Raw genomic sequence first — 67,108 nt, forward strand, 5'->3', positions numbered from 1 at the left:
AGTTCACACCTGGCAGGCAGACGCGCCCCAGTGAGCTACCTGGAGGCCCCTGGGCACAGCCGTACCTGTTCCCTCCTCTCCTGCCCTGCATCAGGTGCCCGCACCCTGGGTGTCCGCAGGAACTGGCCCTGGCAGAGCTGTGGTCTGGGGAGTGGCATCTGGCAGGAGCTTGGTCCCTCCCACAGTCCCTGCAGGCCCCTCACCTGTTGTGTTCAGACTCTTCCTTCAATGACGAGGAATCTGCCTGTGGATCTCCTTAGGACCTGCCTGTGGATCTCCTTAGGACCCCGGCCGTGAGCCGCACCACTCAGAACCAGCACCCGCTCCCCACTGGCCCGGCCAGGTTGGGGCAGAGGAGCCCGACACCTGGGCCACCTGCCACCTGTGCACTGCCCTCCCTGGTCCAGAGGAAGCCTGCAGTCCCCACTTTGTCCACCAGGCAGCAGTGTGACTCCACTGGGTTTCTGCAGGGCTCTGGGCCACACAGACCAGGGGCCTGGCCCCCAGGGGCTCTGGCAGAAAGCTGGGGCCTTTATGGTCTCTCAGAGGTGAACTGCCATGCCTGAAACCTGTCACCTTTCCCTGGGCCCCGAGGAGGCTCACAGCTGTTTCTGTGTGCTGGAAACCAAAGCCGGAGTCTGCTGACACTGCCTCTGTTAACAGCTGGCTGCAGGGGCAGGGGCAGGGGGCAGCAGCAGAGGACAGCAGGGACAGGCACAGGTGTAGGGGACGGGGACAGGGGGAAGGCGGACAGCAGAGTGGAGGGGAGGGTAGAAGAAAGAGGAGAGGGAGTAGGAGAGAAGAGGAGAGGAGAGAATACAGGAGGTGGAGGGGAGGTTAGGAGACAAGAGGAAAGAAACACAGGTCTTTCAAAAGCAGTTTCACTTCACAGTGATTGAGTGCAATACATGCGCCTTGCTGATGACATGTCAGGAAGCCCCCGCATGTCACCTTAGGGGCTGCCCACCCAGCGCAGGACAGGCCTGCCCAGGGCTGCCCTAGCTGCCCACCCCACACAGAATCACGGCTCGGGATCCATCTGAGCTGACTCTCAAAATGCACGGCCCAGCTGAAACGGAGAAAGCCAGGTCTGTGGCGGAGAAGTGCCCAGAAATGTCAGGGACAATGAGCGGGAGCTCTGCCCGGGTTGTGGGGAGCCGTCTGTGGGGAGCCGTCTGCCACCCTCGGGGAGTCCAGCACCAAGGCCCTCAGAGTGGAGCCAAGGGCTCTGCCTGGTCACTGTGGCAGCAGAGAAGCTGCGGGTAGGAAGCCTCCACACCTGGCTGCTGTGCTGGGCCAATTTGCATCCTCCTGTGTGCGGAAACCCCCAGCGATCAATTCTTACAGAAACGGAAACTCGGGCTGGGCCCCAGAGAGTGTGTTCCTGTCCCCCAGCCTGTACCAGCCGGCAGACTAGGTCCTGAAGGAGGCGAGGGGTGTTCCCCACCTGAGGATGAGAGCTGGGGACAGGGTAGGATGTCCACCAAGAGAAGCCATGTGGAGAACTGTGCAGGCCTGAGGCCAGGAGGGCTGACCACCTGGATGGCAGAAAGTAGACCGGAGACAACCTCACAGATGCCCCAGACCCCCAGGCTGTGCCCAGCAGTGCTCCCCAGAGGCTCCCCATGGCCCCCAGGCTGTGCCCAGCAGTGCTCCCCAGAGGCTCCTCAGGGCCCCTCATAGTCCCCAGGCTGTGCCCAGTAGTGCTCCCCAGAGGCTCCTCAGGGCCCCCATGGCCCCTAGGCTGTGCCCAGCAGTGCTCCCCAGAGGCTCCTCAGGGCCCCTCATAGTCCCCAGGCTGTGCCCAGCAGTGCTCCCCAGAGGCTCCTCAGAGTCCCCCATAGTCCCCAGGCTGTGCCCAGCAGTGCTCCCCAGAGGCTCCTCAGAGCCCCCCATGGCCCCCAGGCTGTGCCCAGCAGTGCTCCCCAGAGGCTCTTCAGAGCCCCTCATAGTCCCCAGGCTGTGCCCAGTAGTGCTCCCCAGAGGCTCTTCAGAGCCCCTCATAGTCCCCAGGCTGTGCCCAGCAGTGCTCCCCAGAGGCTCCTCAGGGCCCCCATGGCCCCCAGGCTGTGCCCAGCAGTGCTCCCCAGAGGCTCCTCAGGGCCCCCACGCTGTGCCCAGCAGTGGTCCCCAGAGGCTCCTCAGAGTCCCCCATAGTCCCCAGGCTGTGCCCAGCAGTGCTCCCCAGAGGCTCCTCAGGGCCCCCGCGCTGTGCCCAGCAGTGCTCCCCAGAGCAAGCAGACCTGCAGCTGCATGAGACCACACGTGGCACCTTGAGGACCCAGGCCCAGCAGGGCAGTGGCCCCCTGAGCTGTCGGCGTCAGGCTCTGGGCTGGGGGCCAGGCAGGAGGCGGTTGGTGTAGAGACCCTCTGGGGGTCTCCACCTTGGGGAGCTTGACACATCTGGGCTGTCCCCACTGATCACGGCAAACTCAGGACAGGTGACAGCCCTCCCTAGGCCCCCAGTATCAAAGGCAGGAGGGCAGGCGGGTAAAGGGGTAGGGGTGGGGTACTGACACCAGGGGCTGCTCCAGGGCTGAGCTGTCTATCTCTGTCCATCTGTCCATCTGATTGTTATGTCCAATATCTATAAATAGTCTGGAATGATGAGGTCACATGTCTTAGAGGCCCCATCATGTCAAGAATTAAGTGAATAAAATTCAAAAAGACTACTTGCATACTGACTGCACACAGAAGTCACAGCAAGCCAGAAGCAGGAGGACATGGGGGGAGGCTCTGGGCCTGGTCTGTCTGTCCTCACTGCTGGGGGGAGGCTCTGGGCCTAGTCAGTCTGTCCTCACTGCTGGGGGGAGGCTCTGAGACTGGTCAGTCTGTCCTCACTGCTGGGGGGAGGGCTCTGGGCCTGGTCTGTCTGTCCTCACTGCTGGGGGGAGGGCTCTGGGCCTGGTCAGTCTGTCCTCACTGCTGGCGGGGGGAGGGTAGTCTGGGCCTGGTCAGTCTGTCCTCACTGCTGGTGGGGGGAGGGTGGTCTGGGCCTGGTCTGTCTGTCCTCACTGCTGGGGGGAGGCTCTGGGCCTAGTCAGTCTGTCCTCACTGCTGGGGGGAGGCTCTGGGCCTGGTCAGTCTGTCCTCACTGCTGGGGGGGAGGCTCTGGGCCTGGTCAGTCTGTCCTCACTGCTGAGTGGGAAGCCACAAACTCAGCCCAGTGGAGACTCTTCCCGCAGGAAGGGGAGACCAGTGGAAATAACACAGGGGTTTCTATCTAGGGTTAAATATAGAAAATAAATAAATATATTCATTTAGAGAGGAGGGAACTGTGCTCCAGCTTAGGCGTTGCCAGAGGTCAAGCCTCGGCGCCCACCCAGGCAAGTCCTGCAACCTGTCCACTGAGTCACCGGCCCAGTAGCCACTCTGCTGGCAGCCGGCAGCAAGGCCTTTGTCCATGTCGCTCAGAGGCAGGAGTACCGTGGGCCATTGGCTGTCCATTTCCAGTGCTGGCCATCGTCACAAGGAGACTTCCCATCCCTGCAAGCCGGGCTCTGTCTATACCTCCCTCCTGCAGCCAGGCTGAGCAATGTTCAGTGCAGGTGCCTGTGAGGGCCGCTGAGTCCCTCCGGCAGCCCGTCCTTGTGAGTGAGGGCTGGGTGTGCCGGCACCTGCCGGGGTCCCCTTGTCCTGCTGGGGCGTGTTGCGGGAGGATGTCCCTGGAGCGAGCGCTGGCGGGCGTTGACCTCCCGAGAAGACACCCTGTTCTCCGTAGCACCTCCCCCCCCCCAGCAACCACATTGGCTTGCTTTCTCTGTTCTTTTTTTTAGACTGAAGTCAATTTAATTTTCGATTTCCCTGTCCTGGCTGCCCAGCTAGTGGACACGTCCTCTCCATTCCTTCCTGCGTCCCCACCTCCAGAGCTGTTTTGGAGACCAGGCGGTAGGGGTGCGGGTCGGGCCCTGCATCTACACGGGCCGGCTGGAGCAGGCACATCCTCAGTCTGCAGCCTCGGGCCGGCGGCTCTGTTTCCAAGGCACCTTTGAGGCGCAGAGCTGGGAGCCCCGAGGAGCCCTGCGCTGCCCACTCTGCCGTCCCCACCAGCCGTCGCCTCTGCAGCCCAGGACCCGCCCACCAGGTGCCCCACAGTGCCTGCCTGGGTCTGAGGAATCAGTCCGATTTGTGGGAGCAAGTCTCACGCATGCTCCTATTTCTTTCTTTAATGTGCCTTATTCTTATTCGTGACTGACAAGATTACAGGATGATGGGGGTGTGGTCCCCCCACATTGGCCCCATGAGAGTCTCTGCCTCCACTCCTCCAGCAATGGCCCCTGAAGCCCTCCCAAGCTCTTGGAGATAGCCCGGCTCTTCCCTTTTTGTTTTCTAGCCCACATACGAGTAACAGCAACCGGTAGGTAGTCGTCCTTCGCTCCCTGACTTCTGTCCTGAGACAGTCGCCTCCAGGCCTCTCGTTTGGTCCCAGAGGCGGCAGCCCTGCTTTTGTTAACTGCTGAGCAGTGTTCCTCCACGTACATGTCCCGGAACTTCTCCATCCGGCCGTCTGGTGGCGAGTGCACAGACGGCTCCACAGTTTGCCTCCTGTGAATCCAGCTGTGAACATGGGTGAGTGCCCTGCAGATGGTGTGAGCGCATCTCTTGGGTAGACGGCTAGGCGTGGAGTGTCCGGGTGCTGAGGCCTCTCCCCTGCCCCTGTGCAAGGATCCTCCCTGCGGCCGCACCTGCCACACCCCCGCTGGCCCTGCTCCTGTTCCGCTGACCACCCTGCAGGTCTGGAGATGCTGCTGCTGGTCTCTCCAAAGTCTGGGCGGCGCTTCACAGCTCTCCTCAGCACACGTCCTAGAGGCCACCTTTCCTCCGTCTGGCCACCCTCTGCCAAATGACTGGGGAGACGGCTCGAGTCCTCAGACAACTCCAGACGCTCTCTCCACTGCTCCTGGGTTTTCCCAACGAGGAAAGCTGTCCACACTCTGCTTTCCCACCATACTTCTGGCTTTATCTGGTGCCCAGTGCTGAGCGGTGAGCAGCTGCTGCCCACACCGGCTGTTAAGTTTCAGTCACAAAAAGAACCTGGTGAGGGCCGGCACAGAAACCAGTGCAGCCAGTGCAGCCAGTAGGCAGATGGAGGGATTCTACCTGCACAGGGGCACCTGTGGCGGCTGTGCCCACCTGGGGCAGGAAAGGTGCCAAGACCTGGGCACAGAGGAAATTACCTGCAGAGGCTGAGTCAGCGGCAAACACCCAGCACCTTTTCCCTGCCTGCCCCACCCCTGAACCCCCAAGAGCCAACCCACGCGCCCGCAAACCAGAGAAAAGACACCCACACCGGTAGATCTTATCTCCGTTCCCACACCCGGGTGGCGTCTGCCCGCAGAGCGGGCAGCCCAGAGAGCAAACGTGCATTTCCCTTCCCAGAGGAGCGAGGACTGACCACAGGCCCCTGCGGCCATGACTTTGTGACCATTTTGGGATCATTTTCCCTCTTAATCAGAGAGCTGCAAGGGAGCCGCGCTGGGGCGCACTGTGGCAGCCCGGGGCCTCTGCCCTGCCTCCCTGGGCCTCACACCCTGACTGAGCATCAGCTCGTTTCTGCCCAGGTGGTAACCGCGTACATTTGAACTCAGGTGCCTGAGTGCCGCCCCCAGCACCCCCTCCGTTTCCTCTCCTCTCCTCACTCACACACCTGTATCTACAAAACAGCAAAACCGCATTGCTGCTGGGTGGTTTTGGGTGATTTGTAAAGGTCTGGCGGCAGCAGAGGGCTATCACTGCACCAGGACACATGTTAGAGACGGACAGTGTCACTGCCACCCAGGTCTCGCACCTGCGGCCCAGCCAAGTGGCCGGGCTGGGTTTCAGTCCGCAGACGGCGGGGTGGGTGTGGTGGCAGTCATTTCGGCCATGTGCTCACAGACTCCCAGTCCTTGTGTGCTTCTCATTAAGCACCACGACATGTAAACAAAAGCAGGTGAAGCTGCAAGGCTGGATCACACACTCGTGAGCGGGGTGTCCGCTCTCATCACAAGCCCTGGGGCTGCTGTGGCTTTGGCTTTGGCTTATTTGAATTTCTTTTTAATCTTTTCACTTATTTATTATTGGATAGAGACAGAGAGAAATTGAGAGGGAAGGGGGAGATAGGGAGAGAGACAGAGAGACACCTGCAGCCCTGCTTCACCACTCAGGAAACTTGTCCCCAGCAGGTGGGGAACAGGAGCTTGAACCTGGGTCCTTGTGCACTGTGATGTGTGCACTTAACCAGGTGAGCCTCCTCGTGGCCCTAATTTTAATTTATTTGTTCTTCTCTTTTGTCAAGGGCTTCCACTGTCCATCTTCTAGTTCCCAATGTCAAAAATAAAACTAGGGTTTCCTCCCATGCATTTATTTTCTGTGAGGGAGACAGGCGAGACAGAGAGGAGCCGCGGGCATGGCTGAGCTCTGGCCCAAGGCGTGAGCCCGAGGCCCAGGACGCCCGTGCTGAGCTTTGTCTCTGAAACCCAAGGGCTTGTGTTGCCACTGTGTCATCACTGGTTCCTGGTCCCTCAGCCCCTGGGGTCTCCCCTCCCAGAGACAGAGCCCCTGTGCTCTAAGGGAAAGAGCAGGCTCCCCTGAAGACCTTCTCATTTTCCTAAAATGCCAAAGCCCTGCTGGATGTGAGCTTTTATAGCCTGCAATTTTCATTCCTGCTTTGTGTTGCTTTTTCGCTTCTCAAAATTTCATAAGTGTTGTGGAATAACGTTGGGGGCAGGGGACGCCTGAGTCAGCACAGCAGAGACAAGGACTTCCTTCCTCCAGCCGCGCCCTCAGCTGCACGCAGGGCCGCTGTCAGCGGCAGAATCCTCACTGTCCTCCCTGCTGGAGAAAAGGTGTATCCCAGGGCACCTGAGGAGGCGGGTCTCTGCCCCCCAGCACGACCGTCTGGCTGCTCCCACGAAACACCACTCACGGCTGGTCACCAGCTGTGCAGAACCCACTGGAGAGTCCCAGCGTCCCTGGGAGCTGGACTAGCAGGCAGAGAGGCGGTGTGTCCTCACAGCCACGCTCCAGCTCCTCATCCTTCCCGACTTTTCCGCTGGGCGCTTTCCATTAGTAGTTTCTGTGCTGGCAGTGGCAGGCAGGGTGCCTTGCTGTGCACTTGCTTTGTGTTGAACGTAGCTTCTCTGAGTATAGAACTTCAGACTGATGGTCAGTTTCTCCTTGTGTGTTCCAGGGTCTGACCACTAATCTGTTTTTATTTTATTATTATTATTATTTACTTATTGGATAGAGGCAGTCAGAAATCAAGAGGGAAAGGGGTGATAGAGAGGAAAAGAGACAGAGAGACACCTGCAGTCCTGCTTCACCACTTGTGAAGCTTTCCCCCTGCAGGTGGGGACTGGGGGCTTGAACCCTGTAACATGTGTGCTTAACCAGGCGTGCCACCATCTGGCCCCGCTCTGCAGTTTTCTTCACAATTAGTGCTCTAGATCAGCAAGGAACCTCTCTCCTCTCTCTCTCTCCTTTCTCTCTCCTTTCTCTCTCTCTCTCTCTCCCTCTCTCTCTCTCTCTCTCTCTCTCTCTCTCTCTCTCTCCTGCTTGGGCTTTCTCCTTGTACAGTTTCCCATCAGTCTGATGATAATGGGTTCTGCTTTTTTTCTAGTGTGTCTGACCTGTGTGTTATGTTTTTAATCAAATTTAAAGCTCAGAAGCTGTTATTTTCCCTTTTTGTTAATAATGATATACCTCTCTCTTTTTATTAGTGATTTAATAATTATTAACAAGACTGTAAGTTAACAGGGTATAATTCCATACAGTTCCCACCACTAGAGTTCTGTGTCCCATCCCCTCCACTGGAAGCTTCCCTGTTCTTTATCCCTCTGGGAGCATGGACCCAAATTCTTTATGGGGAACAGAAGGTGGGAGTTCTGGCTTCTGTCATTGCTTCTCCACTGGACATGGGTGTTGGCAGGTGAATCGATTCCCCCAGACCTCTCTTTTAAAAGACTGTATCTATTTCATTTTATTTTGAGAGAGAGATAAAGAGAGGAAGAGCTCGGAGCCCTGCTCAGCTCTGGCTGGCAGTGCTGCAGACTGAACCCAAGATCAAGGAGTCTGAGGCAGGAAAGACTTTCACCGACCACATCCCCACTGTGGTGCAGGGCTGACTCTGCACTCTCCTCTGTAAGCACTCCAGCTACGCACATATCCCATCATTTAAAGTCTCACTACGCTTCTTTTCATTAATGTTTTATGTATTTATTAATGAGAGGGATAGGAGGGGAGAGGGAGAAAGGGAGAGAGGGAGCGAGAACCAGACATCACTCTGGTACACGTGCTGCTGGGGGTCAAACTCAAGACCTCACACTTGAGAATCCAAAGCTGTCTCCGCTGAACCACCTCCGGGATGGCTAGTCTCACTACGTCTCAGACATGCTCTGCCCTTTGTCCCTTTCTGCTTGATCTGTCTGCTTTCATTCTTCCTGTCAACCGAGCGTGTCTTCTATCTGGTCCTCAGCCTATTTACTCTCCTTTGTATTTATGTTCCGAGCTTCAGAGGTTTGACTTGGGTTTTTATACCTTCTGTGTTTTATACCTTCTGTAACTTACCTGTTACAGCATTGAAATGTCCCAGTGTTCTTGTCCACTCACAGTGTCCACCCACAGTGTCTGCTCACGGTGTCCACTCAGTGCCCACAGTGTCCACTCACAGTGTCCACCCACAGTGTCTGTCCACAGTGTCCACTCACAGTGTCCTCCCACAGTGTCCGCTCACGGTGTCCACTCAGTGCCCACTGTGTCCTCCCACAGTGTCCGTCCACAGTGTCCACCCACAGTGTCTTATCATGGTGTCCACTCAGTGTCTGTCCACACTGTCCACTCACAGTGTCCACCTACAGTGTCCACCCACAGTGTCCTCCCACAGTGTCCACCTACAGTGTCTGATCATGGTGTCCACTCAGTGTCTGTCCACAGTGTCCGCTCACAGTGTCCACCCACAGTGTCCACTCACAGTGTCCTCCCACAGTGTCTGCTCATGGTGTCCACTCACAGTGTCTGTCCACAGTGTCCACCCACAGTGTCTTATCATGGTGTCCACTCAGTGTCTGTCCACAGTGTCCACTCACAGTGTCTGTCCACAGTGTCCACCCACAGTGTCCACTCACAGTGTCCACTCACAGTGTCTGTCCACAGTGTCCACCCACAGTGTCTGATCATGGTGTCCACTCACAGTGTCCACTCAGTGTCCTCCCACAGTGTCCACTCAGTGTCCTCCCACTGTGTCCACTCAGTGTCCACCCACAATGTCCACTCACAGTGTCCTCCCACAGTGTCCACTCAGTGTCCACCCACAGTGTCTTCCCACAGTGTCCTCCCACAGTGTCCACCCACAGTGTCCACTCACAGTGTCCTCCCACAGTGTCCACCCACAGTGTCCACCCACAGTGTCCACTCAGTGTCCACCCACAGTGTCTTCCCACAGTGTCCACTCACAGTGTCCTCCCACAGTGTCCACTCAGTGTCCACCCACAGTGTCCACTCAGTGTCCACTCACAGTGTCCTCCCACAGTGCCCACCCACAGTGTCCTCCCACAGTGTCCTCTCACCATGTCCTCCCACAGTGTCCACCCACAGTGTCCTCTCACCGTGTCCTCCCACAGTGTCCACCCACCGTGTCCTCCCACAGTGTCCACTCGCAGTGTCCTCTCACCGTGTCCTCCCACAGTGTCCACCCACCGTGTCCGCTCCGGCAGGTCCCAGTGGGCCGCCTTACCTCCTCAGTGTGGAGTGTTTCGAGCTTCTGGTGCAACTGGTACCTTTGTGCTGGGCGCCAGACATTTGGCCTCGTGGGCACTGGCTGTTTCTGTGCTTTGTATTCTTATTTAAACGGTTTTTAATATTATTTAGTTCTTCTTATTGAAATTAGAGGGGGGGAGAGAGACAGAGCGACACCTGCAGCCCTGCTTCACCACTCGTGAAGCTTTCCCCCTGCAGGTGGGGACCAGGGGCTTGAACTGGGTCCGTGTACAGTGTAACGTGTGCCTCCACCTGGCCCCTGTGTTTTGTATTCTCGAGCTTACAATTTCTTTTTTATTTTCTTTACTGAGGGGATGAATGACTTCTAGTCAACAGTAAAGTACGGTAGCTAGCACATGTGTAACACTCTACCCCCCCTTCCTCCGCCATCATGTTCCAGGGCCTGAACACGCCCACCCCCAGCCCTTTACTCTGGTGCAGCCCGCCAGGAGTTTACGACTTACAGCATCTCCGTTGAGCTCACCTGCTAGCCTCCTCACAGAGACCAAGGCACCAGGCTCTCATCACTCACGGCGATGACTACAGGTGACGCTGAAGAAAGCTGCCGGACCACTAGGAGCTGGTGAGGGGAGGAGACGGCCAAGGTGGGTGGAAGTGTGAGAAGTACATGATCATCCAGAGAGTGAACTGACCACGAGGAAAAGATGACAAGGACGCCAAGCATGCTGGGATTCCTGCTTGAAATCAGCGGCCAAGACTGTCCATGGGCACACGGGCGGTCGGGAGGCCCAGAGAGCAGGAAGTGGGCGTCAGGCCTCTGCGTCTCCCTGGACGCCTGTGACGGGAGCAGGAGCGCTAAGGGGCTGTGAACGTGTGGCTCAGCACCTGGAGACCAGTCCAGAGACGGGGAAAGAGTGGGCCCTGTGCTAGGAGGAGAGGGCAGCGGGGACAGCAAGCGTAATGTCACCAAAGGCCCAGGGCGGGCAGGGGAGTAAGAGCTGGGCACAGAGGAGGCTGCAGGCAGCAGACAGCATGCTGAGCTGGTGGCCTGGGGAGGGAGTGGCACAGTGGTCTGACACAGCACCGGCTAGGTTGCTCCCAGGAAAGACACCATCTGGTATATCTCCTTGAAACCATGCTGGATTATAGTCTTCCTCCTGCTCCTCCTCCTCCTCCTCCTCCTCCCCTCCTCCTCCTTCTTCTCCCATGCTGAATTATAGCCTTCCTCCTCCTCCTCCTCCTCCTCCTCCCTCTCTCCTTTGCAGTATTTATTTATTTACTCATTTATTTTAAACTTGTGACGGACAGTAAGTTACCAGATTGTAAGATCACAGTGTCTAGTCCCACAGTACACCACCACCAGAGCTCTTCCGCATCCCAGCCTCCTGCCTCCCAAAGATCAACACCAGAGTTCTCACAGGTCTTAGAAACAGGTGGCTTCTTCGTTTTCAAGCTCATGTCTATAGACCCCACATATGAGTCAAACCATCTGGTCAACATATCAAAGACTCAGCCTATGTATTAAAAAGACTCTCTTAAAAGCTTAGACCAGGGACAACAGAAGCAACTGGTGGCACAGCTATATACAAATAATGTCAAAGGACATAAATTATGGTGATGTGGTGTATGATGCAGCAAATCCTAACAAAGGGATTTTTCAAATTTAGCCCAATTGCCAAATAATGTGATTATAGCAATAACTATCTATTGTCTTCTTAAACCCTAAGACAGCAGGAACCTGCCTATATTTCCCCCAGTCTTGGAATCTCTAGGGTGGGGCTCACTTTCCTGCCTGCTTCTTCCAATTCATACCAAATGATATTGCATCCGCCAATCCCAACCTAATCAATGCAACGAGTGCCACCTCAGCATGCTTCACTTCAGACTGTGTCCGGAGACATCAGGCATGGAATGTCAACCCTCACCCTCATTACTCGGGTGAGACCTTTCCTTTCATAGGATTCTCTAATTCCATTCCAGGCAGTTCACTTCCTAACAAAGTCCCAAAACCTAGATATAGACCGGATCCTGTAAGATAGAGCATATGTTCACATGTATCTATAAATTAGGGCAAAATACAAAAACAAAAATACACAATAGTCTGTAGTGAGTCAGTATCAAGTTCATAATGAAATAGTGTCTCCTTAGACTTAGATATACTCCTCACCTATTTCCTATTACAGTTCCCTCACTCACTCCGAAGCTAACCTCATCAAAGCAAGGACTGCAAAAGCTGAATAAGGGCAAGAGACTGGCAGACTTTAATGATGACTCTTTAGTCACTATCAGGCCACCCCATCAGCTGGGGCCCTAATCGGGGGGTCCTGGGATTCCCAAACAGACATGATGGGCCTAGACCTCGAATAAATCCCTCTCTCCATTGTTACCAGTCATCTCTATGAGGAACAACAAAATAGACCCCTTTGTGGGCCTCCATAGGACCTTGCCCTCAACTTGGATCAACAACAGTAGAGAATGTTCCATCTTCCAAAGGGAGGCTGGACAACATACTCTGTGCGACACCTGAGGAAGATGGGTCCTGATATTGGGGCAGCTTGGAACGTTCCTGCTCATGACCACAGAATGTGAGCTCAGATCTACAGAGATGCAGAGGTCACACAGGCTCCTAAGCTGAATATGGGCCCCAGATTACATCAAATTGATGGGTTTACAGTCAACAATATTTATAACATTTTTCCCTATCTGGGAGCTACTCTCTTCCCTGATCCAGCTTTCTGGCCCTTTTCCCAGCCATGACATCATCTCCCCAGACAATAACTAGGATCCACCTGCACATCATATTTCAGGGGGAAAAAAAACAAACAACAACAAAAAAACAAAACACTAGTATAGCCACAGGCCCTTTGGAATATAACTACAATATGCCTACTAGTATCTACAAAATGGAGACCTCCCCACTCTTCAACTGCACTACTCCTGCCTTTAGGTTCATGATTAGTCAACAATTTGTTTGGCTTTGTATGTTAACTCTCTTTTCAACCGCCAGGTTCCAGATGCCATCATGATGCCAACCGGACTTCCCTGGACAGACAACCCCACCAATGTGTCCTGGAGCTCTGCTTCCCCAGAGCCCTGCCCCACTAGGGAAAGAGAAAGACAGGCTGGGAGTATGGATCCACCCGTCAACGCCCATGTTCAGCGGGGAAGCAGTTACAGAAGCCAGACCTTCCACCTTCTGTACCCCACAATGACCCTGGGTCCATATTCCCAGAGGGACAAAGAATAGGAAAGCTGTCAGGGGAGGGGATGGGATACAGAGTTCTGGTGGCGGGAATTATATGAATTTGTACCCCTCTTATCCTATGGTTTAGTCAATGTTTCCTTTTTATAAACAAAAATTAAATAAAAATATTTTAAAAACAAACCATATGGCCCTTGTCTTTCATCTCTTTAATTATTCCACTTTAGTATAAGCACTTCCAGTTCCAAGTTATGGGGTCTATATTCCGTGGAATACTACTCTGCCATCAAAAAGATGATATTGCACCTTTTGGGACAAAATGGATGGAACTGGAGGTGATCTTACTCTTCTAAGTCATTGGCATGACTGTGATCCTTTTTAATCCTGGCACTGGGGTCTGAACTCTATTCTGAGTGTCAGAGAGTCATGGGGCATGCTTGCATTCTCTGTGTCTGAACCTGCTCTCAGGGGCTACATTTGCATGTCCCACCGGTGGCAACAGGAGGTTTTATATTTAGGGGCCGACCCCACCCCCACCCTGCCCCAGGACATGCCATGGCCACCTGCCGGCTCACCTAGGCCTGCGGTTTCACAGCCTTGGCTGGCTGAACACTGGCCTCACCTGGGGAGTTTGGTGAAATCATAAATTCCCAGTTAGCCCACAGCTCACCAGACTTGGTGGTTCTCACAGAGGTCGTGGGAGTGTCTCTCTGTATTTTCTTTTAAGCTTGTCAAGGTTGACAGGGTTTCCTGCCTGCAGTGATGGGGGGGCCAGCACCTTGAGACCAGGGAGGGACCGGCCCAGTGTCCCAGACTCAGCACAAACTTCCAGGGCAGACACCTCAGGAGCCAGTGGTGTGGGGGAGAAAGGGTCGCAGACGATCGGAGTGGAGCTAAGCTGCCACCGAGCTGGCTTACAAACTTTCCAGTAGCTTGAGAACAGTAACTAGCCCATTAGGTCAACTTCGTTTCACCATTTCCCTATTGTAAGAACAGCTCCCAGGTGGTGATAAGTGGACTGTGATGTTGCTACAAGAACACTGTGCAATGCTATAACCCCTGGTGCCGCTGGTTGCAAAGTCTGCTCCTCTTCTCCGTGCTCCTTTCTGTTCCTTGCTTTCTCTTCCATGTCTGAGAACTTTCAGAGACTGGAAAAAGAAAGACTCTGTGATAGATGATGAGGTTGGAGATGCTGATGGTGGGGACCACACGAACATGACAGGTGTGACACAAACATGGTTCACATGGTAGAATAGAGATAGTTTGCGAGTAGGAGTGAAATCTCCAGGTTCCTACAGGAGTTTGAAACTAACTTCGTATGAATTAACCTTGAAATGCCACAAGTAGAAGACTTTGAATTTCTGGTTTAAGGACTGTATATGGGAGTCGGGCGGTAGCGCGGCGGGTTAAGCGCTGGTGGCACAAAGCACAAGGACCGGCATAAGGATCCCGGTTCGAGCCCCCGGCTCCCCACCTGCAGGGGAGTCGCTTCACAGGCGGTGAAGCAGGTCTGCAGGTGTCTGTCTTTCTCTCCTCCTCTCTGTCTTTCCCTCCTCTCTCCATTTCTCTCTGTCCTATCCAACAACGACAACATCGATAACAACAACAACAGAAAAAAACAAGGACAACAAAAGGGAAAATAAATAAATATTTAAAAAAGGAATGTATGTGTAGTCTTATTTCAAAATATAAGATTCTTTCTAATATCAACTTTATCTTTAGCCAAAATACATAAACTACCAGTCAAATTTTAAAATGCCAAGAACTTGACACCAACTAGGTTTGGCCGGAGGAGCAGAAAAGCAAACTCGGAAAGCAAGTGCACTGTACTTTGGTTCCTGTTTCCTATGGGAACTCCTGAGGGGGGAGATAAAGCCCAGGGGACAGGGGAGGAAGCCAGCGCTGTTATGTAAGTTGGTCAGCCAGAGAGCAGCCAGACCCAAACAGTAGCGGGGCTCGCCAAGCCCAGGTAGAGGAAATGAAACTTCTCAAGGTCTGTGAGATGTTTAGACATGTAATTCAATGCTCAAGAGACTGAGCTGAGTATATGTTCAGCTCGTTTCCACTGAGTAAGTTCCCATTCCTTGCGATCGGTGGCTTTCCCTAAACAGACACCCACCCTGAGTCCTGGGCCAGCCAAAGGTGGCAGGTGCAGCAGACGTGTGACTGAAACCAGGCGGGAGCTGGCCGGAAGCAGGGTCGCGAGTCACCCGACCTGGGAAGCCTGGTCAGATCAAACACGGAGAACTGCTGGACACACAGCTGCCCAGGAAGCGGAAAGAAGGAAAGACCTTCGGAAGTGTAGCAGGAGTAGGTGTGAGCTGCAAAGGCAGAGAAGGCAAGTTTGTAGAAAGACGGGAGAACCACTGCAGTTTCCAGCAGAGGGAGTGGGGACACAGAGCTGTGGTGGTGGGGACAGTGTGGAACTGTACCCCTGCTGTTTTGTAGGTTTGTAAATAAGTAATAAAAAATCTAAAGAAGAAAATACAGCTAGCCACCACCCTGTAAAGTCTTCACGCGCCCACGTGTGTGAGCCAAGCGCACCGGCAGCCTGGCTTTCAAGGGCAGGTGTGCAGAGGGCTCACAGGCCGTGGGAGGCAGACAGCCTGACTCACCTGCCCCTGGGGACACACTGCACAGGCTTGCTGCTCAGAAGGGGGTGCCCCACCCCTCCCTGCCCACACGGCACTGAAGGTCAGCTCTGCCGGTTGGCAGACGCATAGCAATAGGCCAAGACAAGGTGCAGGGACCTGGACCCAGTGTAGCTCCTCCGAGTGGCTCAGAGCAGGACGCTTGACCTGCGGGAGGCCAAGGGCGCGTGGCTGGTGGGAGAGGTGGCCAGAGCAGGCCGAGCGGTGGAGGCCACAGGAGGAAGACGGCAGCCTTGCATCAGGGAGGGAGCAGAGGGGTCATCAGTGTGAAGAAGTCGCTCTGGCGGGCCAAGCTGCCTATGGCAGAATGAGTGCCTGAGGGCCAGAGTTGGCTCTCCTGGAGAGTGGTGCGGCTCCCAGCCCAGCCCCCACTAGAGGCGGATTCGGTGCAGGTGTGCCGGCCTCCTTCGCTCCCTCTCTCTCTCTGCTCCTGCGCCTCTGTCTCGATCAAAAAACAAAGAAAGTAAAAGGCAGCCGGATGGGTGTAGAGAGCATGAGTCGTGGACCCTTCTGGCAGTTCCGACTGCCTGGACCCGGGTGGGTTGTGGCCGGAATCTATCTTTCACCTGACCCTGGGGCAGTGATGCCCAGAGAGCCCAGAAGACGTGGGATTGTGGCGTTTCTGTCTCTCCCAGCCATGCACACCGTCGTTCCAGATGCATCAGATGATGGCTGTCAGGAGTCTGCTGAAATAGTCCACGTAAAGCCAACACAAGGTGACACGTGTGCCAGCCCGAAAGGGGAGCGGGTCACTGAGACGCAGGCCAGCATGCATCAGCTTGCCACCCGGCGACGCTGCCAGTTAGCTGGGCATCAGACCTGTGTCCAGCATTCGGGGGTCAAGTGCAGTGCTCCCTGCCCTCCTGCAGAAAGCACCAGTCTTTCTTAGCTGGGCACAGGGACTTTCCAAAAGGGAGCAAAGGATCTTTTGTCCGACCCAGCTGGAGGGTCAGTTGTGCCGTCCATGGCCATGCACTAAGAAACCCCAAAGCAAAGGAGCCTCCTGCACTGTTGCTGGGAACGTCAGTGGGTCCAACCCTGAGGAGAGCAGTCTGGAGAACTCTCAGAGGGCTAGAAGTGGACCTGCCCTGTGGCCCTGCAATTCCTCTCCTGCGGACAGATCCTAAGGAGCCCAACACACCCATCCAAAGAGATCTGTGACGCCTGCGTTCAAAGCAGCACAATGTGTAACAGCCAAAACCTGGAAGTAACTCAGGTGTCCAACAGCAGATGAGTGGCTGAGCAAGCTGTGGTCTATTGTCCTGGGCTTGGTATACTGCACCCAAGCAAAGGACTCTGGAGAAGGAGGGGGGAGGAGACAGGGGCAGGGGGTGGCTTTGAGGTCCTGGTGCAGGAAACAGGGACCTGAGTTGCCTCGCAGATGCTCATCATGGGACAGTGAGAGTTTGCGCCCAAGTGTCAACAATTGCTGACAGCTGTTGACAGTAAAATGATAAAGGGAAAAAACTAAAAAGAAAAACATGAAATAAATGTTTCTAAAACAAACCAGTCACAGAGCCACGCTCAGGCAATCACAGCTTCATCACAGAGGTGGTGATCTGCCCCTGGCGTGCGGCTTTGCAGACATTTCCAGTCTCTGCACCCTGCAGGCCCATGTCCTCCTCCCCTGCGGAGGGACCCACCCTTCATGTCATGAATGCTTGCACGTTTTCTTCTTTCACCAAGAGCGGTGCATTTTAAAGAATGTTTTCTTAGTGATTTGACATCGTTTTTATAAAATCCTCTGGCTTTGTGCTCTTGTGAGCATCCTTGGTGCACGCGGGTGGCCATGCCCCAGAGTGCTGCTCCCTAGCACCTCCCCCACAGCCATCACGGTCCACCCATTTACAAGAGACAGTCTGGGTCATGGATGCAGAACCTGCGTGGTCTGCAGACTTGTGGGACCGGCCTGTATTTCTGCCTGAGAGTCGCCCGTGTCTGCACGTGTGGCTCCATCCGGAATGCCCAGCCTGAGCACAAGTCCAGGGCAGCAGCAGGGTGGCACCTGTGCCCCAAGGAGGATCAGTCAGTCCGCCGACCTGCGGGGGCTGGGATGCACTGGGCTTCTGGCTTCATTCCTGCAGACAGATGCAAGCTGGGAGAGACAGAGGTTCAGGACAAACTCTGCTGTCCAGGGGAGACCCAGGTCCGGTCCCCACAGCCCCGGCTGGGCTCTTAGAGCCTGGGGGGCCCTGTCCCGCAGACAGGTCATGGAAGCTCCCGGGGGCCTGCTCTCAGCTAGTTCTGTCTGCACACAGTCCTCCTCGGGGCTCTGAGGTTGGCAGGTGCATAAGAAACAGCACACAATGAGCTAGCCTGCCTGGAAAGGGATTTTGGGGAAAGTTTATAAGGTTAAAGTTTGGTTCTGTTTATTGTTCTTAGTGGTTTGTCTTTTTTTTTTTTTTCTCCAGGGCACTGCTCCGCTTTGGCTAACGGGGATGCTGGGACCTTATGTACCTCAGGCAGGCTTTTTTGCAAAAGGTGGTGCTGTCTCCCCACCCCTGTGCCTGCCCCCACACCTGCCCTTCCCTGGCCCTGTTACTTTTTACTTTAAAGAAATCACTTTTTTTGTCTTAAATCCAAAAGTGCAAAGCACAATGGTTATAGAAAGAGACTCTCCTACCTGAGGCTCTGAGGTTCCAGGTTCACTCTCCTGTACCGTCATCAGCCAGAGCTGGGTAGGCCTCTTGTAAAATACTAATAAAATTAATGTGATCAGCTCAAAGGAAACATACTGATTCAGAGCTTTCATAGATGTTTTTCAGTAAGTTTGTCAGACTTTATTATTCTTGTCATGAGCGAAACAGTTCTCGCTGGGCTCCTCAGAGTGTCTGCATGCCAGCTGATTCCCATGAAAGGCGAGGCCACTGCACTTCCCCACCTGGCCCATTTTCCATGCAGAGAGCCATCCCAGCTCCTCCACGTCCACAAGCTGGACTCCAGCTCATGAGAATGTCCCCTCGGGGGCTGGGTGGTGGCCCACCAGGTTAAACACGCACGGTACAAAGCGCAAGGACCCGCACAAGGTTCAGGGTTCAGGCCCCTGGCTCCCCACCTGCAGGGAGGTCACTTCATAAGTGGTGAAGCAGGTTTGCAGATGTCTGTCTGTCTGTCTACCTGTCTATGTGTCTATATCTCCTCCTCCTTTCTCAATTTCTCTCTGTTCTAGCCAATAAAATGAGGAAAAATAGCCACCAGGAGCAGTGGATGCACCAAGCCCCAGGGATAACTCTGGAAGCAGAAAAAAAGAAAGAAAGAAAGAAAGAGAAAAGAACAGAACAGAACAGAACGAACAGAACAGAGAAGGTCCTCTCTATGAGAACGCCTAGTGGTCTTGGCTTTGTGGGGTTCGTTCCGCTTTCTTGCTTCTTGCTGTCGCAGCAGTCAGGTGTGGACGCAGACAGGGTCTGGGGCGAGGGGCAGGCCAGCGCTTCTGGGCTTGGGTGACGTCCTGTGGCCTCTTCACCGGGGGCAGCTCTGGCTGACAGGGGCCGTGTCTTGGGGTCAGCCTGCCCTCCAGCTCTGGCCCCCGGGGCTGAGAGGCTGTGCACTGCAACCAGGGTATTATGGGCTGCCGTTGGCACCACACAACAGAGATTTCTGGGGGTCTTCTTCTTCTTCTTCTAGCGTTTGCCCTTCTTCCGTAGCCAGTCAACAGCGTCAGGTGGAGCCTGATGTCAAGTTTCGAGACCTCCTTTGAATCTGGAGAGGTGGCCATCGTTGACTATGTGGGTCATAGTCTGTCTGGAGCCGCAGGGGCAGTTCGGGTCGTCTCTGGCTCCCCAGCGATGGAACATAGCAGCGCACCGGCCATGGCCTGTTCCATAGCGATGGAGGAGGGCCCGATCATAACGTGCTAGGTCAGAGCCGGGTTGACGCTCGCAGGGGTCTGTGATGAGGTGTCTGTTCTTGACCTCAGCTGACTGCCAACTCTGTTTCCAAGAGTCTGGAACAGAGAAGTTGAGTGTAGGCGTAGGGGACCAGATTGGGTGACGAGACGTCAAGCGTTGGACAGGGTGGGCAAAGATACCTGGGGCTCTGACAGGAAGAGCCAAAAGGACTCTCGGGTCTGAAGCCTCTGTCCAGCTGCCGCCTCAGGTGGTGCCGGGTCACCTGGGAGGGAGGCAGCCGGCTCCCCCTTCCGGTCCCCTGCCCTCCTCTCGGGACGTTCCCTAACTTGTTCATGCCAGTGAACGCCCTACACCCTTAGCTGCGTGTGACCTCTCTCTCTCTCTCCCCGGGTCCCCTGGGCATCGCCGCCTGAAGGTCAAATATGTCTTCACTCAGGAGCCGGGACTGAGGGGGCCACAGGTCTTCAGCATCATCTTGGGCTTTTAATGCCTTTATTTGTTTAATTAATTAAGTTTTTTTTTATAAAGTCTTTTATTTATTTATTTTTATTTATTTTATTTTATTTATTGATTCCCTTTTGTTGCCATTGTTGTTTTATTGTTGTAGTTATTATTGTTGTTGTCGTCGTTGTTGGATAGGACGGAGAGAAATGGAGAGAGGAGGGGAAGGCAGAGAGGGGGAGAGAAAGACAGACACCTGCAGACCTGCTTCACCGCCTGTGAAGCGACTCCCCTGCAGGTGGGGAGCCGGGGGCTCGAACCGGGATCCTCACACCGGTCCTTGTGCTTTGCGCCACCTGCGCTTAACCCGCTGCGCTACAGCCCGACTCCCTTAATTAAGTTTTTTTTTTTTTTTGCATGAGGATTTTGTGTCTTTGTAATGCCACTGCTCCCAGCTGACTCTTTACTTATTTTTTAACAGTTATTTCTGTTTCTTTCCTTTTTTAACTTTTATTTTATTTATTATTAGATACAGACCAAGAGAAATTGAAAGGAAAGAGGAGATAGGGAGGGAGACAGAGAGACACCTGCAGCCCTGCTTCACCACGCATGAAGCTTCCTCCTGCACTGTAATGTGAGCACTCACCCAGGTGCACCACCGCCTGGCCCCCAGACTCTTTTTCCGTTTGATTTCAGCTAGAGACCAAGAGTGAAGGAGAAAGCCAGAACCAGGGAAAGAGTGATGCCACAGCACTGTTCTGCCCATAAAGCTGCACACGGTCTCAAGGCTCAAACCCGGGTCCTTGCACGTGGCACAGCACGTGCCCACCGGCTGACCCTCCTGGCCCGAGCGCCTTCAGACTCTGCAGGAGTGCACCCACAGTTCCATCAGCTACTCACCCATATGACTCGGCCTTCTTTCATCAGTCTGAGTCTTCCGTGAAATAGCTCTTTACAGAGACCACTGACTAGGGAAAGTCATTTCTTCCTAATGAAATGATTCTTAAGTGGTTGGGATTCAATCTAGTCTCATCTGTAAATGAGTTTACTAAGTTTCTCTCTTATGTTTTGATTTTTGTCATTGCCAGGGCTTCACCACTCTGGAGCGGCTTTTCAGATGCAGAGGGGTGAGGGAGAGAGAGAGAGAGAGCCTATAGCACCAAGAATCCCACAGTGTGGTAGGGCTGGCCACAGGCCTGGGTCATGTGCAGGCCAAGCGGCCACCCTCTCCCGTGAGCTGTCTGGTTGACCCCACGAAAGCCTTTCTAGAGTGAACTCTGTGTCTTCTTGAAACAGAACGTGGTTGGCCCTGGGACACCTGGGTGGTCCCCAGAGAGAAAGAAAGGAGCTGGCAGAGAGGGAAGAGGGAGCCGATGGGGCCGTGGGTGGCTCGTTTGTGGATGAGCGTGGTGTGACTGAGACTGGACAGTTCCCGAGGTGGGTGCTGGCTGGGCTTCAGCTAGGTCATCACGGGGCTCGGCAAGGGAGGAGCTGTCCTGGTCAACGTGTGGACACAAGGCCCGGTCAGCCTGAGTGAGCGAAGCTGCTCTATGCACCATCACTCCCCAGCCGGACGGAAATCCCCCACAGAGTAGTTCTGCTTCTGCTTTTGAAATGAGCTATCAGATTTTTCCAGAAAATCCCTGGAACTTGGTTTCCCTCTCTTACCTGGGGCTTATCTCAGCCTTATCTCCTAAAACAGAACAGGCCCCACACTCCAAAGAGTGCCAGGAAGCAGCTGTGAAACCCCGCAGCGATTTCTAAGCTAATGCAGGGCAGACAGACTCCACAAGTCGCATGTGAGCTGGGAGGTGGCTTGGGAGAACCTACAGCTTCCCTCCCCTTGCTGAAGGGTCCACTTGTGCTCGTGGCCACAGCCTCAGGTGACCTCAGCACCAGGTCACTCTGCCATGCAAACACTGGACTCCAGATGGAGACGGTCACTTCACCTCCATCTCCTCTACCTCCCCAGGTGTGGAAGCCCCGCAGGGGCTGTGGGCACAGTGGTGGGGAAATTCCAGCCGGGGGTTTCCGGAGGGCTGGCTGGGTGGGCTCGTTCAACACGCCCAGCCAGCCCTCTGACCCATCTGCAGCAAAGACCCTGATATGTGTCTAACATTCACCCTGTGTGAGGTTGTTCTCACCGATTATTCTCACACCTTAACTAGACCTTAAGGAATCCAGCCAAATGCCTTTGTTTTCTGCTTGATTCTCTGTCTTATTTCTAGCTGCTTTTTCTTATTCCTGCTGGTTTCTTTGGATTTCTTCTTCTAACTTCTATTTCTTAACTTTTATTTATTTATTATACTGGATAGGATAGAGAGAAATTGAAAGAGGAGAAGGAGATTGAGACACCTGCAGCCCTGCTTCACCACTCGTGAAGCTTCCCCCCTGCAGGTGGGACCAGGGGCTTGAACCCAGGTCCTTGTGCACTGTAAGGTGAGTGCTTAGCCAGATGTGCCACTGCCCAGCCCCTTCTAACTTCTTGATCTAAGCAGCTCTAAAACTTTCTTTTTTCAGTATGTCAACTCTAAATTTCCTTTTAGAACCTACATTCTAACATGTGTTGATTCATCCATGGTTCAAGCTAGTGAATTTATTTAGAACATATGCCCATGAATATTTGTTAATTTCCATCATATTTTTCCTCTGGCCCATGTGTTATATAGTTATATGTGCTTAATAGCCATGCAAAAATATTTTAACTATTCCTCTCTTAATTAGTAATGTTTAGCTTAATTACTGCATTAAGGTCAGAGAACATACACTGGATGATTTTAATAAAAAGTTTATTTTGAGACTTGCTGTACTATCGAGTCTGTGGTCAATTTATGTCCTAATAAGGGGTAAAGTTGGTTTTTTTATGGGAAGAAAAGCGGAAGATGAGGTAAGTGGTTAAAGAAAAGAGCATTTGTTAACAAGTTTTCTTGGCTACACATAATTGTCTCTTATAAAGAGGAAGGGCAACTGGTGGGTTCTTCCCTCTCATCAGAAGTGCTAATCTCCAGTTCCAGTGGCCCACATGCTTCTCCAACAACTGCTGGTTTCATGCTTTCTCCAAAGAGTCGCTTCTGACCAAATTCAAAGGTCCGGTGGTCGAGTTCAAAAAGACAATTAAGACAAAGACTACACTCTTGAGACCAAGAGCCCCAGTGCTAGGAGTCTGCACAGGAGATACACCCCCAGCAAGAAACACAAACGCACACAGTGTGTTCTCTAGAGCGATGTAGAGCACTGCCAGCTGAACGTACACAGGAAAAGCACTTGAGCTCTGGCTCATCCAGAGTGAGGGTCTTCGGCGTAGATGACTTCTTCAAGATGCCTGCCTCCATGGGTGGCCAACACTATATCGTTTCTTCTCCAAAACAGAAGATTCCAGGTGCATCTGGGTGACAAGTCTAGCAGATGGAGACTTGTCTCAAGTGGCCTCCCCCAGGGCTCTGTTCTGGCTCCTACGCTATTTAATATTTACATCAATGACCTCCCAGAAACTTCTTCAAGGAAGTTCATCTACGCCGATGACATCTGCTGTGCAACTCAGGCATCCAAGTTCGACATCCTCGAGGAAACACTCACGAAAGACATGTCTCTGATATCTGATTACTGTAAAAAATGGCGACTAATCCCTAGCACTGCAAACACGGTATCATCTGTTTTCCATCTACACCATGCCTCGGCCTCGCGTGAGCTTAATGTGCAGCTTGGCGATATGAGAATCCGGCATGAAGCCCAGCCAGTCTATCTTGGCGTTACTCTCGATCGCACTCTGTCATTTCACGAACATCTCATAAAAACTGCAGCAAAGGTGGGCGCGAGGAATCACATCACTGCAAGACTGGCCAGCTCCTCATGGGGCGCGAGCGCTTCCACACTACAATCATCATCTCTGGCATTATGCTATTCCACTGCAGAATACTGTGCCCCAGGATGGTTCCGTAGCCCCCATGTCCACTTGGTCGATTCCAAATTATATTCCTCCGTGAGGATCATTTCTGGAACCATCCGTTCCACCCCGGTTCCATGGCTGCCAGTTCTTAGCAACATCGCCCCGCCAGATATTCGTCGGGATGCGGCATCATCTGAGTTCATTTCCCACATCTACGCTCGACCGGACCTGCCAATATACGCGGAGATCTTCGCCCACCCTGTCCAACGCTGGACGTCTCGTCACCCAATCTGGTCCCCTACGCCTACACTCAACTTCTCTGTTCCAGACTCTTGGAAACAGAGTTGGCAGTCAGCTGAGGTCAAGAACAAACACCTCATCACAGACCCCTGCAAGCGTCAACCCGGCTTTGACCTAGCACATTATGATTGGGCCCTCCTCAATCGCTATCGAACAGGCCATGGCCGGTGCGCCGCTATGTTCCATCGCTGGGGAGCCAGAGACGACCCGAAATGCCCCTGCAGCTACAGACAGACTATGACCCACATAGTCAACGACTGCCACCTCTCCAGATTCAAAGGAGGTCTCGAAACTTGACATCAGGCTCAACCTGTCGCTGTTGACTGGCTACGGAAGAAGAAGAAGTGAGGGTCTACGAACAGGAAGAGGGTGAGCAGCGGCGCTGAGCTTCCACAGGAGGAACACCAGCATACCTGTGCGTGCGAGCTTCACTTTACGTAGTAAAGGCAGAGAAGTAGGAAGACATCCATGTGTCAGGTCATTGGGGCCAGTCAGAGGGCAGAGAGGCCAGAAGCAAGCGGACACCCCAACAGGCCAGTGGGAAAGGTGCTGTGTGGGAGAGTCAGCAGGAGGAGTGGGGACACCGGGGCTTCTCTCTGGTCATTTCATGCTCTTCAGACACATAGAGCTCATACTCACATACTCAGCTATGCACACATTAAAAAACAAAACAGAACAAAGGAGAACAACTACAGTGGAACACAAAGCAAAGCAAAGCTGGGCTGGGTGGAGGCTGGGAGGGTGATGGCAAAGGCTTAGCAGACTGGGGGAGGGCACTGCACCTTGCTGGTGGGTGTGGAATGGCAGCACACCTGCAGAGGTGGGAAACGGTGCCTAAAACACGAACTAACATGATTCAAACCAAAGAAAGGCCTGGGATAATCTGCACACACAGAAGAGAAATCAGACTTGTGAAACTATCACATCCGAGGGGAGAGAGATAGTTAGTCCAAGCCACTGAATGGAAAAATTTTTATGCCCTCAGACTAAAAAATAAAAAGAAATACTTTTAAAACTAGGTCTTCTTCCCACCATGTCACAGAATTAGGAATTCCAAAGCCTCTCTGTTTTCCAGGACTAAGCAAGGTGGTAACTGTGTCGTGAGCAAGGGACCAGGTGACACACTGAGACGACAGTCACAAAGACGATGGGATAATTACATGGCATCGTGAGCCTCCGGCTAGACCGTGGAGAACTGGGGTGAACCCAGGACTTGGGTGCAGACAGAGGTCTAGACCAACATTGAAGAGATGATCCACTTAGTCTCGGCATCTGCCTGCTGAGAAGAAAGCGAAGAACAAAGAGCCTCCAGATCTTGGTTTCCAAGAATCATCCTCTGCTCTGGAGAACCAGCTTCCTCTGGGGGCCAGGCAGTTCCCAGTGCCAGGCTGGAGCGACACAAGGTGATCCTGGAGCGTCTGGTTTTGCCAGACCAGAAATGCTAAAGAACCAAAAACAGGGAGAAAAGAAAAGAAATTGGTCAGAATGACTCAGGAACTACTCTGAGGACCCCCTTGGGCCAAGTCAGGGGCAACCTGAACCCTCAAATGAAGAAACAAACATCTGTGACACAGGGATTGAAACCACTACAGGAAGAGTGAATAAACAATAGGAGAGGAGCCAGGCGGTGGTGCACCTGGTTGAGTCCACACATGACAGCGCACAAGGACCCGCGTTCAAGCCCCCGGCTCCCACCTGCAGGTGAAGGCTTCATGAGTAGTGAAGCAGGGCTGCAGGTGTCTCTCTGCTTCTCCCCCTCTCTATCTCTCCATCCTCTCTCAATTTCTCTGACTCTATCCAGTAATAAACAAATAAAACTATTTTAAAAAGAAAAAATTGAACAAACAAATAAATATTAAAAATAAGGACAGGAGAAGGGTGGGAGAGCTTATCTTTATGCTAGAAAGTCAGCTGATGAAAAGAGAAGTAAAGTTTGAATAAAAAAACTGGCAGCACAGTGATTACTGATTCCAGCAAGAATCATGTCAAATATTGAATACTGACTAAAGTGGTGAAGATTTGCCAAAAATGGGACATTGACAAAGTCAATGTTTATTGTGCCTGCTCACAATAAACTTAGTGATTACAAACGGAAAACAGAACCTTTAAACCAGAGCAACCCTGGACCAGAGAGACAGTATAGTGGTTATGCCAAAAGGCTCTCATGCCTCAGGCTTCAAGGTCCCAGGTTCAGTCCCCAGCCCCATAAGCCAGAGCTGGGCAGTGCTCTGGCAGCTAGCCTCCCGTTAGCCTGCACTAAGCAGACACAGTCCCTGCCTTTTGTGTAGCTGCTACCCTAAGTGTAGACCTGGCTCTAATTGCAATGTCCCCGTCAAGGCTCACAGGAGTCACCTTCCAGGGGCCTGAGCCCCCCAGCTCCACATGCTATGTTCTTGCGGGAAAAAGGCTGGCCATGCATCTGTAAGGCCATGGTTGTCACGTGGTGTGTCAGTAGTGGCTAAGGCTACATCCACCTGGTGTCCTTCAGCCGCCTCAAGATGGACCCACCAGCAGGCTGCTGCCCAGCTCCCGGCAAAACTATGTGTTAATGTTTGGCATTTAGTGAAACCAGCTACTATGCAATACCTAATGTAAAAAGCCAGCCTATAAAAATAGTTGTGTGTAGTCTTAAAAAAAAAAAAAAAAACAGGCCCCTTTCCACAAAAAATGAGCAGAAAAAACTGATAATCCAAAGTATGGTCCTGCAGAGCTCCAGTGGCGCAATCGGTTAGCGCGCGGTACTTATACAAAGTATGGTCCTGGGCCAGAAAAAGGCACAGTGTGTGCACACGTGTGAGAGCGCCTATGGCGTGTGCTTCAACAGTCAGGCGGGTGAGTGGGGCATGGTCTGTCACGTGGACAACAAATGGTGTCAACATCAGTTTCCTGGTTCGATAAGTTCTGCTACAGTTACATACGAGAATATCCTCAGTTTAAAAAAAAAAAAATCTACATTGAAGTATTTAGAAGAGGTATCATGCCAGTTCCAAAGTAGTAAGCCAGTCACTAACCCCAGAATCATGCGCACTGATCCAGACGTCTGTCAATACACAGCTACTGTCTCTGTCGGAGGCGGAAGAGCACACGGGAAGACAGCAGCAGTTGGGAAGTGCTGGCTGACAGGCACGATGGAATCGTGCAGCTTTCCTGTGAATTCAGTTTAGTAAGGCATGTCCATCTGGGGCTGGCCTCGACTGGGCGGGACAGACGTCGCCGCAGTCCCTGAGAGCGACCCCTGCTTTGCCCCACTTGTCTTGCAGTTACTTCTTGCAGTTATCGACACACTGAGTTTCAGGGTCATAAAAGCTGGCGAGCACTGGCCTGACCACGAGTTCAGGCTCCAGCTGAGACCAGGGAGTGTCCACCCGCGACGCGGCTCCCCATGGACCCTCCAGTCCATCCTGCCCTCCTTCCCCAGCTCCTGCCTCCTCTGCCTCCTCCCCGCCTCACTCACTCCATGCGCCTCCTGTGCACCCAGCCCTCCTCTGGGCCCCGCCCCTCCGGCCCCGCCCCCTCCAGGCCCCGCCCCGCCCCCTCCAGGCCCCGCCCCCTCCAGGCCCCGCCCCGCCCCTCCCGGCAGGTGCCAGCGCGCACGTGTGTTGGGGCGGGAGGGGCGCTTGTGGTCGGACCTACTTAAGACACCGGGGCCGCCCCTCCCGCCACAGCCCTGCGCCGCCCGAGGACAGGACGCTGGGGCGGGACATGGGCGCCGCCGCGCTGCAGTGGCTCTGCTGGGCTCTCCTCGCGCCCGGGGTCCTCGGTGAGCGGGGTGGGGACCGGGCGGGACAGCTCCGGGCTGGAGGTCCGGGTGCGCACAAGGACCCCCACCTGGACCCGGACACTTGCAGCCGGGCTCCTAGAGCCCCGGGGCCACAGAGCCACCGCCCAGGGGCCAGGGTTCGGGGGCCAGAGGGGCAGGGACTAAGGGGCCAGGGGAGCAGGGGGCCAGGGAGCAGGGGCTCATGGACCAGGGGCCAGGGAGTCATGGACCAGAGGCCAGGGGGTCAGGGACCAGGGGGTCAGGGGACCAGGGAGCAGGGGACCAGGGAGCAGGGGGCCAGGGGTCAGGGACCAGGAGACCAGGGAATTAGGGGCCAGGGAACCAGGGGCCAGAGCTAGGATGCCAGGGATTAGGGGCCAGGGTGCCAGGGGTTTAGGGGGGCCAGGGATGGGGGTCAGGGGACCAAGGGGCCAGGAGATCAGGGGGCTAGGGAGCCAGGGACCAGAGTGCTAGGAGGGCGTGGGGGCGTGGAGGTCCAGGGGTGGGGCGAGGGATGTCCAGGCACTACACCGAGCTGGCCCCCTCCCCTCTGTGGGACGCGTGGTCAGGCGCCTCTGGAAGAGACCTCAGGAGCTGCGTGACTTTGGCCAAAGGGTTCAGTTCCGTCCCTGCGAAACTCCCTGTGGCAGGTGCAGGGGGAGGTGGGGCCCTGCTTTCCGCGACCTGCCCACCTGCCTGCTGGTTTGCCGGCTTGTTCAGTTTGTGGGGTGACAGAGAGCAGGGACAGGGCAGTGCTGACTGAGCTTCAGCCTCTGGGTCCCAGGCAGGCAGGCTGGCTCTCTGCCCACCCACCCTCTCTGCAGCCCCAGTGCGGTGTCACTGGGCACCTCTGACCCCCCCCCCCCAGGTAGCTCTGTGACTGCTGGCCGTCACCAGTATCCCTCCCCAACCCCAAAGAGGCTTGATCCACTGAGTCAGCTCCCCACCCCATGGGGCAGGACCTCTGCAGGCTCAGGAAGGCCAGGTCTGTCTGTCTGTCTGTCACTGTCATGTGCTGCTGTGGTGTCTTGTCACACGTCTACCCATGCTCCACAGCTCAGATACACCTTCACCTTCCTGGGTGAAAATAAAACTTTTAGGTACTTTTTTTCATCATTTCATTCTTTGTCACTTTGTTGTCTAGAAATCTAAAGTCTGTATTGCCTGTGGGATTAAAAAAAAAAACTGCCCCAGAGTCCTCAGCCTTTTGGACCCATTGAAGGTGGGTCTACCCACCTCCCCCCAGCTCCCTGTCCTCACTGCCCCATCCCCATGCCCCTTTCCCATGTCCCATAGACTCTGTCCTGTCTGCTTGTCCTGTCACCTCCCCCTGTGCGTGCCCTGTCCCTGCACCTGTCTTGAATGTCCCTCCACCCTGTCACCTGTGGACTGTCCCCATCCCCACACGAGCTCTGCTGACGGTCACCTGTGGACTGTCCCCATCCCCACACGAGCTCTGCTGAAGGTCACCTGTGGACTGTCCCCATCCCCACACGAGCTCTGCTGACGGTCACCTGTGGACTGTCCCCATCCCCACACGAGTACTGCTGACGGTCACCTGTGGACTGTCCCCATCCCCACACAAGCTCTGCTGACAGTCACCTGTGGACCCCACACGAGCTCTGCTTTTTTTTTTTTTTTTGCTGAGACATGGCCAGGAGCCAGCAGCCTCCTTCTGCGACTCCAGACAGACGTCCTTCCTGCTGTTCTTGGTGGAGCTCTGCCCCCACCTGACTTTGCAGAACTTTCCCCTCTGCAGACTCCTCCTCATCCTGTCCTTTGCTGGTGTCGCGGCCACTCTCTTCCCATGACTGCAGGCCAGCTTGTCTCCCTGTCCCTCCTCTTGGGGCTCTCACAGAGCTTCTCGGCACACGTGGCAGGCAGGACCTCTCTCCCGGTCACCCGGGCCTGTTTCTGGTGGAGGGAGAGGTATAAACGTGACGTTGAAAGCCACCGCTGACCTACAGCTGAGCCTGAGTTTTCACGTTGAGAGAAAGGACTTTGCCAGATACGTCCTGGGTGTCTTCCCACCTCCCAAGATGGGCTTCTGGTCGTCCTTGCCGGGATGATGGTGGTGGTGTCGTCAGAGGGAACTGTCTTGAGGTGACTGTCTCCCGAGCCCCATCCTCTTCAGAGAGCGCCGTCCCTACTCTGAGGGTGCATACCGTGAGCTAATGGCGACTGTGAGGAGTCAGGGCTGGTTCTCTCTGCTGTGCCGCCGTTACTGTTGCTGAGACAAGTGCCAGAGCCAGGAGCGGAGAACTCTCTGCCGTGCCTGTCATCTGTGCGTGACAGAAATCCTTCTTTGTGAGGCCTTGGTCGCAAGAAGACAGAGCACCCACAGAGCCCAAGTTCTGTGGAGGATGGTTCTCTCCAGCGCAGAGGCCACTGTGCCCTGAGGCAAGCTTGCAGGATAAGTGTCCACACAGCGGACGAGCTCTTTGTCAGCACACATGGCCCCTGCTTCAGGGCTCCTTCCCGGGGGGCAGGCCGCCAGCCCACGGGCAGCCCCAGGGCAGGGCAGGAGTTTGGTCCTGATGTCCCTGTGGTCTGTCCTCAGGTCAGTGCAAGCTCCTGCCAAGCTACACCTTTGCTAGGCCTAAGGCCAGGAGTGACCAGGCAGAGTTTGCAGTGGGGACGAGTTGGGAATATGAGTGCCTCCCTGGGTACAAGAAGAGGTCATTCTCTGTCACCTGCCTGCCCACCTCCCAGTGGTCTGATGCCCAGCAGTTCTGTAAACGTGAGTAAGACCCAACAGTGGGCGTCACTGGGTCTGGGGACATGGCTCTCAGGGCTGGCCCACTCCTTGCACAATAAGGGCACAGAGTCCTAGCAGGTCATTCCAAGGGGAGGACCCCAGGGGGATTCTTGTCTCTCCTAAGGATTCAGGCGCAGGGCTGCCTCCTCAGGCCCCAGGACCTTGCTCTGGCTGCCTGCCCTGCGTCTGTCAAGGTTGGGTGTCCTTAGGGCGGGGATCTTCCTCTCACCCCACCCCTGTTCCATTCGAGCATTCTTGTGCTGCAAGGCAGGACTCCAGGTTAGCTCAATGCAGCTGATAAAAAGTGAATGTGCCAGGCTCTGCCTTCAGAGGCTCTGAGACGCGTTTGTTTTTTCTTCCGGAGTTACCGCTGGGACTTGCTGCCCACACTGCTCCTGGCAACCATTTTTTTCCATTTTACTGCATAGGACAGAGAGCAATTGAGAGGGGCAGGAGAGAGAGAGCGAGTCAGAGAAAGAGGGACACCTGCTTCACCATTTTGTGAAGCTTACCCCCTGCCGGTGTGGAATAAGGGCTCGAACCTGGATCCTTATGTGTGTCCTTGCCCTTCATACGATGTGTGCTTAGCGGGCAGCACCACCACCCGGCCTCTGAAACAGGATTTGTTTGTTTGTTTGTTTGTTTGTTGAGCTTTAGTATCAGCTAGACCTCAACTTAGGTCCTGGTTCCAGCACTTTAATTTTTTTCTTTTTTAAAAAAATTTTATTTATAAAATGGAAACACTGACAAGACCATAGGATAAGAGGGGCACAATTCCCACCACCAGAACTCCATATCCCATCCCCTCCCATGATAACTTTTCTATTCTTTATCCCTCTGGGAGTATGGACCCAGGGATATTATGGGGTGCAGAAAGTGGAAGGTCTCTGGCTTCTGTAATTGCTTCCCCGCTGAACATAGGAATTAGCAGGTGGATCCATACTCCCAGCCTGCTGAGACAGGCTTTAAAGACTAATTCCCAGACCAAAACTGGCCTGTGGTGTGACTCCTTTTATTTTTAAAAGTTCTGTGAAGACAGAGAAAAGTGAACAGCAAAGTGAACAACAGAGGAGGGACTGGGAAGCAGGGTGAAGCCCTGGGGAGCAGAAGCCCTGCCCCCCCCCCCAGTGTGGAGGGGCTGGGGGCACTGCGCCTGGCAGGTTCACAGCTGCCCTGTGGAGGCCAAGCTGGGCCGTAAGTCACCGCAGGCTCCAGGGAGGGGGAGAGGCCCAGCCACACCAGTGCTGCTGAGACACCAGGCCTCAGAGGAGACTCAGGGGACCGGGCCAGGCAGCTGTCAGTCCCCAGCCGTCCAGTCCAGTGAGAGATCACAGCAGAATGGCTGGCGTGTGGAGCTTCTGGAAAGCAGTCTCCACAGTGTGCTGGGCAGCCGGGAGCAGAGGCCGGATAAGGCGAGAGCTTGCTAGGCCAGGGGCTGGCAGGTGGTGCCCCCAACTGACAGGGTGAAAGGGGGTGGAGGCTCAGGGTTTCCGGTTCACAGATGCCCAGAGGCTCATTTGAATAGTGCTCTGGGGTTGACTCAGCTGGGACGGGGCTCCCGTGAGTGGCAGCCGCCTCCTCTAGTGAACGTGAGTCAGCGGGTGGAGGAGAGCAGGGCGCTGTGGCGCTCCCAGCGCCCATTTCTGGCACCGAGCCCCTCATGTGTCCCCACGCAGGAAGATCCTGTGAGCACCCCAGAGACTTGCTGCACGGCACGATTCTCTATCCCCAGGGCATCGAGTGGGGGTCGACAATTACCTTCTCTTGTAATCGAGGGTGAGTGGGCATGGGGGCACTGGGGCAAGTAGCTACAGGCAGGGGGCCAGCGCCCCTCAGGCTGCAGAGACCCCTCCCGGCGGGCCGGGGTAGCCTCCCCTAGACTCACCTGGGGACACCCTCTCCGCATAAGCCTTTGCTGCCTGTCTGCCCGTCTGCCCAGGAAGTGAGCTCAGCTTGCCAGGAGGCAACAGCTCCCCTCTGTCCTCAGATATAGGCTCATTGGGGACGCGTCGGCCATGTGTGTCCTCACAGACAGAGGCATGAGCTGGGACGTACACATGCCTCTGTGTGACAGTGAGTAGTCAGACCTCACCGCACCGGCTGGTCCCTCCTGCAATGACGAAGGCCTGGCTGCTTGTGCGGGCCAGACTGGGCTGCTAGCATGTCCTCTCCCACCGCCCACCCCGCCCCTGCACCTTTCAGCACCCCTGTAATGGCACCTGGCGGGTGGTGCAGTGAGCAAACGCTTTAGTCTCAAGAAGCAGGAGCCTGGTGGCCGGCCCCTGCCTTGTGCTGGCCTGCGGGTGGTGACCTGTGCCTACCCCCAGCGCCTCCTCTCAGGGTGCCCAGCCTCCAGAGGAGAGCGTCAGCTGGGCAGGCCTTGGGTTTGCAAGGACAGAGCCGCAGCCAAGCCCTGAGCTGCCTGTCTCTGCCCCCTCCCCAGCCATCCTTTGCGGGCTACCCCCTGCTATCCCCCATGGGGACTTCAGCGACCAGAACAAAGACAGCCTGCCCTACGGGGCAGTGGTGACCTACCGGTGCCACACTGGGCAGCGTGGGGAGAAGCTGTTTGATCTGGTGGGCGAGCCATCCATCCACTGCACCAGCCGGGATGGGCGTGAGGGGGTGTGGAGCGGGCCCCCGCCCCTCTGCCTCCCGGCTGTCAAGTGCCCCGCACCCTACGTGGAGAACGGGGTGCTGGAGGCAGGCTTCCGTCGCTCCTTCTCCCTCAATGACAGCGTGGCGTTCAAGTGCCAGCCTGGCTTCACCATGAGGGGCGCCAGCGTGGTGTGGTGCCATCTGGGGGGCACCTGGAGGCCCCCCCTGCCCAGCTGCATCCAGGGTGAGTCCTGCCTGCCAGGCAGGACCCGGGACAGAGACACAGGCTGGGGAGCTGCCCTGAGGATGGGGGACCCAGGGGACAGAGACACAGGCTGGGGAGCTTCCCTGAGGATGGGGGACCCAGGGGACAGAGACACAGGCTGGGGAGCTGCCCTGAGGATAGGGGACCCAGGGGACAGAGACACAGGCTGGGGGGCTGCCTGAGGATGGGGGGACCCAGAGCAGAGACACAGGCTGGGGGCTGCCTGAGGATGGGGGCATCCAGAGCAGAGACACAGGCTGGGGGGCTGCCCTGAGGATTAGGGGACCCAGGGGACAGAGACACAGGCTGGGGAGCTGCCCTGAGGATGGGGGACCCAGGGGACAGAGACACAGGCTGGGGAGCTGCCCTGAGGATGGGGGACCCAGGGGACAGAGACACAGGCTGGGGGGCTGCCTGAGGATGGGGGGACCCAGAGCAGAGACACAGGCTGGGGGCTGCCTGAGGATGGGGGACCCAGGGGACAGAGACACAGGCTGGGGGGCTGCCTGAGGATGGGGGGACCCAGAGCAGAGACACAGGCTGGGGGCTGCCTGAGGATGGGGGACCCAGGGGACAGAGACACAGGCTGGGGGCTGCCTGAGGATGGGGGGACCCAGAGCAGAGACACAGGCTGGGGGCTGCCTGAGGATGGGGGGACCCAGAGCAGAGACACAGGCTGGGGGCTGCCTGAGGATGGGGGGACCCAGAGCAGAGACACAGGCTGGGGGCTGCCAGAGGATGGGGGGACCCAGAGCAGAGACACAGGCTGGGGGCTGCCCTGAGGATGGGGGATCCAGAGCAGAGACACAGGCTGGGGGGCTGCCCTGAGGATGGGGGACCCAGAGCAGAGACACAGGCTGGGGGCTGCCCTGAGGATGGGGGGACCCAGAGCAGAGACACAGGCTGGGGGCTGCCCTGAGGATGGGGGGACCCAGAGCAGAGACACAGGCTGGGGGCTGCCTGAGGATGGGGGGACCCAGAGCAGAGACACAGGCTGGGGGCTGCCAGAGGATGGGGGGACCCAGAGCAGAGACACAGGCTGGGGGCTGCCCTGAGGATGGGGGATCCAGAGCAGAGACACAGGCTGGGGGCTGCCTGAGGATGGGGGGACCCAGAGCAGAGACACAGGCTGGGGAGCTGCCCTGAGGATGGGGGCACCCAGAGCAGAGACACAGGCTGGGGGCTGCCTGAGGATGGGGGGACCCAGAGCAGAGACACAGGCTGGGGAGCTGCCCTGAGGATGGGGGCACCCAGAGCAGAGACACAGGCTGGGGGCTGCCTGAGGATGGGGGGACCCAGAGCAGAGACACAGGCTGGGGAGCTGCCCTGAGGATGGGGGCACCCAGAGCAGAGACACAGGCTGGGGGCTGCCAGAGGATGGGGGGACCCAGAGCAGAGACACAGGCTGGGGGGCTGCCTGAGGATGGGGGGACCCAGAGCAGAGACACAGGCTGGGGGCTGCCCTGAGGATTCGGGGACCCAGAGCAGAGACACAGGCTGGGGGCTGCCTGAGGATGGGGGCACCCAGAGCAGAGACACAGGCTGGGGGCTGCCAGAGGATGGGGGACCCAGAGCAGAGACACAGGCTGGGGGCTGCCTGAGGATGGGGGGACCCAGAGCAGAGACACAGGCTGGGGGCTGCCTGAGGATGGGGGGACCCAGAGCAGAGACACAGGCTGGGGGCTGCCCTGAGGATGGGGGGACCCAGAGCAGAGACACAGGCTGGGGGCTGCCAGAGGATGGGGGGACCCAGAGCAGAGACACAGGCTGGGGGCTGCCTGAGGATGGGGGACCCAGAGCAGAGACACAGGCTGGGGGCTGCCAGAGGATGGGGGACCTGGTGTCAGAGACTCAGGTGAGGCAGGGGCTACTATGAAGGGGAACTGCCATGAGGTGGGGAATGGGGCACCAGTGGGAGGCTGCAGGTCACGCCTATTGTACCAGTAAGGACCCGAGCTGCTGCCCCCAAAGCAGGTGGCACTGAGGCGCCCAGAGCTACATCACTCTCCTACGTGAGGGCAGCCTGGCTTATCTCCCTGCAGGGGAGATGGGTGTTGTGCACTGACCCCAGGCCTGCAGAGAGGACACACCTCCCCCTGAGGGCGGCCACTTCTGGGGGACCTGCTGCCAGGTGGGGCTCTGACCTGGCACCCCACCCCCACGTGCTCTCACCCCGAGAGGTGTGGATGGACATTCAGCCCCCCCCCCGGGGCTCTGACTGGGCGGCAGGACAGCAGGAGGCCAGAGGGGACTGTGGTGTGCCATGTGCTGGCAGTTGGTCACCTTGGTGGCAGGAGGCCGCAGGGCACCGGAGGATTAGGTGCTGAGGGGGCAGCTCCTGGGAGGGAGGGCCGGGCCAGGGGTCTGATAAGCAGGGAGCTGCCTCCCTCAGGCAGAGTGGGGGGTCCAAGTAGAAGCCCCCAGCCCTTCCACTGTCCTTTCAGGGTGCCCGCCACCCCCGCAAGTCCCCCACGGCAGCCACGGCCACGAGGCCCAGGATGTCTTCCCTACCGGCCAGCGAGTGTCCTACCACTGTGAGCCCGGTCACACGCTCCGAGGCTCAGACACCCTGGACTGCACGTCCTCGGGCACCTGGCACCCGCCTGCCCCCACCTGTGAAGGTGCCTGGTGCTCTGCTGGGGCGGGGGTCCGGCCGCGACCGTCCAGTGACGCCACCTCTCTCCCTCCCCCCCAGCCCAGTCCTGCGAGGCCCTCCCCAGCCTGCTGCACGGCCGTGTGCTGGTGCCACCCAGCCTGCAGCTCGGGGCCCAGGTGGCCTTTGTGTGTGACGAGGGGTGAGTGCGCCGAGGGGGGACCCACAGCTCCGCGTGGCAGGCGTGGCCTCAGCCTGTCTTCCCTGACTCTCTCTGCCTTCTGTGGCTCAGAGCCCACTGGGTCTCTGGCCTGCTGGTTCCCGTGTGGTCACTGCAGGGGGTAGCCAATGCTGAGGACGGGGGAAGGTCCCTGGGCAAGGCCATGTGCGGCCCGTGAGGGCTCCCTTGTGCAGAGCAGCGAGTAGCCAGGGTCAGGGAGAGGGACTCTCAGGGGTGAGCTCAAGGGGTAGGTCTGTGTGCGTCCTTCACGGGCTACTCAGGCTTCCTGCTGCTGCTGGTGCAGAGAATCTGGACGTCTGGATGCCCCAGGGAAAGGAAGGGGTGTGTATGTGGCCACACGGGCCTTCTGCGTGCGTCGGCCCGGAAGCCCCCGAGCTGAGTGCAGTCCAGGGCCTGTTTTCCCGAGAGTCTGAGCCCACCCCCGAGAGGCCGTCTGTCCCGGTGACGGCCTGCTCCCCTGTTGTTGAAGGTTCCGGCTCAGCGGGCAGCCCTCCAGCCGGTGTGTCTCAGAAGGCACGCGTATGGTCTGGAACACTGAGCTTCCTGTCTGTGATCGTGAGTAGAAGCACAAAGCCCAGGAGGGTCCTCTGAGTGTCTGTGAGGTCAGTGCGGCCACTGCCCGGGACACACGCGTGTGCAGGGAGCGCCTGCAGGGCGCCCTGAGTGCAGGCCCAGCTCCAGCGCATGTGGCCGAGAGGCTGTGGGTGCTCTCACCTGCACGCACAGGGGCTGCAGGGCCCCAGCACTCAGTGTCCAGAGCCAGTCAGCTGGGACCCCCGGACCCTGGGCCACCTCCCTCCCTCAGAGCCAGGAGCCAGTGGAAACCAGACAGAAGTTCTGGGGGTCGACCGACCGTGCCCCCTCACCCCCAGACGCACCCAGGAGAGGGGGCATGTGGCCCCTCTCTGAGCAGGTGCCACCCTCCTTGTCCACCAGGACAAGCCTTGTGGGAGAAGAGGTTCAGATCTCTGGCCCCCTTCTGTGCTCTTCCGCAGGGCAGCACAGCTGAGAGTGGGGTGAGGCTGTGGACTCCTCAGCCAGCTTGGGTGGGGCCCGTGGCCACTGGGCGCGTGCTGAATTGTCAGCTCTAAGGGGTCTGGGCGCGACCCAAGGGAGGTGCCAGTGTGCGGGAACTGCTGGCGGGAAGCTGAGTGGGGCCCTGCAGACTCACCCAAAATCACACAGCCGCCGAGGGACGGAGAGGGTATGGCCGGTGCCACAGGCCCTTTGGCTGCACCCTCCCTCCGTTTCGTGCGAGCGCCCTCGATGCAGAGGCCGGGGGCCTGCCAACCTGCCAGCCAGCGCCCTGTGCCCGCGGGCAGCGAGGGGCCAGAGCCCCGCCTCACCCACCGGGGCCAGAGGGCCCAGGGCTGTGTGGAAAGCCCCAGGGGACGGCCATCACTGGGGCCTTGGGTCCGGGCGAGGGTCCCGGGCACGTGGGGTGACGGCAGCCTCTCCTGTCCACCCGCAGCCCTGTCCTGTGGCCCGCCCCCTCCCATCACACACGGCCGCAACACCTACTCTGGGTCCGCCACGGTCAACACGGTGGTCAAGTACAGCTGCCCCAGCGCCTTCCGCCTCATCGGGGACAGCGTGCTCTTCTGCAGGGGTGGCGGCCAGGCGGACGCCTACTGGGACAAGGCGGCACCTGTGTGCGAGGTCTTCAACAGGTATGTCCAGTGCCCAGAGCCCCACGTGCCCGGGGGGCAGAAGGACAGGCGGGCCCGACCCCCGTTCTGGCACGGGGCCGCGGTGACATTCTCCTGCCAAGCCAACTTCACCATGAGGGGCAACCGGACCCTGTGGTGCCAGGCGAACGGCAGCTGGGGGCCGACTGCCCTGCCCGTCTGCGAGAGCGGTGAGTGGGGGGTCCGTAAGGGGGTAGGGCCTGGGGCTGCAGGTAGGGGCCCCAGGGGGTACGGCAGGTCCCTGGGGGGGGGGCAGGAATGCTTCCACTCAGACCCCAGGCGTCTGACCCGCCCGCCTGCAGATGGTGAGTGTGGGGGTGGGGGGTTCCTACAGACTTGACTGCGGCTGTCTGCAACAGGGGTGGGGCCCTGAGGGCGCAGAGCAGGGAGTTTCAGGGGCTGCGTGTGGAGCTGTCCTGAGGGTGCAGGTGGAGGACCCTGGGGGCTGCAGGTGGGGGTGACCAGGGGGTGCAGGTGGGGTGACAGGGGTGCAGGTGGGGGTGACCAGGGGCTGCAGGTGGGGGTGTCCAGGGGGTGCAGATGGGGTATTCAGGGGTGCAGGTGGGGGTGTTCAGGGGGTGCAGGTGGGGGTGACCAGGGGCTGCAGGTGGGGGTGTCCAGGGGGTGCAGGTGGGGGTGTCCAGGGGCTGCAGGTGGGTTGTCCTGGGGCTGCTGGTGGGGTGACCAGGGCTACAGGTGGGGGTGACCAGAGGGTGCAGGTGGGGTATTCAGGGGTGCAAGTGGGGGTGACCAGGGGCTGCAGGTGGGGGTGACCAGGGGGTGCAGATGGGGGTGACCAGGGGTGCAGGTGGGATATTCAGGGGTGCAGGTGGGGGTGTCCAGGGGCTGCAGGTGGGGGTGTCCGGGGGCATACTGGGGGTTTCCATGGGTGCAGGTGGGGGTGTCTTTGGGGCAGTGAGGGGCTGCACTGCACTATCTAGCACCCCTCTGACCCAGGGCTTAGAGTGTTAGAAAATGGCCTGTCTGAGGTCTGCAGGCCCAAGCTGGGTGTGCTCAGGATGGGGGCTGTGTGCCCTAAGCCCGGAGCACCCCTGAGACCCTCCCCCGTGACCTGTGCACAGACACTCCCCTGGACTGCCCCCCACTGCCCGCCAGCCCCCACGCACAGCACTCAGGGCCGGTGGGCGTGCGCAGCCGCCCGGGCCAGGCCGTACTCTTTAGCTGTGAGCCCGGCTACCTGCTGCAGGGAGAGAAGACGCTCAGGTGTCTATCCTCGGGAGCCTGGAGCTCTGAGCCACCCACCTGCACAGGTAGGAGGCCAGCGGGGACTGCGTGCGCCCCGTCCCCTGTGCCCTGTCCCCCGCGCCCCCCTCACGCCGCCTGTGTCCCCAGAGGCCCAGTGTGACCCCCCAGTGCCACCCCGCCACGGGCAGGTGCAACAGCCCCCCAGCCTGCAGCTGGGTTCCACGGCCACCTTCTCCTGCACTGAGGGGTGAGTGCGGGTGGGGGCAGCTGAGGCCACAGAGCCTGAGGGGGGCCTGCGGGGGGCCGTGGGGGGATGAGGGGTCTGAGGGGTCTGAGGGGGGCTGAGGAGTCTGTGGGGAGCTGAGGGAGGCTGATGGGGGTTTTCGGAGGCTGAGGGGTCTGTGGGGGGTCTGAGGGGTCTGTGGGGAGCTGAGGGAGGCTGTTAGGGGCTGTTGGAGGCTGAGGGGGGCTGAGGGGTCTGTGGGGAGCTGAGAGGCCTGCCCCACCCGGGGTTGCTGAGGCTGCACTGTCCTGTACCCTCTGTCCCCAGGTACCGGCTGAAGGGACAGGCTTCCAGCCGCTGTGTCATTGCTGGGCAGAAGGCCACCTGGACCCGGATCCCTGAGTGTGAGGGTAGGCTGCCGCCCTCCGGGACACCTGAGTGTGAGAGTAGGACAGCCCCCCAGGGTGCCCCAGTGTGAGGGTAGCCCCCACCCCACCCCAACTCCTCTGGGGCGCAGCCTCTGGCCTGTCACTCCTGAGGAGAGGTGGTGGAGGAAAGGGCCCCCTGAGCAGCCCCTCCCCACAGCCTGTCACCTCCTGGCCTCTGAGCAGCCCCTTCCTTACACACTCAGATGCCACTGTCCCCCGCCCCCCAACTCAGTGGCCTTGGACACATGAAACTGACATGTCAGAAACAGCTAAGTCCTGTACATGGCCCCTGGCTTGGGCACCTGATCCCTGGGGACAGCCTGAGCGGTCAGCTATGTCCCGTGGCTCTCAGGAGGAGTCCAGGAGCCCAGCTGGGGGTGAGGAGGGCTTCTGGGGGCACCCTGTCTCTTTCCCCAGAAACTGGATCACCCCCAGAGGGAGGTCACAAGAGCCCCAGTTTCCGGCCCACCATAAGAAGCCTTGGGCCGGGAGTCGGGCGGTAGCGCAGCGGGTTAAGCGCACGTAGTGCAAAGCACAAGGACCGGTGTAAGGATCCCGGTTTGAGCCCCCGGCTCCGCACCTGCACGGGGTTCGCTTCACAGGCGGTGAAGCAGGTCTGCAGGTGTCTGTCTTTCTCTCCCCCTCTCTGTCTTCCCCTCCTCTCGCTGTTTCTCTCTGTCCTATCCAACAACAGTGACATCAATAACCACAACAATAAAACAACAAGGGCAACAAAAAGGAAATAAATATTTTTTTAAAAAAGAAGAAGAAGCCTTGGACCTAACCTGGACTGTAATGGCTGGCGTGGGGTGCTGTGGGACTGAGCCCCAAGCCCCGGACAGACAGACAGACGTATCGGGACTGGGCTGCAGGGCCCCCACACTGTGGGGGTGTCACCGGGAGGTGTGGGCAGCCCCTGCACCCTGCAGGCCGCCTGGTCCCAGCCTCTGCCTTTCTGCTCTGTCTAGAAATCCGTTGTCCCCCGCCGCCACCCGCCATCCAGGGAACACACTCGGGCAACACCTCCTGGCCGGCCACCTATGGGAGCAGTGTCACCTACCACTGCCTGCCTGGCCCCGAGCCGGGGGTGGACTTCATCCTGGTGGGTGAGAGCACCCTGCGTTGCACGGCGGATGCCCAGCTGGAGGGCGTGTGGAGCGGGCCGGCCCCGCACTGCCAGCTGGCCGTGTCGGGGGGCCCCTGCCCGCCCCCCCAGGTGCCGGGGGGCCGCGTGGTGTCTGGGCAGAAGCAGCACTACAGCTACAATGACACCCTGGGCCTCACCTGTGAGCCGGGCTTCACCCTGAAGGGCAGCACCAGGACCCGCTGCTCCGGCCGTGGCAGCTGGGAGCCCGAGCTTCCCCGCTGTGAGAAGGGTGAGTCTACTGAGGACACACCTGGGCAGAGGGGCCCACCTGGGCAGAGGGGCCTACCTGGGCTGAGGACACACCTGGGCAGAGGGGCCCACCTGGGCTGAGGCACCTGAGCAGAGGGGCCCACCTGGGCTGAGGCACCTGGGCAGAGGAGCCCACCTGGACTGAGGACACACCTGGGCAGAGGGGCCCACCTGGGCAGAGGGGCCCACCTGGGCTGAGGCACCTGGGCAGAGGGGCCCACCTGGGCTGAGGCACCTGGGCAGAGGAGCCCACCTGGGCTGAGGCACCTGGGTGGAGGGGCCCACCTGGGCTGAGGCACCTGGGTGGAGGGGCCCACCTGGGCTGAGGCGCCTGGGCTACAGCAGCAGGTGAGCTACTTTCATGGTTGCTGCCATCAGAGCCTGTCTCTCATTTCCCTCAGCCTGCCCAGCCCCCCCTCGGATCCTCAATGGGCAGCTGGAGGACAGAGGGACGCTCCACTTTGACCCTGGGACATCCGTCAGATACCGCTGCAGCCTGGGCTACACACTGGAGGGGGCCGACACCCTGCGCTGCTCATCCCAGGGGGTGTGGATGCCCAGTGCTCCCCAGTGCACAGGTGCTGGCTCTGAGGGCAGGCATGCAGGGTGGGGGCCAGTCTCTCAGCCTGCTGTCCCCCCAGCCACCCTGGGTCCTCGAGGTGGGGGATGGTGTCACCCAGCTGTCTCCCTCCAGCCACCCTGGGTCCTCGAGGTGGGGGATGGTGTCACCCAGCTGTCCCCCCCAGCCACCCTGGGTCCCCTGCTCACCCTGCTGTCTCCTCCCAGCTGCCCCTTGTGAACCTGTGTTGAAGCAGACCTTCAAGAGACCCCAGCATGGCTTCATCCGGACGGAGGCTAACTCCTCGTGTGAGGAGGGGTGAGTGAGGCCATGGCAGGTGCAGCTGCCGCTTTCTACACACAGACCCTGCCCATGGGAACAGTTGCTGGGCAGCCCAGCTGTGGTCCCGAGACCCCGTCCCAGAGCCCCTCGGTGCCAACCCCTCAGGTCCTGAGCCCCCATCCCAGAACCCCTCGGTGCCAACCCCTCAGGTCCTGAGCCCCCATCCCAGAGCACCTCAGTGCCAGCCCCTCAGGTCCCAGGCCCCCATCCCAGAGCCCCTCGGTGCCAGCCCCTCAGGTCCTGAGCCCCCATCCCAGAGCCCCTCGGTGCCAGCCCCTCAGGTCCCGAGCCCCCGTCCCAGAGCCCCTCAGTGCCAGCCCCTCAGGTCCCGAACCCCCGTCCCAGAGCCCCTCGGTGCCAGCCCCTCAGGTCCCGAACCCCCGTCCCAGAGCCCCTCGGTGCCAGCCCCTCAGGTCCCGAACCGCCGTCCCAGAGCCCCTCGGTGCCAGCCCCTCAGGTCCTGAGCCCCCATCCCAGAGCCCCTCGGTGCCAGCCCCTCAGGTCCCGAGCCCCCGTCCCAGAGCCCCTCGGTGCCAGCCCCTCAGGTCCCGAACCCCCATCCCAGAGCCCCTCGGTGCCAGCCCCTCAGGTCCTGAGCCCCCGTCCCAGAGCCCCTCGTGCCAGCCCCTCAGGTCCCGAACCCCCGTCCCAGAGCCCCTCGGTGCCAGCCCCTCAGGTCCCGAGCCCCCGTCCCAGAGCCCCTCGGTGCCAGCCCCTCAGGTCCCGAACCCCCGTCCCAGAGCCCCTCGGTGCCAGCCCCTCAAGTCCCGAACCTCCGTCCCAGAGCCCCTCGGTGCCAGCCCCTCAGGTCCTGAGCCCCCATCCCAGAGCCCCTCGGTGCCAGCCCCTCAGGTCCCGAGCCCCCGTCCCAGAGCCCCTCGGTGCCAGCCCCTCAGGTCCCGAACCCCCATCCCAGAGCCCCTCGGTGCCAGCCCCTCAGGTCCTGAGCCCCCGTCCCAGAGCCCCTCGGTGCCAGCCCCTCAGGTCCCGAGCCCCCATCCCAGAGCCCCTCGGTGCCAGCCCCTCAGGTCCCGAACCCCCGTCCCAGAGCCCCTCGGTGCCAGCCCCTCAGGTCCCGAGCCCCCGTCCCAGAGCCCCTCGGTGCCAGCCCCTCAGGTCCCGAGCCCCCGTCCCAGAGCCCCTCGGTGCCAGCCCCTCAGGTCCCGAGCCCCCATCCCAGAGCCCCTCGGTGCCAGCCCCTCAGGTCCTGAGCCCCCGTCCCAGAGCCCCTCGGTGCCAGCCCCTCAGGTCCCGAACCCCCGTCCCAGAGCCCCTCAGTGCCAGCCCCTCAGGTCCCGAACCCCCGTCCCAGAGCCCCTCGGTGCCAGCCCCTCAGGTCCCGAGCCCCCGTCCCAGAGCCCCTCAGTGCCAACCCCTCCCTGCAGGTACTACCTGGGTAGCAGTGTGTACCAGCTGTGTGGGGGTGCCCAGCTCTGGTACCAGGAGGTGCGCCTGTGTAAAGGTGAGTCTGCCCTCCAGGGGTGGGGCAGGGTGGGGCAGGGTGGGGTGGGATGGGGCGGGAGACCAGCTCTGGGGGGACCAGGACTCTGGTCTCAAACCCTGCCACCACATCTGCTCTGCTGTCACCTGGCTCCAGAGAGTGGCGACCATGCCTCCTCCCTGGCAAACGGCTCCCTTGTTGACCGAGAGGTGCAGAGAGCCGTGGAGGCACACCCTCGCCCTGGGTGGGTGCAGCAGGGGTCAGGCCCGCACCCAGGCTCCATGCGCAGTGGGACCTCAGGGCTGGCGCCTGCCGGGCACTCGGCCTCTCTGAGGTGTGACTGCAGGTCTGCACCCAGAGCCAGCCGGCCACTCCACCCTGCCAGGCCTAGCAGTGGACACTCCAGCTCTCTGTCCTTGGTGCTCCTGCCCTGTCACTGTGGCACCGGCTTTGCACCCTGATTTGCCCCGGTTGTGAAAAAAAGAATGTCTCTCCACGACGACTGGGGCTTCATTGCCTCACAGGAGGTGTGGCCAGGCCTCACTGCAGACCTGGGCCTGTGAGGCTGGTTGCAGGGCTCACACACAGTCTGACTGATGTGTATTAAGTGCTTTTTAACGTGTTCTGTGTTAGCAAGAGAAGAGGAGGAGAGACATCACCCTGGTGCATACGGTGCTGGGGACTGAGCCGGCAGACTCCCACACGTCCCCCGGTGGCCGGCAGCAGGGGCTCTCCCCAGCCCCTCTCTGTGCTCTGGGTCCTGAAGCAGAGGTACAGTGACCTCTCCTCTCCGCAGAGATCACCTGCACCCCGCCCCCGGCCATCACTGATGGGGTGCACTCGGGCAGCCCCTCGCAGGAGGCACCCTACGGAACCAGGGTCACCTACAGCTGCCGGCCGGGCCCGGAGCGCGGCGTGGACTTCCAGCTGGTGGGGGACAGCGCCCTCAGCTGCACCAGCCGGGACGGGCGGACAGGCACCTGGAGTGGGCCCGCCCCCACCTGCAGGCTCCTGCTGCCCTCCACCCGCTGCCCCGCGCCCCACGTCCCCAACGGCTTCCGGGTGTCCGGCAGGGACGGCCCCCACTCCTACAATGACAGTGTCACCTTCCAGTGTGTGGACGGCTTCACGCTGAGGGGCAGCGGCTGGGCAAGGTGCACGGCCAACGGTACCTGGGAGCCAGTGGTGCCGGCGTGCGAGAAAGGTGAGAGGCAGGGGACATATGGGGCCGGGACCCAGCTCAGGCCCCTCGAGGCCCCAGGTGCTGGCAGGGGACAGAGGGGGCCGGCACCCAGCTCAGGCCCCTCGAGGCCCCAGGTTCTGGCAGGGGACAGGGAGGTCGGCACCCAGCTCAGGCCCCTCGAGGCCCCAGGTGCTGGCAGGGTCAGAGGGGGCCAGCACCCAGCTCAGGCCCCTCGAGGCCCCAGGTGCTGGCAGGGGACAGAGGGAGCCGGCACCCAGCTCAGGCCCCTCGAGGCCCCAGGTTCTGGCAGGGGACAGAGGGGGCCGGCATCCAGCTCAGGCCCCTCAAGCCCCCAGGTGCTGGCAGGGGACAGAGGGGGCCGGCATCCAGCTCAGGCCCCTCGAGGCCCCAGGTGCTGGCAGGGGACAGGGCCGGCACCCAGCTCAGGCCCCTCAAGCCCCCAGGTGCTGGCAGGGGACAGGGGGCCGGCACCCAGCTCAGGCCCCTCAAGCCCCCAGGTGCTGGCAGGGGACAGAGGGAGCCGGCACCCAGCTCAGGCCCCTCGAGGCCCCAGGTGCTGGCAGGGGACAGGGCCGGCACCCAGCTCAGGCCCCTCAAGCCCCCAGGTGCTGGCAGGGGACAGGGGGCCGGCACCCAGCTCAGGCCCCTCAAGCCCCCAGGTGCTGGCAGGGGACAGAGGGAGCCGGCACCCAGCTCAGGCCCCTCGAGGCCCCAGGTGCTGGCAGGGGACAGAGGGGGCCGGCACCCAGCTCAGGCCCCTCGAGGCCCCAGGTTCTGGCAGGGGACAGGGAGGTCGGCACCCAGCTCAGGCCCCTCAAGGCACCAGGTGCTGGCAGGGTCAGAGGGGGCCGGCACCCAGCTCAGGCCCCTCGAGGCCCCAGGTGCTGGCAGGGGACAGGGGGGCGGCACCCAGTTCAGGCCCCTCAAGGCCCCAGGTGCTGGCAGGGTCAGAGGGGGCCAGCACCCAGCTCAGGCCCCTCGAGGCCCCAGGTGCTGGCAGGGGACAGGGAGGCCGGCACCCAGCTCAGGCCCCTCGAGGCCCCAGGTTCTGGCAGGGGACAGAGGGGGCCGGCATCCAGCTCAGGCCCCTCAAGCCCCCAGGTGCTGGCAGGGTCAGAGGGGGCCGGCACCCAGCTCAGGCCCCTCGAGGCCCCAGGTGCTGGCAGATGAGGGAGGAGGCCCCAGGCTCTGGATCTGTCCTCAGCTCCAGGCGCTCCTCCCTGGTCTGCTGGTGATGAGATGGCCGGCGGGGACACCAGGGCTCGGGGCCGAGCACGTTCTACTCCCAAAGCAGGGACCAGAAGTCTTCATGTTTGTCCTTATTTGTCTCTGGCCACACAGCCTGTGAGGCCATCCCACTCCTCACACGAAAGACAGCCTGTCCCCCCGCTATAGCCCTAGGGCCCGCCTTGAGTTTTGGGGTGCTCAGGGCTTCCCAGAGGCCCCCACAGTGGACGTCAGCCTGGCTCCATCACCCGTCTGCGGCTGGCGTTCATGGAGGGGCTCTCTCCTCAGGCTGCCCGCCACCCCCGGGGCCCCAGCATGGCCAGCACACGGGCGGAAGCAGGGCCCTCTTTGAGCCAGGGGTGACTGTGGACTTCAGCTGTGACCCCGGGTACAGGCTCGTGGGCAGCCCGTCCAGCCGCTGTGCGCCCTCTGGAAGCTGGAGTCCTTCTGCCCCTCGGTGTGAAGGTACTGCCCGCTGCCACACCCGCGCTGCCCGGCGGGGCTGCCCACTGAGCCCCCTCCCTCCCCGCAGAAGCTCCGTGCCAGCCCGTGGAAGATGCAGGCCCGGAGCCCCCGGCCGGGTCTCATGTGGTCCCGTTCAACACGTCCTGCGCAGAAGGGTGAGTGCAGGGCCGAGAGAGGGGCTGCCCATATCCACTCACCCCTGAGGCCCGAGACCCTCACGGTCACCCAGGCGGCTGCGGCTCTGCCCTGGGCAGGCTGTGTTGCGGCCCCTCCCTGATCCAGAGCCTGTGACCGTCCCCCAGGTACCAGCTGCTTGGATACGTCCATCGCAGGTGCCAAGACCTTGAGAGTGGGGTTTGGTTCCAGAAGATCCCACACTGTGAAGGTGAATTGGGAAAGCAGGCTAGCTGGGCGGAGAAAAAGTGGGGAGCCAAGGCTCATCTGAGTGACGGGGAAAGAGGGGAGAGGGAGAGAAGGAGGGAGGGAAAGAGGGGGGAGGGAGAGAGAGGGAAAGAGGGGGAGGGAGAGAGAGGGAAAGAGGGGGGAGGGAGAGAGAGGGAAAGAGGGGGGAGGGAGAGAGAGGGAAAGAGGGGGAGGGAGAGAGAGGGAAAGAGGGGGAGGGAGAGAGAGGGAAAGAGGGGGAGGGAGAGGGAGGGAAAGAGGGGGAGGGAGAGAGAGGGAAAGAGGGGGAGGGAGAGAGAGGGAAAGAGGGGGAGGGAGAGAGAGGGAAAGAGGGGGAGGGAGAGAGAGGGAAAGAGGGGGAGGGAGAGAGAGGGAAAGAGGGGGAGGGAGAGAGAGGGAAAGAGGGGGAGGGAGAGAGAGGGAAAGAGGGGGAGGGAGAGAGAGGGAAAGAGGGGGAGGGAGAGAGAGGGAAAGAGGGGGAGGGAGAGGGAGGGAAAGAGGGGGAGGGAGAGAGAGGGAAAGAGGAGAGGGGGAGGGAGAGAGAGGGAAAGAGGGGGAGGGAGAGGGAGGGAAAGAGGGGGAGGGAGAGAGAGGGAAAGAGGGGGAGGGAGAGAGAGGGAAAGAGGGGGAGGGAGAGAGAGGGAAAGAGGGGGAGGGAGAGAGAGGGAAAGAGGGGGAGGGAGAGGGAGGGAAAGAGGGGGAGGGAGAGAGAGGGAAAGAGGGGGAGGGAGAGAGAGGGAAAGAGGGGGAGGGAGAGGGAGGGAAAGAGGGGGAGGGAGAGGGAGGGAAAGAGGGGGAGGGAGAGAGAGGGGAAGAGGGGGAGGGAGAGGGAGGGAAAGAGGGGGAGGGAGAGGGAGGGAAAGAGGGGGAGGGAGAGAGAGGGAAAGAGGGGGAGGGAGAGAGAGGGAAAGAGGGGGAGGGAGAGGGAGGGAAAGAGGGGGAGGGAGAGGGAGGGAAAGAGGGGAGGGAGAGGGAGGGAAAGAGGGGGAGGGAGAGGGAGGGAAAGAGAGGAGGGAGAGAGAGGGAAAGAGGGGAGGGAGAGAGGACACGCTGGCCAACTGCCCCCAAATGCCACCACCCTGTGGGGGTGTGTCTGGGGCAGGGGGTGCTGACCCATCCTCCTCTGCTGTGAACCCAGAGGCTGCTGATGGCTGGAGTACCTCCAGCCAGAGTCCCTGTCCAGGCCCTCGTCCCCCAGACCACAGCCCTGTCCAGGCCCTCGGCCCCCAGACCACAGCCCTGTCCAGGCCCTCGGCCCCCAGACCACAGCCCTGTCCAGGCCCTCGGCCCCCAGACCACAGCCCTGTCCAGGCCCTCGGCCCCCAGCCCAGAGTCCTGTCCAGACCCTCGTCCCCCAGCCCAGAGCCCTGTCCAGACCCTCGTCCCCAGCCCAGCAGGTCTGTCGAGGCCCTCGTCCCCCAGCCCAGAGCCCTGTCCAGACCCTCGTCCCCAGCCCAGCAGGTCTGTCGAGGCCCTCGTCCCCCAGCCCAGAGCCCTGTCCAGACCCTCGTCCCCAGCCCAGCAGGTCTGTCGAGGCCCTCGTCCCCCAGCCCAGAGCCCTGTCCAGACCCTCGTCCCCAGCCCAGCAGGTCTGTCGAGGCCCTCGTCCCCCAGCCCAGAGCCCTGTCCAGACCCTCGTCCCCAGCCCAGCAGGTCTGTCGAGGCCCTCGTCCCCCAGCCCAGAGCCCTGTCCAGACCCTCGTCCCCAGCCCAGCAGGTCTGTCGAGGCCCTCGTCCCCCAGCCCAGAGCCCTGTCCAGACCCTCGTCCCCAGCCCAGCAGGTCTGTCGAGGCCCTCGGCCCCCAGCCCAGAGTCCTGTCCAGACCCTCGTCCCCCAGCCCAGAGCCCTGTCCAGACCCTTGTCCCCCAGCCCAGAGCCCTGTCCAGACCCTTGTCCCCCAGCCCAGAGCCCTGTCCAGACCCTCGTCCCCAGTCCAGCAGGTCTGTCGAGGCCCTCGTCCCCCAGACCACAGCCCTGTCCAGGCCCTCGGCCCCAGCCCAGCAGGTCTGTCCAGACCCTCGTCCCCCAGCCCAGCAGGTCTGTCGAGGCCCTCGTCCCCCAGACCACAGCCCTGTCCAGGCCCTCGGCCCCCAGCCCAGAGCCCTGTCCAGACCCTCGTCCCCCAGCCCAGCAGGTCTGTCGAGGCCCTCGTCCCCCAGACCACAGCCCTGTCCAGGCCCTCGGCCCCCAGCCCAGAGCCCTGTCCAGACCCTCGTCCCCCAGCCCAGCAGGTCTGTCGAGGCCCTCGTCCCCCAGACCACAGCCCTGTCCAGGCCCTCGTCCCCCAGCCCAGCAGGTCTGTCGAGGCCCTCGTCCCCAGCCCAGCAGGTCTGTCGAGGCCCTCGTCCCCCAGCCCAGCAGGTCTGTCGAGGCCCTCGTCCCCCAGCCCAGAGCCCTGTCCAGGCCCTCGGCCCCCAGCCCAGCAGGTCTGTCGAGGCCCTCGTCCCCCAGCCCAGAGCCCTGTCCAGACCCTCGTCCCCAGCCCAGCAGGTCTGTCGAGGCCCTCGTCCCCCAGACCACAGCCCTGTCCAGGCCCTCGGCCCCCAGCCCAGAGTCCTGTCCAGACCCTCGTCCCCCAGCCCAGAGCCCTGTCCAGACCCTTGTCCCCCAGCCCAGAGCCCTGTCCAGACCCTTGTCCCCCAGCCCAGAGCCCTGTCCAGACCCTCGTCCCCAGCCCAGCAGGTCTGTCGAGGCCCTCGTCCCCCAGACCACAGCCCTGTCCAGGCCCTCGGCCCCCAGCCCAGAGTCCTGTCCAGACCCTTGTCCCCCAGACCACAGCCCTGTCCAGGCCCTCGTCCCCCAGCCCAGAGCCCTGTCCAGACCCTCGTCCCCAGCCCAGCAGGTCTGTCGAGGCCCTCGTCCCCCAGCCCACAGCCCTGTCCAGGCCCTCGGCCCCAGCCCAGCAGGTCTGTCCAGACCCTCGTCCCCCAGCCCAGCAGGTCTGTCGAGGCCCTCGTCCCCAGCCCAGCAGGTCTGTCGAGGCCCTCGTCCCCCAGCCCAGAGCCCTGTCCAGGCCCTCGGCCCCCAGCCCAGCAGGTCTGTCGAGGCCCTCGTCCCCCAGCCCACAGCCCTGTCCAGGCCCTCGGCCCCAGCCCAGCAGGTCTGTCCAGACCCTCGTCCCCCAGCCCAGCAGGTCTGTCGAGGCCCTCGTCCCCCAGACCACAGCCCTGTCCAGGCCCTCGGCCCCCAGCCCAGAGCCCTGTCCAGACCCTCGTCCTCCAGCCCAGCAGGTCTGTCGAGGCCCTCGTCCCCCAGACCACAGCCCTGTCCAGGCCCTCGTCCCCAGCCCAGCAGGTCTGTCGAGGCCCTCGTCCCCAGCCCAGCAGGTCTGTCCAGGCCCTCGTCCCCCAGCCCAGAGCCCTGTCCAGGTCCTCGGCCCCCAGCCCAGCAGGTCTGTCGAGGCCCTCGTCCCCCAGCCCACAGCCCTGTCCAGGCCCTCGGCCCCAGCCCAGCAGGTCTGTCCAGACCCTTGTCCCCCAGCCCAGCAGGTCTGTCGAGGCCCTCGTCCCCCAGACCACAGCCCTGTCCAGGCCCTCGGCCCCCAGCCCAGAGCCCTGTCCAGACCCTTGTCCCCCAGCCCAGCAGGTCTGTCGAGGCCCTCGTCCCCCAGCCCAGAGCCCTGTCCAGACCCTCGTCCCCCAGCCCAGAGTCCTGTCCAGGCCCTCGGCCCCAGCCCAGCAGGTCTGTCCAGGCCCTCGGCCCCCAGCCCAGCAGGTCTGTCCAGGCCCTCGTCCCCCAGACCACAGCCCTGTCCAGGCCCTCGTCCCCAGCCCAGCAGGTCTGTCCAGGCCCTCGGCCCCCAGCCCAGCAGGTCTGTCCAGGCCCTCGGCCCCCAGCCCAGCAGGTCTGTCGAGGCCCTCGTCCCCCAGCCCAGAGCCCTGTCCAGGCCCTCGGCCCCCAGCCCAGCAGGTCTGTCGAGGCCCTCGTCCCCCAGCCCAGAGCCCTGTCCAGACCCTCGGCCCCAGCCCAGCAGGTCTGTCGAGGCCCTCGGCCCCCAGCCCAGAGCCCTGTCCAGACCCTCGGCCCCCAGCCCAGAGTCCTGTCCAGGCCCTCGTCCCCAGCCCAGCAGGTCTGTCGAGGCCCTCGTCCCCAGCCCAGCAGGTCTGTCCAGGCCCTCGTCCCCAGCCCAGCAGGTCTGTCGAGGCCCTCGGCCCCCAGCCCAGAGCCCTGTCCAGGCCCTCGGCCCCCAGACCACAGCCCTGTCCAGACCCTCGTCCCCAGCCCAGCAGGTCTGTCCAGGCCTGGCACTGAGCCGGGCTACCCACATCTCTTCCAGCCATCCACTGCCCGCCACCTCCATCCATCGCCCATGGCAGGGTCCTGAATGCACCCACCCAGCCGGCCCCCTACAGCAGAGAGATCTCCTACAGGTGTGACCCCGGCTTCAGTCTTCAGGGTGAGAGGAGCCTGCGCTGTGTCCAGGACTCCCAGGGCCACGGTGCCTGGAGTGGCCAGGCCCCACGCTGCGAGGCCATCCCCCGCGAGACCCTCTGCCCTCGGCCAGAGGTCCGGCACGGCCACGTGCTGAACCAGTCCCAGCCGACCTTTGTCCCCGGCACCCTGCTGAGGGTGGCCTGCACCCCCGGCTTCCTGCTCAACGGCTCCCAATGGGTTCGCTGCCACAGAGACGGCCGCTGGGTGCCCGTCCCCCCCACCTGCATCAAAAAGGGTGAGTGTCCAGGGTGGGTGTAGAGGGGGTGCCAGAGGGAGCAGGGAGGGTCGTGTCCAGGGATACTCCTGGCTTGACAGCAGCCTGTTTCAGGCCCCACTGGGCTGCAAGTGTGGGGAGGTGGGCAGGGACAGCTGGGCTCCTTTCCAGAGCCCAGCCTCTCACCCCCTGACTGTGAGACCTGGAGCACAGCTCCACCTGAAGGAAACATAAGGCTTTTCGCTGAGCACTGGCCTGTCTCTGGCCCCGAGCACCATCCTGGCAGGGCCCTTGGGTGCCCAGGGCTTGGGAGCCACTGGGGACGGGGGCAGGGGGTACCATCACTGGACATGGTCTTTTCTTACTTGTCTGCTTATCGGATACAGATAGAAATAGAGAGGGAAGGGGTGTTGTGGAGGGGGTCCTGTGGTGCACCTGGTTAAGTGCACATAGTACCAAGCACAAGGACCTGCTCAAGGATCGGGGTTTGAGCCTCTGCTCCCCACCTGCAGGGGAGTCGCTTCACAAGCAGTGAAGCAGGTCTACAGGCGTCTGTCTTTCTCTCTCCTTCTCTATCTTCCCCTCCTCTCTCAGTTTGTCTTGTCCAATAAAATGGAAAAGAATGGCTGTCAGGAGCAGTGGATTCATAGTGCCAGCACCAAGCCACTGCACTATAACCCTGGAGGCAAAATGAGAGAGACAGAGACAGGGAGAGAAAGAGAGAGACAGAGAGACAGAGAGACGGAGAGAGAGAGGCCTGCAGCCCTGCTTCACCATCTGTGAAGCCTCCCCCCTGCAGGTGGGGGCTGGGGGCTTGAACCCAGGTCCTCCACACTGTGTGCTCAGCCAGGTGCGCCCGCCAGGCCCCAGGCGGACACTCTGAGCTGCCTGTTCGCCTCTTTCTCCGGGGTGCCCCCCACCCAGCCTCCTCCCCGTCTCCCCTCAGCCTCCTCCGGCTGCCGTCCTCTGAAGATCGCCCACGGGAACCACACGGGCGGGGACATCACACGGTTCCCTCCCGGGATGTCGGTGCTGTACAGCTGTGACCCCGGCCACCTTCTGGTGGGGGAGCCTTTGCTGCTCTGCACCCACGAGGGGGCCTGGAGCCAGCCCGCCCCCCACTGCACAGGTGCGTCCCCAGAGTGTTCAGGGGCCTAGAGCCAGCCCACCCCCCACTGCACAGGTGCGTCCCCAGAGTGTTCAGGGGCCTGGAGCCAGCCCGCCCCCCACTGCACAGGTGTGTCCCCAGAGTGTTCAGGGGCCTGGAGCCAGCCCACCCCCCACTGCACAGGTGTGTCCCCAGAGTGTTCAGGGGCCTGGAGCCAGCCCGCCCCCCACTGCACAGGTGTGTCCCCAGAGTGTTCAGGGGCCTGGAGCCAGCCCGCCCCCCACTGCACAGGTGTGTCCCCAGAGTGTTCAGGGGCCTGGAGCCAGCCCGCCCCCCACTGCACAGGTGTGTCCCCAGAGTGTTCAGGGGCCTGGAGCCAGCCCGCCCCCCACTGCACAGGTGTGTCCCCAGAGTGTTCAGGGGCCTGGAGCCAGCCCGCCCCCCACTGCACAGGTGTGTCCCCAGAGTGTTCAGGGGCCTGGAGCCAGCCCGCCCCCCACTGCACAGGTGCGTCCCCAGAGTGTTCAGGGAGGTGGACTCACTGAAGACACCCAAGGGTGCGGGCGGTGAGCTCTGCGGGTCTCCAGGGGCGGGTCTAACTGGACCCAGAAGTCAGCACCTCTGGCTCCTCGAGGTGTGAGGAGGCAGAGGCCACAGTCTGAGAGACATTCCACACCCGCTCCCACACATACTGAGCCACAGGCTGTTGGCGGGCACTGGGCCCCAAGGGCAGACAGGCACCACCGTCCACTCTGCGTCCACGGTGCCGCTGGCTGTCGGGGACAGGACAGGCAAGCTGCAGGGGGACTTAGTTAGGCTCCCCTGCTGCGCCCTGCTGCTTGCTGAGTCAGCACCAGGACATCGAGCGAGGGTGCTGCCAGCCAGGACAGCTGGGTGAGGGTGCCACCTGCCGGGAGAGGATGCTGCCCTGTGCAGGTGGGTAGCCTCAGGACGGAGAGAGCTGCCACTCGGTCACTTGGCCAGGAGACCCCAGTCAGAACTCAGGCAGCCCACACTGGCAGAGGACCGGCCCTGCTGTCCAGCCAGGGATAGGAGGAGGAAAGGGGACGTGTGGTGTCCGGGGTGCAGAGCCAAGGGTGGACGAGGCCAGAGGCCCTCACACAGGACCCACCAATAAGCCCTCCCTGCTCCTCAGAGTGGCCCCGAGCTCAGAGAAGGGGGGTCTGCAGTGGCTGAGGCGGGGACCGCGGGGGCCCGGGAACTCCCTGGGCTGAGCCGCGACGACAGCAGGGCCAGTCCTCATCGGTGCTCTGCTCCCAGAGGTGAACTGCAGCTCCCCGGAGTCGGTGCTGGGCGTGCAGCGAGGCCTGGAGCCTGGGAGGCTGTACCAGTACGGCACCATCGTCACCCTAGAGTGTGAGGACGGCTACACCCTGGAGGGCAGCTCCCAGAGCCAGTGCCAGGACGACCACCGCTGGAGCCCACCCCTGGCCGTGTGCAAGTCCCATGGTGTGTCCGTGGCCTCTGCCATGACGGGTTCATGCAGCTCTGGGGCCCGGGGGCAGTGCTGGGGGGGGGGGCTGAGTCTGCAGAATTCCTGCACACAGGGAGGGGGGAAGGAGAGAGAGAGGCACTGCCCTGAGCATGGGGCGGGGGGGGGGGGGCGCAGGAGAGAGAGAGGCACAGAGGCACTGCTTCACGGGAGAGTAGTACAAACCCAGCGACCTCTCTGCTTAGCTGTTTCTCGTTCCCCAGAGCCCTGCTCAGCTCTGGCTGATGGTGGAGCTGGGGATGGGACCTGGGACCTCAGAGCCTCAGGCAGGAGAGTCTGTTGCAGAACCGTAATGCTCTCTCTGACTCTGAACTTTTCATAAAATCTATTTCATTTGCTTTATTTTAATGAGAGAGAGATACCAGAGCCCTGCTCAGCTCTGGCTGATGGTGGTGGCAGGGACTGAACCTGGGACCTCAGAGCCTCAGGCAGAAACTTTCCTGCAGACCTTGTGCTGTCTCCCCAGCCCATAGCCTTCCTTCTTGGAAGGGGTTGGTGCAAAGGCCTCCCTTCCTGCTGAAGCTTGGATCCTGTCAGCCACTAGCCAGGGTGACAGGGCCGGGACTGTGAGCCGGCTGCTACCACTTGCTCCCTGCAGTGACAAGTCCCAGGCATCGGCTGTGCCCGCCTAGGGAAAGATCTGTCCAAGTCCAGGGAGTTTTCACACAACAAATAAGGGAAACGGCTCCTGACCACAGTGGCGTCTTTACAAAGACGGGAGGGACTGTGTCCACTTCCAGAACGTTCCCTGGGCCTCAGGCTCCAGGGGATCCCGCAGCTCCACTAATGCCTTCCTGCTTTGTGCCCTCAGGCTCACTCGCGCCTCTGGTCTCTGGTAAGTCTTGTTTTGTTTTTTTTCTTTCTTTTTTTACTTATTATTGGGTAGAGACAGAGAAAATTTGGCAGTGGGGCCTAACTTCCACTCGTGAAGCTTTCCCCCTGCAGGGGCTTGAACCCGGGTCCCCATGCACTGTATGTAATATGTGCGCTCAACCAGGGGCGCCACCGCCTGGCCCCAGTCAGTCTTCTGAGATGCCTGCAGAAGCCCACGACCCTAGACAGAGCCCCATGTGTGTCCAGGGTTCACCCTGACTCCGGACGTCAGTTCTGTGGCGTTGAGGCCTGTCTTCAGGGCACCTTCCCCTGTGCCCTGTGATGCCTGCGGCTTCCACTTTTCAGCCCAGAGCCCACCCCACTCCAACCCCCAACCCCGTCCTAGTTGCCCTGACCGTCACTATGGAAACGGGCTTTGGTCCTGGATCACACTTCCAGCCCAGAGCTGCGTGTTATGGTGGGACAGAAACTCTGCTGTGTCTGAACAGCCCCGGCCCAGGACTGGGTGGGGGGTGTCATGTCTGTGGCCGATGGAGACGGGGAGGCCCTGCGTGCCGTGAGAGGGGCACTTGCTGGAGGCCGGCTTAGCCGTGACCCGTCCTCACCGCGGCCTTGCTCCCCAGGTCTGTCTGCAGGCTTCCTCTTCCTCCTCTGCTTGGCCAGTGCAGCCTGGTGCATGTTGCTCAGACACCGGGGCCGGTGAGTCCAGCTCTCCCCAGGGTGCAGCGTGGGCCGGGCCGTGGCCTGGACGGGCCAGGAGTGAGCCATGGGGAGGGTGACAGAAACAGCCGACTGCCACACCCAGGCCCCAGGAGAAAGGGTCTCTGTGGCAGCGAGCCCGGCAGGCACAGTGGGCAGCGTGGCACAGCCCTCCTGCACCCCCCAGCACCCACGGGGTCCCAGATGAGGCCAGCAGGTGGCCGCCAGGAGCCAGAGCTCGTCCACGGTGGGGGGGGGGGCGCAGACAGAGGTCACACATGGAGCAGAGGGGCAGGTGGCCGCACTGTGGGGTCCGGGGGCTTCCCGGGCTGGAAGGAGGAGGGCCTGGGGTCAACAAGCCTTGGGGACCAAAAAAGTACCTAGGCAGCAGAGGGGGTGGGGACAGAGGGACACTGAAGCTCAAAAGGCAGAAGGGGGGACAGCCAGAAGGAGGAAGTGGGAGGGCGGGGAAGAGGGGACTTAAAAATAGTGGTGTCCTGGGCATCCCCCGGAACTAGGAGATGCAAGGAAAGGCAGGGCCCCAGATACTAAGCCGGCCTCCTCTGACCTCTCCTCCCTCCCCTCTCCTCTCCTCCCCCCTGCTCTCCCCTCCTCCCTCCTCTTCTCTCCTCCCTCCCCTCTCCTCCCTCCCCCTCCTCCCCTCTGTGACTGAGTCTGCTATGGCAGCAGGGCTGGTGCCTGGAAGCTGCAGACCAGGGCTGTTCCCACCAGCCCTCTGCCCACCGCCCAAGGCCAGTTCTCCAGCAGCAGCGTCACGGCCCCTCCCTCCCCCCATCCGCAGCAACCAACCACCACATTCCGCTCAGTGCTGCCTCTTTATTACTGTTGTTGTTATCTCTATTTGTTTATTGCACAGAGGCAGCCAGAAATTCAAAGGGGAGAGGGAAATAGAGAGACACCTGCAGCCCTACTTCACCACTCCTGAAGCTTTCCCAGCTGCAGGTGGGACGGGGGCTTGAACCCGGGTCCTTGTGCCTGGTCCTGGTAATGTGTGTGTCTAACCAGACGCACCGCCACCCGGCCCTGCTCACGGCTACTTTGCAACCAGCTTCATTTATTTTCTCTTCTCCTCCATAGACAGTTCAGGTCCCTAACTTTTGGTTAAAGAGCAAGTGGGTCTTGGGTCCAGGAGTTAAACGCTCATGTTACAGTGCTCAAGGACCCAGGTTCAAGCCCCTGCTCTCCACCTGCGGGGCGGGAGCCTCACGACCAGAGAGCCAGGTCTCTCCCTCTCTCTCTCTCTCCCCCTCCTCTCAATTCCTCTCTGTCCTGTCAAAACAGAAACAGAAGGAAAAAGTGGCTGATGGGAGCAGTGGATTTGTAGTGCCGGTATCAAGCCCCAGTGATCAGAACGAAAAAGAGCAAGTGGGTCCTTAGTGGAGCCGGGAAGTGGCCCATGCAGCAGGGCTCACACTCAGCGCCGGCCACCCCCGGAGCACCATGAAAAGGGAACCGTTCAGGAGCGTGTCTCTCTCTCTCTCTCCCTCTCTCTCTCTCTCTCTCTCTCTCTCTCGCTAGAAAAACAAGTCTTTCTGGAGTGGTAGTGTCACCCAGGCAGTGAAGACCCTGGTAGCCAAATCAAATGTTGAATAAATGAAGAATAAAAGGCCATTTAGCAACAAAGGGAAAAGTCAATATCATCCAAACACTCGAAGGAGAAAACCTGCTGCTCTTTCCGAGTTAGCCGAGGGGCTCTTCTAACCACGCCTGAGAATCGCGCTTTACCTGAGAATCGCGCTTTACGCGGGCCTTTTGTGTCTCCCGACAAGCTGGCTCCTCCAAGCGGCGCTGAGAGCGCGGGCAGTCGCCATTCAGCCTCTCTGCTTCTGAGCCTGCACATGCCCCTGGGGACGTGCACACTGCACCGCCCTGCCCCGGGCCGCGCTGGGGCAGTGACTCCAGCAGCCCAGCTGCCCAGGTGCTTCCACGGAGTCAAAGTGAGAGCATCCCTGATTATGTCCAGTGTGTGGTCTGCAGGGACTGACAAACGCCAAGACTGCCAGCCAGCGAGGAGGCCCAGCAGGGCTCTGTGGGAGGCCCTGGGTTCGACCCCAGCACTGCACGTGCCAGAACAGAACTACGGTTTCTCTTGTGAAATCAGGGGGCTGGGCAGTGACACACCCGGCTAAGCGCAAGGATGTAGGTTCAAGCCCCGGCTCCCCACCTGCAGGGGAAGCTTCACAAATGATGAAGCTGGGCTGCAGGTGTCTCTCTGTCTCCCCTCCTCTCTCAATTTCTCTCTGTCCTGTCCAATAAAATGGCCTCCAGGAGTAGTGGATTAATAGTGTTGGCACTGAGCCCCAGTGATAACATGGGAGGCAAAAAGAGAGAGATTTTAAAAAATTAATCAATAAAATTAAACATCAAATATAGAGATCTACTTTTAAGTTATATTAGAAGATTATGTCCCAGTAGGGCAAATTCATTTTTAAAATTTTTATTAGTGATTAATAACGATGAACAAGATTGTAAGATAACAAGGGTTCAATTCCACACAGTTCCCACCACCAGAGTCCGTGTCCCCTCCCCTCCATTGGAAGCTTCCTTATTCTTTATCCCTCTGGGAGCCTGGACCAAAGTTTTTTGTTGTTGTTGTTGTTTGTCTCCAGGGTTATTTCTGGGGCTCCGTGCCTGCACTACGCATCCACTGCTCCTGGAGGCTATTTTCCCATTTTTGTTGCCCTTGTTGTTTATCATTGTTATTATTGATGTTGTTGTTGTTGGATAGGACAGAGAGAAATAGAGAGAGGAAGGGAAGACAGAGAGGGGGAGAGAAAGAGAGACACCTGCAGACCTGCTTCACCGCCTGTGAAGCGACTCCCCTGCAGGTGGGGAGCCAGGGGCTCGAACCAGGATCCTTATGCTGGTCCATGCACTTCGTACCACGTGCTACCACCCGGCCCCCTGGACCCAAATTCTTTACGGGGAGCAGAAGGTGGGAGCTCTGGCCTCTGTAACTGCTTCTCCACTGGACATGGGTGTTAGCAGGTGGATCCACACTCCCAGCCTGTCTCTGTCTCCCTAGTGGGGCAGGGATCTGGGGAGGGGAGGCTCCAGGACACATGGTGAGGGCGTCCGAAGGGCAGACTCTTGATGTCCCCCCAAGCAGATGCCCCCCCCCACCCCAGCCTCTGGTCCTCCATGTGCCCTGGGCCCCAGGGGGGCTGCCTGGCATCAGCTTCTCTCTCTCTCGGACACTGGCTGCCAGACATGTTTATTTTCCAGACCTTTCCAAAATCAGGCGGTGAGGCTTACAACTCTTACTTCAGTAGGTTAATGATGAAATAAGTGCTTAGCGTGTGCTGGGGACCAGCCAAGGCAGCACCTGGTGGTCTGTCTGGAACACGAGCCAACTGTGTTTCCCCCCTTTCTCCAGCAATTATTACACCAACAGAGCCCCCAGAGGAGGAGGAGACATCCACTTAGAAACCCGAGAAGTCTACTCTGTGGACCCCTACAACCCAGCAAGCTAGCGAGAGGACCAGCCCGGTCCCTGCAAGCACTTTCTCGGCGGGTACTCACATCAGAGTCCCTGTCACTCGTCCATCCCGTCCGTCTGTGCGCAAGCGTCCGGCTGAGCTCAGCTGTTCTGTGGCCCTCCCTTGGCGACTGCTCAGTGCCACTGTCCCCGCCTGGCCGTGTGACTGCTTGGACCCACCCATGCGAAGAAGGACTTCTGGCCAGACTGGGGAATGGCACAAAGGAAGTGCCCGTGGGCCGGCTGCCTGGGGTCGGCCCTTGTACCCTCACAGGACTGTGGGGGACTGTGGTGCCTGAGCCCTCGGCCCACCTGCTTCTCCAGCTTTTCTCTGGCCGCCTGTGCCGGCCTGACTGCCCTGGGGCCCCGTCAGTAGCAGAACTGTCCCTGCCGTATCCTCATGGGCTGCCCGCCTGCGGCCGCTCTCAAACAAAATGGACCTGTGCTTCACACACACACACACACACCCAGGACCCCCCTCCAGCCCCTGCCACCTGCCCTGAGTCCCACCCTGGTCACAGTGTTGGCTGCTGTGTGAGGCCTGGAAGAAGGTGTCCCCGGGGATCCTGACTGCAGGACGGCACCCTCCCCGCTGGGGGGAACACGCCACCTTCACTTGCCCTCGCCTTGGGCTCCTCCCTCCCTGCACACACACCTCTGCAGAAGCACCCAGTCCGCACTCCGCACGTCTGTCTCCAACACAGGAGTGGAGTTTTCCCTCTAAAGCTCGTGCACAAGTCAGGCTTCGGATGTTTCCCTGAGTTTCACCAGAAGCTCTGATTGCCAGTCAGATGTCACTTAATGATGTTGGTGTCGCTGGTCACACAAATAAAGTCTGCCTTCATGAGACCACAGCCCTGCCGTGTGCTCTGAGAGAGTCTGCCTGCCGGCAGGACCCTGCAGACCCCGCGGCTGACACTCAGAGCCAGTCCCCCACCCTCCTCCTGCTGGCTGCCACTGGGCCCTCCCACGACCTCCCCTCATCTTCTCCCAACTGCCGCACTCTCTCTGTCCCCCAGTGAGCAAACGCAGAGACACTAAACCCTCGTTCATGGAGCCACAGTGGGCTCTTCCCTCCTCTCAGCTGTGACTGGAACCACCTGTGTGTGTCCCCTCCTCCTCCCCCTCCTCATCCTCCTGGCTCCACCTCTCTGCCCTCAGCCCCACCAGCCTGCCCCTGCACCCCGTCGTCCTGCCTGCACCCCTCTGGAGGACCATGTTTCAGGGTGGGTGCCATCTGGGTGCCGCCCCCGCCCGTGTGTCCACGTCTCGCCAACCCCAGCTGAAGAGGGCCACTGCCTGCGGCCAGTGGTGGAGACAGAAGTGCTGCTCGGCCTCCCGCTGCCCCCAGCCCCCCAAGTCCCCCAGGGTGGGTGGGCACCCAGGGCCTCTCTGAGCCGGGGATGTGAGGGAGCAGCCAGGCTGGGCTTCCCACCCTCCCCAGGCACCCCAAACTGCCCCGAAGTGACTTGATCCTGCCGCATGGGCCCTGTGTCCACTGGAAGCCACTCTGTGGGGGGCCCGGCGTGTCTCCACTAAGCCTGGTGCCCTCTCACAGGTGTGAACGGAGGAGCTGGTCAGGCTCTGCTCCTAAAACACAGGAAGCAGGGAGGGAGGGGAGACCTAGAGCGGGTCAGCAGCAGGGGAGGGAGGCTGAGCAGGGAGCAGTCAAAAAAGCAGGGAGGAGGGAGGGATAAAGGGAGAGAGGAGAGAGGTGAGGGAGGAGGAGAGAGAGGAGGGAGGGATAAAGGGAGAGAGGAGAGAGGTGAGGGAGGAGGTGAGGGATAAAGGGAGAGAGGAGAGAGGTGAGGGAGGAGGGAGGGAGGAGGAGAGAGAGGAGGGAGGGATAAAGGGAGAGAGGAGAGAGGTGAGGGAGGAGGTGAGGGATAAAGGGAGAGAGGAGAGAGGTGAGGGAGGAGGGAGGGAGGAGGAGAGAGAGGAGGGAGGGATAAAGGGAGAGAGGAGAGAGGTGAGGGAGGAGGAGAGGGAGGAGGGAGGGATAAAGGGAGAGGAGAGAGGTGAGGGAGGAGGGAGGGAGGGATAAAGGGAGAGAGGAGAGAGGTGAGGGAGGAGGGAGGGAGGGATAAAGGGAGAGAGGAGAGAGGTGAGGGAGGAGGGAGGGAGGAGGGAGGGAGAAGGGAGGGAGGAGGTGATGTGGGCAGGTGAGGGAGTGAGGGAGGCCGGCCCCAGACTCATAGCAGAGGGACAAGATAGTGCACAAAGCAGAGTCCAGACGTGGACACGGGCAGCAGGTGTCTCTCTGTCTCTCTCACTCTCCATCTCCTATCCCCTCTCAAATTCTTTCTGTTTTTATTAAATAAAAGAAAAGACAAGAAAAAAGAGGAAAGAAGGCCCCAGGGTGACGGATTTGTCATGCAGACAACAAGCCTTACTGGAACCCTGGCAGTGACAAAGGGGAGAGAGACAGAGAGAGAAAGAGAAGAGGAGATAAAGGCAGGAGGGGGGAGATGAAGGAAAGAGAGGGAGGAGAGAGAGGAGAAGGGGGGAGAGAAAGGAGAGAGAGGAGGGAAGAGAGAGGAAAGAGGGAGGAGAGAGACAGGAGAAAGAGGTGGGAAGAGAGAAAAACAAGCGTAAGAGTGAGGGGGAGAGGGAGAGAGATGGGGAGGAGAGAGCAGGCAGGAGCAGCTCTCTGGGACCTTTCTCACCCTGTGGGCAGGTGCTCAGCCTTGTGCAAGAGGAAGTGAGATGTGCTCTGAGTGTGTGAGCAGAGATGGGTGGCTAGTCTGGGGAGTCCCGTGCGAGGTCCACCACCAGCCCCAGCCAAAGCCCCCCTACCCCCAGCCTCCAGTCCCAGCCCCAAGCCCCAGCCCCATCCCCAGCCCCAGCCCCAGTGCCAGCCTCCAGCCCCAGCCCCAGCCCCCAGCTCCAGCCCCAAGCCCCAGCCCCAGCCCCCAGCCCCCCAGCCTACTACCCAATCTCCAGCCACCTAACCCCCAGCCTCCAGTCCCAGCCCCAAGCCCCTAGCCTACTACCCAATCTCCAGCCCCTAACCCCCAGCCCCAGCCCCAGAGCAAAGCCCCAGCCCCCAGCCCCCAGCCCCAGCCCCCAGCCTACTACCTAATCTACAGCCCCTAACCCCCAGCCTCCAGCCCCAGCTCCCAGCCCCAAGCCCCCAGCCCCCAGCCCCCAGCCCCAGCCCCCAGCCTACTACCTAATCTACAGCCCCTAACCCCCAGCCTCCAGCCCCAGCCCCAGCTCCCAGCCCCCAGCCCCCAGCCTCCAGTCCCAGCCTCCGACCTCAGCACCCAGCCCACTGCCCAGTCTCCAGCCCCAGGGCCCCAACTCCAGCCCCAGCCCACAACCCCAGCCCCCTACCCTCAGCCTCCAGTCCCAGCCCCAAGCCCCAGCCCTAAGCCCCCTACCCTCAGCCTCCAGCCCCAGCCCCAGCCCCCAGCCCCCAGCCCCAAGGACCAGCCCCAGCCCCCCAGCCCCAGCCCCCCCAGCCCCGCCCCCTGCCCCAGCCCACTACCCAGTCCCCAACCCCAGTCCCTAGCCCCAGTCCCTAGCCCTAAGCCCCAGCCCCAGCCCCCAGCCCCCAGTAGCTGGAGGGAAAGGTCTGCTATACCCCCCCACAAATGCACCATTAAGCCCTGGACCCCTGCTGTCCACACCACAGCCTCAGGTGGCCCCTCTCAGACTTCGGCCCTGATGGTCCCCAAGTCAGGGCAGGGCTTCCTGGGCAGGGAGCTGGGGGGCAGCCTCGAGGATTTCTCCTGAGCTGGGGCTGCCCCCTTCTTTCGCTCCCTCTGCTCCCGGGTCCACTCAGGGCGTTTGGCTTCTCTGGAAGCCAGTCTTCCTCACCCCGAGCCCAGGCACCCAGCTCCCAAGGGGTGCGCCCACTGCAGCCCACTGCCCTTCCCACGGCAAAAACACAGAAGCTGCCTTGAGGCCGGCGGGGCCTCTCTCTCCTGGTTTTATTTTTATTTCACAGGTGGGAGTCATAAAGAGAGGCCAGAGCAGGACCCTGGCTCATGCTGGCCTGGAGGGGAACCCAGGCTGCAAAGCCCAAAGCCCAGCCAGTATGCCACCTCACTGTCCTGTGTCCCCATGTCCCTGTATCCTTTGTCTCTGTGTCCCCATGTCTTGTGTCCCTGTGTCCCCATGAAGAAGGGGTCTTGTAAAGTCCCTGCCCAGGCTCTCCCAGGGGAACCTGTGGGAGGTACCTGCCTGTCAGGGTTCCAGGAAAGGTCCCCACCCTCCCTCCTCGTCCTCCCCACCCTCCCCACCCTCCCCAGGAAGCTGTGGTCAGCCCCAGAACCACCTCCTGCTCACTTTCCCAAGGCCACTGCTGCCACGCTCACTGGGAGCTGGGCGCTATGCCCGTGCAGAGGATGGCGGTCTCTTGCCTCGGTGGCCCCCAGCCCCTCCTGCCCCAAGAGCACCCTGCCTTCATCCCCACGGGGGCCATCCTGCTGCTGCTGCTGCTGCTGCCGGCCTCTGGGGGTGAGACTGGTGGGGGTGGGGTGGGGGCAGATGGACTCAGGGGCCTGCGGGCACTGGACTCCAGATGAGTGGTGGGACCCGTCCCCCTCCCCTGAGCATCCTGGGAAGAGGGTGGGCAGGGACAAGCCTAGGCTCCTTCTGAAGTGGGGGGGGCACCAGTGGCCCCAGGAAGACCCCTCAGTGGCAGAAGGTTGTGGGGGTCTGCATGCTCTCTGCAGAACTCTCCCCCAAAGAATTCAGTCGGCCCCCCAGAGCTGTGGGCAGGTGCTGGCAAGGCCGGGGGGCAGGGGGCAGCTGGGGCCTGCAGTGGCCCTGCAGGCAGAGTGGACAGTGTAGCCACGAGGACCCCGCTGCCTCCCCCCTCCCTCCACCTGCCCCACTGAGCTGGGGACGTCTGTGTGTCCAGCCTCTGACCCCTGGGAGCCTGCTCCTCTCAGAGGCAGAAGCCAACACCCGGGATTGGCGTTGGCATACCTGGTAGAGCGCACACATTGCCATGCGTGAGGACCCAGGGTCAAGCCTCCCTCCCCACCCCACCTGCAGGGGAGGCTTCCTGAGGGTGCAACAGGGCTGCAGGCATCTCTGTTTCTTGTTCCTCTTTTTCTCCCTCTTTCTGTCTCTCATCCTCCATCAAAAAAAGAGAAAAGGTGGGTGTACGTGAGGGGTGAGCCCACATGTCGCGCCCACCACTGCTGTCCTGTCTGCTGGTCAAGCGGGGAGACAGTGGTCGGAAGCCGCGGCTGCGGGTGCCCCGTCCCAGCCTGGTGAGCACAGCCGTGACCGAGATAATTAAAGAAAATAATTAAACCAAATATTGACTGAGGCCTCCCCAGTGTCCTCCTCAGGCCCCAGAGAACTGATCCTCTGTGAGTCGCTGAGGTGGGGAGCTGGGCGGTCGGGGGCATGAGGGCCCTGGGTCCCAAGGGGAGGCCACACCCCTGAGGTGAGCTGAAGGGCCCCTCTTCTGACACAGTGAGGACGCAGGTGGGCAAGGGCTGTGTGACTCCCCTCCCAGAAGCTCCCAGGAAGAGCAGGGCAGGGGCATGCAGACAGACAGACAGACAGACCTAGGGTGAATGGGATGGGTCTCCCACCAGACCCAGGTGTGGGGGGGGGGGGCAGAGCTGAGGAGGCCCTGGAGCCCCCCTGCACCTGCCAAGACCTGCTAGCTCTGGGTGGGCTCTGGCGCCATCTCCTGGCCCTGGGTGCTCACAGACACCCTGCAGAGAGGGTGCTGGGGGGATGCTGGGTCTCCTGGCCCTGGGTGCTCACAGGCCCCTGCAGAGAGGGTGCTGGGGGGCTGCTGGGTCTCCTGGCCCTGGGTGCTCACAGACACCCTGCAGAGAGGGTGCTGGGGGGGATGCTGGGTCTCCTGGCCCTGGGTGCTCACAGGCCCCTGCAGAGAGGGTGCTGGGGGGATGCTGGGTCTCCTGGCCCTGGGTGCTCACAGACACCCTGCAGAGAGGGTGCTGGGGGGGATGCTGGGTCTCCTGGCCCTGGGTGCTCACGGGCCCCTGCAGGGAGGGTGCTGGGGGGGATGCTGGTCTCCTGGCCCTGGGTGCTCATGGGCCCCTGCAGGGAGGGTGCTGGGGGGCTGCTGGGTCTCCTGGCCCTGGGTGCTCACAGGCCCCTGCAGAGAGGGTGCTGGGGGGATGCTGGGTCTCCTGGCCCTGGGTGCTCACAAACACCCTGCAGAGAGGGTGCTGGGGGGGTGCTGGGTCTCCTGGCCCTGGGTGCTCACAGACACCCTGCAGGGAGGCCTTACTGAGCTTCCTGGGATTGGAGACGTGTTTCCACTCCTAGTCTCCAGGCTGAGAGGAATTGTGGTTTTATGCAGCAGCCTGAGCACAGGTCACCCTGGGCTGGAGAAGTCACTTCTAGGTTTTCTGATTGGGTCACAGGCTCTGAGACACACAGACAGGGACGGACAGACAGCACAGGTGGGGTGATGAAGTGGGGAGAGTGGGTGCTGCGGCTCACTTCCAAGGTGGCCACTGATGGGAACGGCCGTCGTCTGCCTCAGTCAAAGTCTCCTTTCATGGGCATAAGGCAGCTTGACCGGCCAAAGGGGCCTGGGTCACGGGCCGGGCGGTGGCATACCCAGTGGAGGACATGTCTAGAAATAGTTTGTTGGGGCCCAGGTGGCACACACAGTACTAAGCACAAGGGCCCACGCAAGAATCCGGGTTCAAGCCCCCAGCTTCTCACATGCAGGGGCAGCTTCACAAGACGTGAAGCAGGTCAGAAGGTGTCTCTCTGTCTCCTCTCCTCTCTCAATTCCTCTCTGTTCTATCCAATAAAATGGAAAAAATATCCACCGGGAGCCGTGGATTGATAGTGCCGGCACCAACCCCCAGAGATTACTGTGGAGCAAAATAAAATAAAATAAGATATTTTGGTATTTATTTGTTTATTGGACAGAGACAGAGAAATGGAGACAGAATGGGGAGATAGAGAGGGGAGAGACAGAGAGACACCTGCAGCTCTGCTTCCCCACTCAAGAAGCTTCCCTCCTGCAGGTGGGGACTGGGAGCTTGAACCCAGGTCCTTGCACATGGTGACTTGTGCTCAACCAGGGGCACCATCAAGTGACTCTTGAGTGCACACGTTACAGTGAGCAAAGACTGTTCAAGCCCCAGTCCTCACCTGCAGGAGGGAAGCCTCTAAGCAGTGGAGCAACGAAGCAGTGAAGCAGCACTGCAGCGCTCCTTCTCCTCCTCCTCCTCCTCTTCCCCCTCCTCTTCCTTCTTCCTTCTCAATTTGTCTCTACCCAATACGTAAATAAATACATTTTTAAAAGGACCTGGGTTTGAGCCTTCGGCACTGCAGTGAGCACCACAGACAGCACCAGGAGAGAGAAGCGGCACTGTGGTCTCTTGCCGGGAGAGCTTGAGGGTGCTTCTTCCCGAGCTCGTGCTCTCGGGGTTGGAGAGAACTCGACTGGAGCCGATCTAGGCTGCTGCGTGGGAGAGGGGTCAGGAACTTGTGCCGCACTAGTCGCAGGAGAGAGACTCTGGAACTCGCGGAGCCAGAAAGCAATTTCAAGTGTTTTTACTCAGAAAAGCAGCTTGTATATATACTCACCAAGTAGGGTGGAAACAGGGTGTGAGGTAGAAAGGGTGGCGCGAAAAAAGACAGTGGTGGAGATCAGGGTGACTACGAGAGGGGGCAGAGCAAAAAGACATCCTGAACCAGTGGGATTAAACCAGTGCCCTGCAGGCAGGGTGGTGCTTAGTGAACAGTGGTTATTAAATAGACCTCAGCTTTGAGTGGGATGAAGCCAATGCCTGCAGGCATGCCGGTGTGTAGTTAAGCAGGGTTAGAGACAGAAGCTTTAAGCTGGGGGAGCTGGCATACTACCCAACAGTCTCTCCCTCTCTCCCTCTCTCTGAAACTGAAAGGATGGAAAAGGTTCTGCTGGGAGGAGTAGAAGTGAGCATGAATGAGACCCCAGCACATGAGAGAGAGAGGTGGGGGGGAGAGAAGGAGAGGGAGAGACAGAGAGAGAGAGGGAGAGAG

General features: G+C 60.0%; 1 protein-coding gene across 9 annotated transcripts; it reads left to right on the top strand.

Annotated features, from left to right (window-relative positions):
• Positions 1-27,694: 27,694 nt before the first annotated feature.
• LOC103120658 (complement receptor type 2) lies at positions 27,695-59,974 on the top strand. 9 transcript variants are annotated; one of them, XM_060178326.1, is made up of 26 exons: positions 27,705-27,787; positions 30,348-30,527; positions 32,222-32,321; positions 32,533-32,618; positions 32,989-33,387; positions 35,853-36,029; positions 36,104-36,203; positions 36,712-36,797; positions 37,714-38,100; positions 39,013-39,201; positions 39,284-39,383; positions 39,687-39,769; positions 40,756-41,163; positions 41,585-41,761; positions 41,970-42,060; positions 43,470-43,546; positions 44,322-44,729; positions 46,245-46,421; positions 46,489-46,576; positions 46,724-46,806; positions 51,101-51,493; positions 52,419-52,601; positions 53,862-54,050; positions 54,692-54,928; positions 55,551-55,626; positions 59,024-59,974. In XM_060178326.1, exons 1-26 carry the CDS (start codon positions 27,730-27,732, stop codon positions 59,118-59,120), a joined length of 4,629 nt encoding a protein of 1,542 aa, XP_060034309.1. In that variant the 5' UTR covers positions 27,705-27,729; the 3' UTR covers positions 59,121-59,974. The 9 variants fall into 9 exon arrangements, with proteins under 9 accessions (XP_060034316.1, XP_060034317.1, XP_060034309.1 ...); XM_060178328.1 differs by having other exon boundaries at positions 54,905-54,928; XM_060178327.1 differs by lacking the exon at positions 46,245-46,421.
• Positions 59,975-67,108: the final 7,134 nt, after the last annotated feature.

The sequence above is a fragment of the Erinaceus europaeus genome, chromosome 19 (genome assembly GCF_950295315.1).
Source record: "Erinaceus europaeus chromosome 19, mEriEur2.1, whole genome shotgun sequence".
Lineage (NCBI taxonomy): Eukaryota > Metazoa > Chordata > Mammalia > Eulipotyphla > Erinaceidae > Erinaceus > Erinaceus europaeus.

Excerpts from the sequence above, each read along its gene's own strand:
- LOC103120658 (XM_060178326.1), top strand. The coding sequence starts at position 27,730 with ATGGGCGCCGCCGCGCTGCAGTGGCTCTGCTGGGCTCTCCTCGCGCCC. Across the intron at positions 32,619-32,988 it reads ACACATGCCTCTGTGTGACA|CCATCCTTTGCGGGCTACCC; the intron begins GTGAGTAGTCAG and ends CCCCCTCCCCAG. Across the intron at positions 38,101-39,012 it reads CCTGCCCGTCTGCGAGAGCG|ACACTCCCCTGGACTGCCCC; the intron begins GTGAGTGGGGGG and ends ACCTGTGCACAG.